We start from the raw sequence: 72,089 nt of genomic DNA on the forward strand, positions 1-72,089 counted from the left end.
TCTACATTTACTTCTACCTTAGGTCCAGACGCAGCCGACGCCACAAGCTGATGGGGCCAATCAGAGGGCGTCAAAAGGGCACCATGATGGTGTTACTCATGCTTCTGCACGTGTTCTGTCATCGCTGATTCAATCATAAAAAAGGCCGAGTTACTTACGCCTTTGACTTTGTTTGGATTGTTCCCATTGGGTCGTAGCGTCAGCTACGTCTGGACTTATGCTGAAGCGAAGTATGGTGCGAGGTCATTAATTACAGCACTCATCTCGCGTATCTTAAAAAATTTTGCCTCGTTTTCCCGCGCAAATTGTTCCACATTAGAAAAACCTCGACGCCCACGCCCTTTGTCCCAGTGTCGAAAAAGGATCTCTAAAAAAACGTCGTTACCTTAAAGTTGTAAAAAAGAAAGTAACGCAAAAGTAATGCGCCTTACGAAAGTGCTTTAGTAGATTGTTCAGTCAGTCCCGCTGCGCTATCCGCAATCCGCTACGCCCTACCCTATATGTAGTGTAGCGCAACCGCCATTTCCAGTTTTAGTAGAACGTTCGCAAACCGCTACACATTAGAGCGTTACGACAGCTACCGCAACGCCACTAGCACCACTTTCAGACACTAAGGCTTGCGTAAAACAAAAGCTTCTAATGCAAACCTCTGTATTATTTGTATTAACGTCGCTATCTTAATAGAATATTCATTCTTTATCGAATAAAGTGCTAATCATTGTTTCCTTTTTAAGGAAATAATTAGTATGTTTTTAATTGAATACAACTTATGGCCAAGCTGTCCATGTCAATTTGATATGACTCAAGCGCGAACGCCATCGAGAGAAATCTTCAAGAATAAGTGACAACGACTGCAGATTTTATGTTGTGTCGTTGCCCATCGTTTTCATTTTTTTTAATCTTTTTTACTTTTCACCAAGAATGAAACGCCCCGATAGCCCCTCAGATTCGTCCGCTCGCTCGCTCCCTTGGTCGGTTCTGTCCTCACGACAAAAGCGGCCGAGCAGGAGACCGCACCCTTCACTCACTACACCACGAATTGCGAAGCTTGATTTTCCCCCGTGGCAGTATTTAACATGTCCGCCATAAATCGCTCTCTGTTGCAGTCCTGGAACGGCTTCGTCGCGGTTACTTCTCGCAGCAGCAAGATATAATCCGCCCTAAGAACCGCGATTTCGAGGCAGACAGACCGGACAGGCGCGGCGTGGCGGCCATCTTGAATTGCGTCCCGTCTCGCCTGTTCTCCCTAGTTTCGCCAAGATTCGTCCTCGCGAGACCCACGCTAGGGCACCCGGCTACGCGCGATACGTTTCTCGCAAGTCTCGTAAAATAGCACGCCTTTGATAGCTGCCGCAGCTCCGCTAATTCTCCGCTAGCATCGCACATGCGCAGTAGCGTCGTCGCTCTAGCGTATACCTTGGCGGGGGCACCAATATGGTCTACTAAAACTCTACTTTTTATCAATAATTCTTACAGTTACGCGTTTCTTTCATTTTTAGGTAACGTAGGTCAGTAACGCGCTCCTTTATTTTGCAGGTAATGAGTAACGCATTTCGTTACATCTTCGCTAACGCTTAGAACACTGCAACAAAGTTTCTGGGCAACCCATGCGACCTGACGAAGAACGAGAAAAAAAAGACCCGTGGACCCCAAGTGGCTTCCATCCTGCGAACGGCACTGTCTTTAACGCATTTAGTTTTACTTCACTTCGAAGTAAAGAATGGTGCACGATTTCTTTTTGTTTGTCAAACGTTTATTGTACCTGCAGTAAAGCTGTTCCCTTTCTGAAATATTCTAACAAGTTGGTTCTCTGTTCAGTAAACAAAATCCACAGATCGAAGCATATTTCTGCCGAATCTGTCTTATTGCTTTTGTGCACCGCAACCGGCTGCGGATTCAAATGGAAGGGGTGGGAGGTGGGGTGGGGGGGGGGGGGGTGGTCCTGGTGTCCTGACCACTGTCATGAATTTCGCACGTGTAAACGTTTAGGGCGGCGAAAAAGGAGGAGGCAGTCCTCAAATATCTAACACGGTGACTACCCCTCTGGAAATACCCGTATTCTCCCATGACTGCCGCTAATGTACAATCACTCATGTCAGCTGGTAAACATTATTAGAGAGTTTTAGTTGACATTTGGGCTTAATGACTCCATAGAACAAAACAGCACCCCACCCAAAATTGATTTTCATACATCACTATGTAAGCGTGGCCCATGGATATATATATACTATTATATTGTAAAAGGTTTGCAAATAACGCGCCGATTTTATGTTTCTTTACAGTAAACAACACTTGTTTGAGTAAACAAAGGTAGCGTTTTGACTACTGTGGAATCGGGTCGTACTTAATATTCAAAAAGCATACCTGTCGCCACAACAGGAATTAAGGTTTTCATGCCTCATTTTCGATTCTGAGCACTTCGCATGCCCATGATGCGCTTGAGTCCAAAGGCTTGCTCTGCAAACCCTTCAACGTTCACCATTCCACAGCCGAGTGCGCCGTCTCAGCAGCCCAGCACGTACGAGTTTCTCTCTTTGCAAAAACAGAAAGCATGCGCCATGCGCAAAAACGCTGAAAATGACAGCGTCCAGAGCCCTTTTTTGGAACGGTTAATATCCTTACATATGTCGGCGAGTTTCTCGGCTACGTCGGCTCGCAAGGTGTGGACGGTGTGAAGGTATCTCGTCTTTTGGCTGGTGATGTGCCGGGGACGGAATTGTGCTTTGACTTGCGTCAGCCATACTCTGGGGTGTTTAGACCAAAATGGCAGAAGCAGAAAGTTCTAGATTGTGACTGTGATGAGAACGTCGCCGTGAGGAATGTTGAGCCGGCGTGAGCCATGGAAGCAGCAGCAGGGTGGATGGCGTGAGTCCGATGCCGGCTCACCACTATCTGTAGGAGCTGGATTGTGACAACCAGTACAGACAGTGGTAGAAATCGAACTGTGTTTTTTTTCCTGCGCCGCGCGAGCCTCGGGTTTGTTCATTTGTTTACAGATCGGCGTGTGCTGACCGTGAGGGTCGCTATAAGGCCCCCCCTGTACAGCGATGGATGTCGGAGGAGCCCAAGCGACGCGCTTGGGTCTAAGGGCAGACGTCGAAGGTGGCGGTGGAGTAGTGACGGCAGAGGCTGGCGTAGACAGGGTAGTGTACAGGTAGGCCGGCTTGACACGGTCTGTATAGCGACAACGTTACAGTGAACATTCATGTCGAGAGTGTAGGTGATCAATCACACTGGAAGATCCATCGTAAAGTGGTGTGAGAGGTCAACAAATCTCATTGTGCAATAACAAATTGTGGTTGCACGACTCAATGACTTGACCTATGACAATCTGCTGAGGACACATCTGAGCGGGAATAGTTGGTCGCAGCTCGCGGATGGTGCGTCGAAGGTATGCGACATTGCTTCATAGTTCGTGTTGAGAGACGGGGGAGGTTAGAGAGAAATAATCTCCATGGAGGTGCAATATGGAACCGTAGACGAGCTTAGCCGTCTTACAGCCAAGCTCTGGCCTGGGCGCCAGCGAAGGCCCACGAGAACGAGGGGGAGATGGTCCGCCCAACGTTTTCTTTATAGATTGACCTGTGCTGATCGCGAGGATCGCAATACATAACGCCAGGAACATCTACTGCTGCTTCAATGTGCCATATGTGTAACTGTCACGCTCGGTTTAGCACAAGCGAAGCTTCGCTTCAGTTACGGACCCGTTCACTCCCTGCATAGAAGAAGTTTTACGTAAGCCTCGACGACTGCGGCATCGTTGCCCACATGGGAAACAGGGACGGAAGTAGGACGTTTCCGGGAATGGCGTTACTCCACCTGAACCTTCTTACAGCCTGTCCGGGGATATTGATGACGATTTGTTTCGGTGGCTTACTGGTGGCTTCTCGTGGCGGCAAAACTTGGGTTATCAAATGGGAGTGACAACCTCTATGGTATGTGTTACAAGCACTGCGGAATTTAGAAGCCATCGTCCTAATGAAAACCAACACGGCCAAAGGCGTTACTCTTATTTCCGGCGCTGAAAGAAGAATCGTCCGACTAAAGGACTGATCTAAAGAACGCATTATGGTAGTCGTTGTGGCAAGCCATGATTGGCCAAACGGGTATTTTGCATCACGATCAACTGGTGGTCTAGCAAAGAAAACAAAAAAGAGGTCATTCGCTTTATCTGGCCGAACAAAAATATCGGGTCTAAAGAACTCTTGGAAAAGATTCAGAGGACGCTCATCGTATTATACATTGGGTTTGAGGAACCCGTAAAACAACAACAAAGATAGTGTCTTCTTTGTCTATCTGATCAACGGGCACTTAGCAAATGGCTGCGTTATTATTAAGTTACACGGACGCGTTTCCGTGAAAGCTCGTCTGCATCAAATATGTTGAATATGTTAAATTCTTGACCAGTTAAGTTTTAGAAGTCAAACTTTACTTGTTGTTCTAAATAAGTGATCCCGAATCGGAATTCTAATTTGGTGAAGGATCTAATGCGCATTCCACGTGCAAAACTCAATTTTATTGCGAACTTTAATCAAAGACCCGCACCGGCTGGAATGGTGAGCCAGCCATGAAATTGCACACATCAAGTTGAATACCCTCTTTCCTAATGAATGAAAGGAAGTCTTTTCTAGATTAAATCAATACAGGGTGTATTGAATTCAGCGTATATTACGCAGCCAAAAATCTCTGCACCCCAGGGTTGTGAACGCATATATAGTGTCTGACATCCATCAAAAGAAAGCTAATTCTCAAGTTCCGATCACGTTCCGCAGACCGGTAAATAAAGAAGGCAGCGCGCAAATGGGGATAATTAAAACGGACTATAGACCGTGATATACACGTATACTCATTGATTTACGTGCATCGTTTTACTACTTCATTATGCGGAACTTGAATTGGGCACGAGTTGGGTTCTCATTAAAAGAAGTGCAGACATTGTTAGCTAACTGTTGAGAATGAACAACAATTGCTGTGCAACTTACGTGTAGTGTATGAAAATACCAAATTCAGTGCCGGTACTCTCTTGGTCTTTCGACATATTCAGGAACTTCTCCAACCTTTGTGTTGAGTTTTTAAGGAACGTGTGGCCATGGGGAGGTTCGTAGATGGAGTTCAGGAACGTGTAGTCACAAACTCCCGGATGTGTAGCCTTAATCACCGTTACGTACTGCACGTCATATACGCATAAGATTGGTCTCTTCTTCATAGGAGACCCTGTGGAGGGGGAAAGCATAATTATGTTCCACTTCGCGAGTAATGTTTAATACTATGCAGGAAAAGATCTTTGGTTCTACTTTGATAAAAAAAAAGAAAAGATAAATAGTTCTCATTATATACGCATGCCCCTTGAAAATACACGCTATAGCTAATATATTACAGGCATGGAAAGGCAAAATTGGGCATTAGGTGGACCGTAGATACACATAAGGGTGAATTCCATGGAGTGAATATTCTTTCATTTATTTTTAGTGTCCACTAACAGTTCAGTTCCGCACTTTCCTATTTTTCCTCAACTAAAGTAAAATATTTTTAAGGGAAAACAAAACATTGACATTAATACTGTCAAAATATAAGTAGGCTATACCAAAACGTAGGCGTAGTACCGCATGGATGTATTCAGTATGGGAACAGTGTATGTAAATGTTATGCGAGCCACGGGTGCTCCGAGATGCGAATCGGGAGGATAAAAAATTAGCGCAGTGTAGTAGACTTTCGAGAAACACGTAAAGCGCCGTTCACACACTTGCTGCCGAGTAGGACGGAGAAAGACAAGACCGTTTTTAAGCCTCTCACGACGTCTTAGGACCGGTTCCGCAGCAGCGCACCCGGCCCCAGGACGTCCTAGAGGCTTAAAAACCGGTCTTATTTCCCTCGATTACAAGTGTGTGGACGAGCCTTGAAAGAGCTATGCGATAATTTCACTGCCTTCCTTAAATAGCTTGCGACTTGGTGTCTCGACCCTTTTGCAGTAAAGAAAAAAAAAAAATTTTTGCCCTCATGTCCAAGTATTTTTTTTTTTTTTTTTTTAATTTTATATGGGCAAAGATTGAGGCTTTCGGGCACCTCTGAATTCCTTCACCATCATCCGAGTCACGTGCGCTGTGATGTAAATGGGGAACGCGCGGAGTTCCGGTGGAGCTCTCTCTCTAGAGCCATCAGTAAAGAGCGAGAACTCACCCGCTCATGACCACGTGCTTGCGCAGCGCGGTCAACATGGCGAAAGGAGGAAAGTCTCATCCGGGTCCGGCCATCCCCGTCCGGCTCTGCCCCCGTCCCCTTTCGGCTTCTGGCGGCTGATCGCGATAGCAGCTAGAGCTGACGGTTTTTTTGACCTCGGATAGACGGCGCCACTAGAACTTCGTAGGATAAAAGTTTTGTCGATGATACCAGCTTTTTGACGCATTTATATTTACGCTGGAATGACAAGATTTATAGAAAAGTTACCTTTTATCGAGCAGGTATGTGCGCAACTTCCTATCTTTTTCAAGTCCCTCATTGACGTCAAGCCGCGTGGTTCTCTTAGCCGCCGCTCGCGGCTGCAGGTCGGGAAGTATTCTAAGTTTTGCCTCATGAATACGTGGCGGAATCGCAACACCTCGAAGAAAGGAGATGTGATTTGTTCTCTCTTGTGACAAGATAAACAATTTCAAAATTAGAAAATGCAAATACTTTCAACGTTAAAATCGTTCAACAGCTCCTTTACGCGGATGTAGTTGAGAAGCAAGGGAGGATCGATAACTCCGTTCAGCACCATGTAGACGAACATCAAATCCCACACCGTTCTCCTGTTGCGCAATGTATCTCACTTCACTAGTCTGCGCGGCCTTTTGTATCTAAAGTAATCATTAGGCTTAAGTTATCGATCATATGACAAACGAATGAATATTCTCTTTTTTACGATAACGAAGGTGGTACATGGAAGACAAACAGACGACAGAGTGAAACTAAGAAGCTTGGTTGCAACGAAACACATTTAAAAGGGCCCGATGTTTTAGAAATAAAGCTGACGAGGGTAGAAAGTTGGGCGAGTTGGTGATTCACAATGATTAAAAAGCGCGACAGGACAACGGACTGTGTCTGTGTCTCCTTCTGTGCCCCTTGTCCTGTCGCGCTTTTTAATAATTATGAATCACCAACTCGCCCAACATTCTACCCTCGTCAGACGACAGAGGCTTTCGACTTGAAACAAAACGTTTCCTGGTCTCACTTAGCCTCCGGAAGCTCGACGGGGGAGCGTCGGGGAGAGGGAGGGAGGGTGGTGGGTGAGACCCAGGGGGAGAAAGCGAAGAAGAGGAGGAGAAGAAGCCGGAATTTTCTTTTTTGTTTACGTTATCAGTTGGCCTATTCCTTGTCGTTCCCTCCCTCCTTTCTCTCTACGCGCAGATCTCTCGTAGGACCACGCGCTGTATCCGCCGATACAGATCTTGTGTATCGGCTGAGCCTGAGCTACAGCATATGCCGACTGGTGATGACGTGTACACACGTGACCGTGGGAATTCCCCGGCTTTTTTTCTGGGTGGCTATGGGTTTGTCCGGCTGCCTAAGCACGATCACAAGCGGCAGCTATCATCCGCGTTGCGGCTCCGCAGCCCGGCGGCTCGGCTCATCGGCCAACTGGCAGGCACCGCCGGCGCCGTTCATTCTACTCTGTGCCCGTCCGCGCCGCAAAAATAAGAGGAGCGAACAAAAAGAAAAAAGCAGGCCCACCGAAAATGCCCTTCCTAAGTCCTACAAAATAGTACCAAAGAAATCCCTTCGTTATGCCAATTGTAAAAAAAAAAAAGAAAGAAAAAAGATGGGAATTGCGTTAATGCCCCGATCATACTATACTCTGTTTCACCTTATGATGTACCGCAGGAAGGGCTACAAGCGCGAGCTCCTTGGTCTAGGGCACGTCTCGGCGGCACTAGCTCTCGTGCGTCAAGAGCAGCTCTCAAGGCTATGAGCTCGCGCTTCTAGCGTTCTCTGCGGTTCAACATAAGATAAAACGGAGTATATAATTAGCTTGAATAGTTGTTCCAATGTTAGTTTGAACGTCTAGAAAGCGGGAATCACGCTTTGTTAAAAGCTGCGTACACAGAGCGGTACTTTCGTTCTTCGACATCGTTGTGGTCGGTCGGAGGTGTCCGCGTGAAGTGTGTCGTTTCTCACCCCAGTCTGTGCTGCCTTTGCGCACGCGACGTTGAGTGTCCCTGACAGTTTCATTTGCGATTGTGTTGTGGGCCAGTGATCTCGGACTACTTGTGTAGAGTTTTCTGTTCTCATTGTCCGTACATTTTAGTCGCAAGAAGTTTATGGCAACGGACGTTACCACTCTCGTTGCCGATTTCTAGCGTACAATGGCATTGACACTTAAACCGCTCAACCTAAAGTTATTTGCCTGGCGTTTCGGCGAGCGGTTTCACGTTCGAAGTTATATGCGACATAGGCCGTTTGTAATTTATGGATAGACGTGACAAACCTAAAACAGATCCCTTGCGTCTGTTTTTTCTTTCTATCTTACGTTTTAAAAGATTAATCTTTGCGAAATATTGAATGAACTCCGTGCGAACGAAACTAATCTTGGCGTTTCGTTGGGATCCAAAGACTTGTCGCGCCTGTGTTTGGCCCGAAATTCGGTGTCGACTGGTTATTCGCTCGCACTTGCGGCTTCCGCTTATAGAGTTGAGTTTCGACAGCGGCGAATGGATCAGCCCTTTTCAATCGCCGAAGCCGAAAGGATCCAATCGGGACCCCTGAAAGCGTGCTGGACCGAGTTGAAACTGATTTAAAGTGAGCAAGAAACTCCTGGTCTGCAAGCAAAATCCAACCAAAACGTCCGCCCGAATTAAACCGGATATTCGTTCAATGCGAATTTGAGGTCCGAAGTGGATTTAATATTTTTTAGTCTGGCCTTTATCTGACATCTTCGTTTCGGGATTTGTAGTTGTGCTGCGCCGTTTGAAAGGGATACCGATAAAAGGATCGTCGGATAAAGGAATATTTAGTCAATTGTTCCGATACGTTCCATAACGATGCTCGCTACGGTATAATGTGTGCACACACGTGATCAATTAAACCTACGTAAGGATTTTAAGTTTTTAAGGCAGCGGAGCGAGAAGTGGCAAATGCGAATACATTTTTTGTAAGTCGACGTACATTCACATAAAACGTGCCTTGCCTTTTTGTTTTAATTAGAGGAACGCTATCTTAACTAATTTGGAGGGTTTCAAATATACCGGTGTTACAATTCAACAAAATTTATTATAGCGGACCTATATCGAAACATTTTCTTTTCTGCTTATCGAAGCCTATCCTTCCTCAGACAGATATAAAAAAAATATTAAAGACGGGGACGATAGGGAGGGGAGGGTATGCCCCTACTCTTCCTCTGCATCTTCTCCTCCTCCCGTCTCTCCCATCCTTTTCTGCTTCTCGTCTCCCCTCCTTTCTTCCTCCTCCTCTCCCCTTCTCTTCCTTCTCCCCTACTCCTGAGCTATCCTCTTCCCTCCTCCTCTTCTCCCCTTCACAACCTCCTCCTTTCTCCCTCATCATCTCCCCTCTTCCTCCTTCCCTCCTCCTCCTGTGCCCTCCTCCACCTCCCCATGTGACGTCGATTCCCCGCTGAACCTAGCGGAGAAACTGAATTTGTTCATAGTTGATATGATACCAACTCATCTGACGTCATTTTCCCCGCTGAACTTAGAGGGAATCGAATTGTTGTTGAGGTCACTTGACGCCAATTTTCCCGCTGACACGATTTTACGTACCGTTTCGCATCGTGCTTCATGTTCGGCCATGAGACCATCTTTGTTCGTTTCTTGTACGTCCTCAAAACTTTATCATGGCCGCCCGACGCTGTGCTGTCGTGGTAAAGCATGATAACTGTGGGGACAAGAGTGCTGGGAACATGGTACCTTCTATAGTTGAAAGTCAAAGTCTCCGTCCCTTCCCAGAGTTTCGCTTGATCAATGGTTTCTGAATTGTCTACGTTTAGTGAAATTACCTATCTCGATAAGGCATCCGCATCCGTCAGGTAGACCATGGGCCGGTGAGATACCTGAAAGTCAAGCTGTTGAAGCTCGTTGATCCACCTTGATAGTTTTCCTTTAGGCGGAGTCATGTTGAGAAGATGTGTGAGGGGTTGATGATCTGTGAACAACTTAAATATTGCTCCCTCCAGGTATGAGCGGAAGTACCTCACAGCTTTCAGAATCACTAGTGCTTCCTTCTCAGAAGTAATCTAATTCAATTCAAGCTTTGAAAATGTGCAGCTGCAATAGCCACCAACTCGCATTCGGCAATGACCTTGCTCTGTGATGTCCCGCTGGTATAGGACAGCTCCTCCTCCATGATGAGAGGCGTCCCGTTTAAGTTCAAAAGGGAGTCTGAAATCGGGCGTACAAACAACCGGGCCCGAAGAAATTATCTGGACTAAGCTACGAAATGCTGTCTCACATTCGTCAGTCCACTCAAATTCGACATATTTCTGCACCACCGTGGTGAAGCACTTTGTTTTCAATGTGTAGTTTCTAATAAATGCTCCAAAGTGTCCAGCGAGTCCCAGAAAAGCTCTAAAAAAATGAACGTTGTATGGTGTGACCATTTTGTGAAACTGATGACGGATTAGTCCTTGGTACTCTTTGTGGAAACATCAAATACCCGGCCCAGAAATATCACCTTGCTCTGGAAAAACTTACTCTATTTACAAATAGCTTTTAGGCGGGCCTCACTTATTGCTGACAACACCTTCGACAAATTTCAAACATGCTCCTCCTTTGATTTGGAATAAATGAGGACATCATCAAAGTACACCTGGCAGAAGGCTCCGATGGATTGGCTCAAAACTGTTGTAATTATTTTCTAGAATTATGCGGGTGATTTTTTTAGCCAAACGGTAGTCGGTTCCATTCATCCAAACCGAAAGGTGTAGTGAAGGCAGTGTAGCATTTTGTATCTTTGGCCAGAAACGTTTACAGATGTTGATACGCCTGAAAACCTGGCATCTACCCATTTCATCAATAATGCTGTCAATCCTTGGCATCGGAAGAGAAATCAGGGCTGTCTGTTGGTTGAGGGTGCGGTAGTCCGTACACAACCTGAAGCACCCCTGTTCTTTAGGGGCGATGGTCACTGGTGAGGCAAACGGTGAAACCAAAGGTCGAATGATGTCCGCAACCAACATCTTCTGTAGTTCCTCTTTTAGCCATAGCTTCTTTTGTCTTGTCATGTTGTACGGCTGTTTACGAATAACGTTCTTGTCGATGAGTACGAAAGGTACTTAAAATTCTGTGGTGGCACGAGGATGTATGTCGTGACTCAAAACAATTGTGGATACTTCTGGCTAACCCCTTGTTTTTTTCGAACAAGTTTCAGTTTTCGTCCTTGAGTTTATGTGATTTTGATGTGTAATAGACCTGTCCCCGAAATTCAGTCCGGCCACTTTGGTCACTATCATCTGTGGAACGGCATTTGTGCCATACCAATGGCGGCCTTGTAGTGACTGATAAAGGAAAACGTTGAAGATGCTCCTAAGCGAATGATGTGAGGCCTGTACATTCGGAGGGCTTGTATGACGCGACGTTGGAATGGAATGCAAGAGCTACGTAAGCGTTCATTTCTAACTCAGATTCAGTCAATCTGTGGGCGGCACACAACAGGCTTTAAAGCCGTTCGGTGTATTAGCGACGAGATGTTTTAATGGCGCCCTCGTATGGTTACCATTCGTGACGTCATTACCTTGCGAACAACAAGTTCGATGGTGCTTGTAATTAGCATGGCGGAAGCTCGAAATCATAGCGTTCTTGAACCAACACTGTCAACACCGTCAAAATTGAAGTTTTCACGTTCCTCTTATTTCCGTCCGTGAAAACTCCTTTGCTGACGTCAAAGTCAGCATTCCGCCAATCGTGGAAGGCCGACCACCGCCACGCTTTCGATCGCGCACGTCGCCAATAGAATGTTCTTGAGGCAGCTGTGTAAGTTGGAGTTTTGTTTTGACTAGGGTGCCTCAATGTCCTTCTGTTTAGGGTAGGGCGCCTTCATGTGCGCTTTGCTTAGGGTGGTGGCATCTCGCATTTTGTGCCACAGGTTTATTTTTATTTTTTGTTCAGAAGCGCGTGAAAGAGCGTGACACTGCACGCGTTTGTGGCGCTGACTGTGCTATGGCGACATTTTGTTTTCATCGATTTCTTTGTATTTTCCCCGTGAGCGCGTGCTGTCGGCATCGGGTACTACAAAGGGTGGCATCACCCTAAACAGAAGGACATTAAGGCACCCTAATTTAGGGTGATGCCACCCTTTGTGGTACCAGATGCCGACAGCACGCGCTCACGGGCAAACTACAAAGAAAGCGACGAAAAGCAAAATGTCGCCATAGCAGAGTCAGCGCCACAAGCGCGTGCAGGGACACGCTCGTTCACGCGCTTCTCAACAAAAAAATAAAAATAAACGTGTGTGACAAAATGGCTAGATGCCACATCCCTAAGCAAAGCGCGCATGAAGCCACCCTAGTTTTGACTGCAGGTTCTTGGTCACCATCGAACTGAAAGTGATTGAGAAAGAACTTACATTGAACAATTTCTCGCGTGCCATTGACTTGCGAAAGTGAAGGTGCAGATACAAGTTCATTTCCGCCATTGATATGGCAAAACCTAAGCTGCTATTCAAACTACCAGATGGCACTGAATTTAGGATAGGGTCTATAAACTCGAAGAAGTAAAACAAAACAGTCTCCAGGTTTGTCCTCGGGTGTGTCTGTTGACCCTCGTTTATTCGTTTTATGTTTCTTATTCCCCCGTGCGAGGACCGTTTTCCATGGGATTTGCCTGTGTTGCAACCTGGTTCGTAGACCGGTTCCAGTCGTAATTACGCCGCTCCAGATGATCGTGTAAACGATCGTGTTTCCTACCCATTAGGTCTTGAGTCATCCGACGGCTTTGATACTGATTCTTGTGAGCCAGTGGGTTGGGCAGGTGCTGAAGACACTGGAGTACTGATTGATCCAACTTTGGCGATTTTACTTAAAGTCGCGTTTGCCGGTCTTGTGGAATCTGCGGGTGATTAGGGCTACTGTTTCAGAAGGTGGTAGCCCTGGTTCAGCAAGTTCAAGAAGACCTCTCTTCCAGTGGAGAGCCTGATCGGAGCTTGACGAAAATTGCGCGGTCCCATCCCTCTACCGCGTTTTCCTTAAAATTTAAAATAAAAAAGATGTGTTTCCAATCGCTCCTGCTTGCCGCGAGGTGGTCGCTCAGGTGCAGATCATACCAGCTCTTGTCGATTCTATCAAGATAAAGACGCATGTTCTTAATCCTATCTTCTTCGGTTACGCAGTAGTTCTTTTCTGCGGCATATTTATAAACATCGATCCAAACCTTTGTACTTGAAAAGAAACCATCGAATATATCTAGTGTGACGAGCTCAAAAAGAGGTCGTTGTGGGGCTTTCAGTGCCAACACGATCGCTCCCGTTAGCACGGTTCGCTGCGCCATTTTCTGCTGATACAACTGTAGCGACTCAAGCATGAGTGTTTCAGTATGGAAGTTGACGCGTCCGGGCGATTTAGGTAACGGAGGCTGGGTTTAGAACCAAGTCTTCAAATGCCGAAAGCTGCATATTCCCCTTAGCCGACCCTTTGCCGATGAATTCCTCGGGTGAGAGCTTGGCCTTTCGAAGAACAAACTCAATTAATTCCGGAGTGATGACGTGTCCAGGCAGCCGTCGTTCATCATCGTCTTCTTGGTAGCTTACCAAGACCACTTCGTTCTGTGCCGTTTTATCCACGGTAAATGTTACCTACATTTCGGCTCCTGCTTGAGAATCCTGTCCACTCCGCCGATATGCAATAATCCTTAGCTTGATATTACGAACTCGTTGGTTAATTTGAAACGTTCGATTTATCCTACACTATTCCGTATATCGTTCTCTTCTTTCTCTCCTTCGCTTGCCCCTTGTCGTCGTTATCGTCGCCGATCTGATACGAACCCACTTCAATTGTGTTTAATCGTGTTACCATCTACCAAACTCTCCTGTAATGTCCATAAAAAAAACGACAACGGCAAAAAAAAAAAAAAATTTGCTCCAGACTTAACGACAAAGTGACTAAACACGCAACAAATTAACAAAAAAAAATTATCAAGGCTAACAAAAAAAAAAAAGAACAGATATTTTAACATGCACAGTGACCGCCGTTATGTTTTTAACTGGAGAGTCGAGAAATATGTTTGGCCGAAAAACCCAAGAACCCTTGAGCACTGCTCCGGGGAGCTCTCGGGCTTCGCCTAGGCCGACTAGCGCGACGTCACACGCGGGCCCCCCCCCCCCCCCCCCCCCCCCCCGGCCTTCCTTCCCTATTTGGATTTGGCCTGGACACAGTTGACGTGGTTGCGGGTGGAATGACGGCAAAGGGGAGGGCTCCGCCTCCCCGCTATTACGTGGATTTTTGGTCTTCGGACAGCGTCATTTTTCGCCGGGGGCACAACAGCTGCCACTGTCAAAACTAACGCGGAACACCGACTGGACACGAGTGCTGGAAGTCGCGTACTTGCTGATTGGATACGAGCAGCAACCGAACGCTAATGCCCACCACGTGTCTAATACATGCGTATGCGTCCCGTGCTGTTCTCCGGTAGACCGATGTGCCGTAATGGCATCACTCCAACGAAAATAGCGCAAATAAATTTGCGGTAATTAATATTGTAAAATAATATATCGGCTAGGCTGGTAATTTTGTAACATAATTACTTTGAGGTAGTAATTTCGAGAAAGTTACGTATTAACTTTCCAATTACGCTTTCCACGAATTAACAATATTCGTTTGTGAGCTTTAGGAAGAAAGAAAAAGTCGAAAATGTGTTTGCCGGATCAAACATATCAAAATATTGAGCGACAAATATTGTAGCAAATTAAATTAGTCTAATTTGAGCCCAACACCCCGTACGTGGAACGCGACAGACGCACACTGTTTGGAAAAAAAAAAGATGTAGAAAGTTTTGTTTTTGTTTTTTTTTACTTGAAAACATTGACCGAAGGCCATTATTCCCGAAACTCAAGACAAGGCAGATTCAAGGCACCACTTCACCAGGACAAAACAAAGCTTTCATGCAAGGGAACACTCAACGCATTTCAAAAACTGAGACGAGGGGACGCGCACATTCCCCGCCTTGTTGCTCTTTCACCAAACAAGGCCTACCGTCGAGCTTTGGCCGTGGTTATCTGAAGCACATAGGACAGCAATCAATAGTTAATTAATCGAAAATGCCCTGTCATTAACCCAGTACGATTTGTGGGTAAGCTTAGCCTTGGCAAATATGTTTTTTGTAGTTTGAATATACGGTGAGCACCACCTTGCTCAAGAGCACTTAGTCGGTGGTTCAGAGAACTTTCCTTTCTACCGGCAAAACAATCCAAGCTGGAAGCCATTCCCAGCGTAGCGGAGATCAAAATTGAGTCGCCGTGACATTTTACTCACGTGTTATTGTTGTTGTTGGTGTTGTTGTTGTTGTTGTTGTTGTTCTCCTCGTCGTCGTCGTTGTTGTTGTAGGTTTTGTTGTTGTTGTCCTCCTCGTCGTCGTCGTTGTTGTTGTTGTTGGTTTTCTTGTTGTTGTTCTCCTCGTCGTCGTCGTTGTTGTTGTTGTAGGTTTTGTTGTTGTTCTCCTCGTCGTCGTCGTCGTTGTTGTTGTTGTAGTTGTTGTTGGCATCGTGGCTGTCATGGTTTTTGATGCTCTGCTTGTTATAATCGTTCTCCTTGGGGTGACTGTCGTGGCGATCGGTGTCGTTACAATTTTTGATCTTGATAGCGTTGTACCCGTTGTCCTGGCGATAGCAACGGGAGCTGGTGGATATGCCAATGAACCAGAAGCATCGGGTCCTGAGTCCTTCGCGTTTTCTGTTGTCTCGTCCATTCCAGAATCTGTTAAAGTAACTGATCGAGCAACGTTTATGGTGCATGGCGCTTTCAGAAAACAAAATTACACCAGTTTGATCACACTGATAATGAGAAGGGGGGAAACAGAATGTGTTGAACTAGCACGCCTCATGAATCGTGCGGGTTGTGCATGATGTCTGTTGTTGGTGGGAATAGAGCTCATTTGTGTGGGGCTTGCGCAACCACACAGATCCTGGGGCCCTAATCTAGACACTTGGCGAAAAAGTGGGCGAGAAATCTGGCGGCTATGATTGGCCGGCGCCAAGGTCAAGTGCTGCGTTGGCCAATCACGGACGCCAGATTTCTCGCCCACTTTTGCTCCAAGTGTACAGATTATGGCCCCTGCACACGATAGATAAAAAGATTATGCGTGCCCCGGTCTTAGCATAACTAATCTGGTGTAAATATTTGACTTTGTAAGTCAACTGTTAGATATACAAACACTCATGCTCCGCTTAGCACGGTCGGGTGGTATTTAGTCTATATTCGAATAACTTTAGGGCGAATTCTTCTATTTGTGTCTTATTCATGAGCCCGAAGTGCAGCCTCCTGCAATATAAAAGAACCCCTGGGATCGTGTGTTAGAGGCGGTGGCGGGCGTGGGCACTGCGCTTGCTGCAGGCGATTCTACACTACCTTAAGGGGAAACCACTCACTCGGTGCTTAACCGGGCTTGAACACGATCAACAGTTTGTTGGTTTCGGTTTATCGGAAGAGCGCGCTTCATTGGCGTCATGCCCACAGATATGATCACAAAGGCTCCAAACAAACTATACTTCGTTTCACAATATGTCCGAGTGCGGACGATGTTATGAGCCTAAGGGCCAATCAAAGATGCGAAAAGCGCAACGTCACGGCATGATTTCAGCGCTTGATAGGTCTAGCCGGCGGAGGAGCACGCACAGAGAGACGGCGAATACCGGCATTTTTTTTATTAATGCAGAAAGCACGCCATGACTTTGTGCCTCCTTCGCTGTTTGGATATCAATTCGGCCAATAACATCGGCCGCGCTTGGACATGAAGTATAGTTATCACTGTTTTTTATCACTTGTTTTTGGTGTAAAATGTTAGAACAGGCACAGCCAAATAATCAATAATAAAGTTATACCTGAGTCCCATATTTAAAATATATATTTCGTTGAAGCGCCCATTAATTGGTTAGAGAGATGGCACAGATTTCGCGTTCTAAAAAAATCCGAATAATCGCCTTGACTCAGGTCGATCTCTCTCAGACAGCATTTGCGCGTTTGGCAAAGACTGCCGTCGCGGCAACATGACAGAACAGCACAAAACAAAACAGCAGGCAAAAAAAAAAAAAAAAAAAACAGCACGGTCAAAGCAGCACGCGTCAAGGCATGACAACGACACAACAGCACGAGTCAAAATAGCCCGTGTCAAATAGCACAGTGTCAAAACAGCAGAGCGACAGAAGAACACGTGCCAAAAGAGCACGCGACACTTAGCACATTGACAAAAGAGCACACACGTTAATACATGTTTTTATTTCGCTTGAAGACACAGTATAAACAGCACGCACCGAAATGTAAAAAAAAACATGCTGTTGACGTGTTCAGCTGAACATGCCTATTATAATGTTCTGGCACTTTGTTCGCGTAACATATCATTATCTACCGTTATATGACATTATATCATTACCTGCGCCGTTAGATTTTATTAGCTACGCATAGCTTTACGTGCATATTCAGTAATATAAAGCCTTTCCCGCTAGTCAATGATGCAATATTTCTGAATACCTTTTTAATGTCTCGTTCCCTGTTAAATCGTTAACGCTTCATATCAATACAAATACCGCACCCTCTTTTCCCAATAAAAGGATGAAGGTCACAATTCTGGACTTCAATAAAACTGCGCAATATTTTTAGTTTGTTCATTTGCCCTTATTTTACATGTTGCATATTAGCTTGCATGTGCAGTCAGAAAAGCGACAGCCCAAAAGAGTGTCAATGAGGCGGTGTTTACAAACTAGGACGGATCGTTCCGTAGTTTTTGCGAAATTCTCGCCCATGACTTTGAAACCAATTGTTTTCATCCCATTTGGCCGTCGATCATATTCTGCTGGGTGAGGCTTTGCTGGGTTTAAAGGGGTACGGAAACAAAAATTGAAATATTCAAATTTCGTTCGGAAATGAGTCAAGCATGACGGATAATAATCGGAAATGATAATCGCACGTTTGTATTTGGAACGAGTGGCTTTAGTTTTCGTTCCAAACGGTGCACTCGAGCAAGCGCTCGAAGAGAAGCGAACGGAGAGCGCGATGCGTCATGGGATATCCGGCGCAAATAAAAACAGAAAGGATTCCCCGCATTCGTGACAGCGTGGTTATAAGCTTTGCCCTTGGTGGCGTTGTCAGCGTTCTGGTGGCGTCAATAGCGTCAGCGCGTTACAACCGAGACGTTCGAAGTACCCGTGGGGTGACGAGCGTGTGGCTGGCCCAAAAAGCACGTGGCTTCCAGAACACTGTCAGATTAGGGCTGAACGGGGTGGGGAAAGCAACTTTTGTTCGGGTTTTGAGCGACGGGCTAATCTGTAGAATAGCTGTTTCCGGTTGCACGAACGAGGGTCCGAGAAAGAGGGGAGTCCTTCCTTTCCGTCTTCTTGGACCGTTTGGTGCAATGCGCGATTTGTGAGCTGAGCTAGGGGGAAAGCTAAGAAAGAAAATGTTGAAATTCCAAAGGGCGGCGCTGCTCCGAAGGACTCTATTGCGTCACGACCACGTAGCAAGTTACCCAACGTTGCTAGATTACCTCCCGAATACTGCTGCATGTATCCACCAGGTGCAGATTGATAGGTCGTTTATTTAGCTTTAAAATTAGATTTCTTTTGCCTTTCAACGTAAGAATGGTGTTTTTGAGGTTCGGGTGCAACAATCAAAAAAAAAAAAAGCGAAAATGAGAAAATAAAAAATTAGAAAATGCGCGCTGAAATTTTTTTTTTCCGTGCATCCTTAAAGGGATACTACAACGAAATGTCGGCGCTCATTCTTTGGTCTATATGCGTTCAAAAGAGCAGTATCACATGGAACATACCAAAATCTTGTTAAAAAAGTCTCGAAAAGGAATTTTAAAACGAATTAAACGATTAGCAAAGAGCACCTGGTGGATGTCGCTAACGCCTCGTTTGTAATGCTCGTCTAGGAACCTTGACAGCTAGTGATGGAGGTTGTCTCGTCTCCGGCCACGACGAGAGAAGGGGGGAAGGAGGAACTTCCCTCTTCCCGAGAATCCCTTTTGTGTGTCGCAGAAGTCGCTATTGTCCCCCTAGAAGATTATAGAAGATTAACCCGTCACTCAAAATTCGTACAAAAGCAGCCGCTTCGGTGGCTGGAACGACTAGGCCATCTTCTCGACGTCAGCCTCGCCGTAGCTTTGCTCGTCTTGAGACGGCCTACGTTGCGATTGCGTCGGATGTCACGTGCTCTAAGCTGGGCCTTCTCCGAGCGCTTGCCGGAGTGGGCCGTTTATAACGAAAAATACAGCCACCACGATCAAAATACAAACGTGCGATTGTCATTTACGGATATTGTAGATCATATTCAACCTATTTTTGAACACTACGGGAATATCTCAAAATTCGTAGAAGTATCCCTTTAAGGCCTCGATGAGCCGGGACGGGTCAGGATGTTGAAACTTGAGCGAAGATTGAATACTCCGGTGCCGAGCTTTTAGGTTGTTGTAACGCCAATGTATATGTTGAAGACAGAGCGGAGCCTCACCCAACAGAAGATCGATCGACGGACAAAGAGGATACACCCATTCGGGTTCAAAGCCATACGCCAGGTTCTTACGTATGGCGTTTGTTTACTGCATGTAAGCTATATGTAAAACAAGCGTGTACATCAAATAAACTATTTCTTTACGAGGTTCATTAAACTTGTCATTTGTGATCTTCATTCTTCCTTTGGAAAAATAGGGTGCCTCATTTGTATCGATAAATAAAGTTTACGTTTTAACAATCAATCAGTCACTAAAATGACGGGCAGACATCTAGCTCAATTGGCTTGGTATGTGAAGGTTTTATATGCCTTACCAAGCACGAAAACCTATAAGTAGGCCAAAGAAATTGTGATGGCTTAGCTCGGCTATACCAGGATATACGTAGCGTGAACTTCTGCGCAAAAAATGAGAGGCGCTATCAAGCGGCTCCGGTGCAGCGTCAAACTTGGCTACTGCTCGACGAAGGCGGACAGCTGGGCGCGCGGCGGCGCCAGTGCGTCTGCCGCGGCTATGACGTCACTTCTCTGGAATGTGCTGTGCAGACCGGCGAGGCGCGCGCGGTGCCGGCGGAGCGCGCGGCGGCGGCGGCTCTGGCGCGCCTGCTGTGCGCCGTGTGGCGTCACTGCTCCTCGCGCTTGCGCAGCACGGAGCACGGCTCATTATGCGAGCAACGCGAAACAAATCAACCTCGGCCAGTGTAGCTCAGGCTACAAAAAATGACGGCGCAGATAAATACATAATGTCAAATAACGGTAGTTAATAAAATGTAACGGCAGTACACATGTTCTGCTGAGCACGTTCTACTTTGTCTCACCTTAGCATGGACTAGCTGCAAAGGCTGTGCAAACGCGAGAGGCTAGCATTCACTTCCTTCAATGTAGCCGCAGTCATAGCCTCATATATAGCGACAAAGCCTGGCAGATCACCACGAGAAGCGGCCGCCGGAAGGGTAAAGGTGGAGCGGCAGGCGACGAATGAAAGGAGAGCCACGTGACTGGCGCCCCGCTGCGGCGAGACGACGAAACACACTTCTCCCGAGCAAGCGAGTGTGTTTCGGGTCCCCACCGCTGCAAAAGCTGTGCGCTGACATCCAGGTTCCCCTAAAGCTCCTCTATCCTGGGAAAAACGGCGCCATTCAGTGTGATGGAAATGCTCGAGACACGTGCCGCGCTCCACTTCTGGGAAAAACGTAGCGTCTAAAATCTATCCCAGTGCTGCGCTGTGCCGCCATGATATTCCCATGGGCTGCACGTTGCACGTGCCTCGTGCCTCGTGCATCGACGCACCTTGCACTACTTTTTTGAAACATGAAGGGGCTTTAGTTTCCCCGAGAAATGGCTTTTTGATGGCTTGTGCTACCGGATCCTAAAGCTCGAAATCTGCGACTGGGCACTCTATGGCTCCGTTGTCGAAGTGCCAGGCTTTGTGAGTGTAGAGGAGGCCATGCCATAGCCTCTGGAGCACTCGCTGCACGAGCGCTCGTGCGGGCGCCGAGGGTTCATCCAAAGCAACTAGTCTCGCTTTGAATGAGCTGTGCAACAATTTCAGGGCTCTGCTTAAATAATTCTGGAAGTTGATGCCTGATACTTCTGAAGTGAACTACGGAAAACAGATTTTGCCTGGATACCCTAGTTTTTATTTTAAAAAATGAAAACGGTCCAGGCTTTTGCCGCCTCTAAACTTGTACGTCGTCTTCCGGGTCACGTGCGCAGTGGCGTTGATGGGGTAGGCGCGGGGTTCCGCTAAAGTTCTCTCTTTACAGCCATCAGTGAGCAGAGAGAACTCATCCGTTCGCGACCGCGTGGCCACGTGCTAGCGAGCGCCGCGCAAACAATGTGGTGAAAGGAGGAAAGTCTCATCCGGGTCCGGCCATACCCGTCCCAAATATTTTACTAGGGGGAATACATTCCACTCCCCTCATTTGCAGAAGACAGAACGCCTACAGAGCCGAATCCAGCCCTGACGAATCGGAGGTCCGCGTCAGTCCACGCGCATGTACACCTAAATGTTCATGGCGGCCGATACGGTGTTGTCTCCGATTCCACCTAAAGGACTTCCATTTTTCAAAAGTAGCGCAAGGTTCGTCGATGCACGATGCACGTGCAACGTGCAACCCTTGGAAAGATCATGGCGGCACAGCACAGCAAAGTATTTGGCGCAGCACTGAGCTAGATTTTAGAAGCCATGTTCTTCCTAGAAATGGCGCGCGGCACATGTCTCGAGCATTTCCACAACAATGATTTTGGTATGTAGAACGACCATCGTCATCATCATCAACAATTACCGCCCGATAGCCGAGGTCTCCGCGACGATAGATGGCTCTCACCAAGCCCAGAAAACCTGTCCACGCCGAGGCTATTGTATTTGAGAGGAGTGGAATGTAGTCCCCTTAGTAAAGTATTTGCCCATCCGGCCCTGGCCCCCTCCCCCTCCGGCTTCTGGCGGCCGTTTGCGGTAGCACATAGAGCTGACGGTTTTGTCGACCTAGGATAGATGGCGCCATTAAAACTCCGTATAATAAAAGTTTTTTCGATGATACCAGGTTTTTGACGCATTTATATATATGTTGCAACGACAAGATTTATAGAAAAGTCACCTTTTATCGAGCAGGCATTCGCACAACTTTCTATCTTTCTACAAGATTCCCCATTGACGTCATGCCGCGTGTTTCTCATGGCCTCCGCTGCAGGTCGGGGAATATTCATAGTTTTGCCTCGTTATTACGCGTCGGAATCGCAAAATTTCGATGCAAGGAGGTGCGTATTGTGTCATTTGTGACATGGTGAACAACAACAAATGCAGAAGATACCAATTCTTTCAACGTTAAAGTCGTTGCACAGCTCCTTTGAGCATGCGCGGCTAACAATAGTCAATATTGAGACGAAGTATGTCACCATGTAAGTTAGGTGGGTGCTGCTAATAATTAATGTGTCCAACAGCTAAAATCATGCATTTACGTGCGTGATGTTTTGCTGTTTTTTTCACGTGCTGTTTCGTCATCCTCTTTTCTGTCACTCTGCTGTTTTGACGCCGTGCTGTTTTGACAGTACTGTTTGCTCGTGTGGTGTTGTCGTGTTGTGGCCTGTACCGTTCCGAGCCGCGGCATGATGATGACGAAGTGCTCTCTGTCACGAAATGAAGCTAATATGCGCCTGCTACGCTTTAAGGCCACTACGCACAATAGTCCGATCTCACCAAGCGTTCGCCGCATGCGTGACGCCGCCATAACTTTAGTTCGCAGGAGGTAGGCAGCAGTGCACAAGACGGCTCGTGCCGCCTCATGCTCCACACGCGCAGATCTCCAGAGAGGTTGTTGCACGTACAGAAAGACTAAAGCTCCCTCGATGCGTTGCGGCAGCAGTGGCGTAGTCAAACTGGCTGGTGAGATTGGTCTATTTCAGAATGCGTGAAGGCATTTCTAAAAGTCCTTCCGCGAGCCCTGAACTTTGTTGCTTCTACGCGGAAGCCTTCTCGAGCGGGACCATGCCTGTGTGACTGCTACGCCCTAGATTAGGAAAGCTATCCTCCGTTCACCCCTAAACTGAGACACAGCCTCCTATATTATGAAAAACCTGGCAGACTACCACGAGATGCGGCCGCCGAAATGGAAAAGGTGGAGCGGCAGACAACGGATGCGAGTAGAGCCACGTTACTGGCGGCACGCTGCGGCGAAACCCCTAAACGCATGCAGCGTCTTGCCGCTGGCGTGTGACGCTCCAGCGAGACGCGAGGACCCGAAAGTGTGTTTCGGATCCTTGAAGCTGCAAAAGCTGTGCGCTAACGTCCAGGTTCCCCGAGTAATGGCTCTCTAATGCTATCTGCTACCAGATCCTCGCGTTTCCCCTCGGGGTAGACTGGAATCGCCCGCAAAGCGCACACCGCCCCGCCAGCCACCGCCTTGGCTACTCGATGACTGTGGGACTTTCATATTGCAAAAAACTATACATAGGCATTTTTAAATAAATTTCGCCTACTGTATTGTTGAAGCGTGACGGCCCATTGTTCCAGTTTTTCATGAAAATAATCATATGGGCATATTTTGTGTAAAAATTACGCTATTTATCACGACCTATTGACCTTTGCAAAACGATAAAACTTGTTAAAACGAGGAAAACAATTGTTGGTCGGACAAGACTAGCAACAATTTCATAAGCGACATGCACAGTAATTTCTAATAACCCGCAAATAATCACGCACGAGAGGAGTGGGCTTAGTTCTTGGTGCCGACATTGCATCGCAATTTTCAGAGTTGTGGGACATGTACAAATCATCGCACTTCCTTGAATGATGATGGGCTCTATCCTGCCCTTTCACAAAGTAGCCTGAGCATCCTAGCACTGCACATTGTGAAAGAATCGAATCGTTGCCTCCTGCCCTCAGCCTCGAGCAAAAAGGCTGGTATATTTTAAACCAAATCAAAAAGGCAAGAAATAGGGGACAAGGGGTGGGCATACGTAGTGCTTTACATAAAAATGGTGTAGTATTGCTGCATATAAAATAGCTATCACGAACATCAAAGAATACGCTGGATAGCGCAGTGATTCAAAATATTGAAGCAGATACTAGCTCATGCTCAAAACAAGATATAAACGACAGATAAGCTAGGCTTCGTGTGTCGGCTTTCAGTTCCCGAATCTCCCTTGAGTGATGCCATTTTGTTGCTGAGTGGGCGACGCTGGCCATTGTTAAGATTCGAAATTAATAACTCTCAAAACTTTAGATAGGCTGCCAGGAAGTTCCGGCAAAATGTTTTTGTTCTTCTGGGGACAGTTTTAACATTCTCGTAGGGCACGCAAAAGCGTTCTACGTGATTTCAGATGAAATTTTAAATATCTTGGAAACATGTTTCTAACCACCAAGGAGTATGAAGAGTTGTTTTTCTCAAGCGTAGTTTTTTTAGGGACCCTGAAAGACAACAAATCTAGATATCAGAACTGCGTCAGAAGGCAATCATTTAATAAAGGAAGGACTCGAAGCACGAGCGGCCGTTTTCTCTATAAACCTGTTCCACGAAGTAAGGCTTTAGTAAAGGCAAATGCTTAACCCACGCCAACTTACCTGAAATTAAATAAATGGCGATGAAAGCGCCAGCAATCAGCACAAAGAAGAGGAGGAGGATGATGATTACACTCTTATTTTTTCTCCTAAAAGAAAGCAAAACGGACATTGTATCTCCAGCACAACATCTACGATATTTAGCGCTGTGGTAAACCTTCGCTGTACAAAACGGGCGATGCTACTTGAACGCTCTTTCGCCTGTTTTAAGCTAAAGTTTTGTTTGTACAAGTACAGTACTTCCCCCACCCCCTCTTGCCCGTAAACTGGTAAATATATAGGAAAAAATATTTAAAATTTACGTTTTCAGTCGCGGGGAAGTTATAAAATGTGAGCCATGCCAAAACAAACTTCAGTCGCGATACTGAGCTTCTATAGAAAATTACATTTCCTAAGCAAGAACTGCTTAGGAAAAACTTTTAGAATACTGACGCTGTAATTATTACACAAAATTATATACAATGCAAGCTGAGAATATTAATTGATGCTGCGAGAGAGTGTGCGATCTTAAGAGAGTTATTGCTCTATTGAATTGCGTCTTGCACTGAAACAATTACAATGTCAAAAATTTGCTTTAAAACGATTCACTTTAACCTTGCATAACATTGTGCTGTAACTCTAAGATTTGGCACACAGATACAATTATCAACCTAAGTCTTACGTAGGAAAATATTTCCTTCCAAATAACGATTCTCTATTGAACCTTATTAGGTGTAATATTGTAAATGTAGCAGGACGTCATGTTCTCCAGATATTTCTGCGTCATAAAGCCCAACAGAAGAATAAATAAATAAAGGCACTCCTTTCACTTATCGCCCCAACGCCCATGATTACAATGCAGCGCTATATTAACCCAGAGCGGGACCGATTGAAACGCCTCTGCTGATCGATGGTGACTCGCCACCCGAGGCCAGGTATTTTCTCCGCTTTGGTTTGCTTCACTTGTGCGCTTTAGCGCATAGCAACGAGTCTATCTACTACGTACACTTTGTTTCTGCTATAACGCAAAACGTGAGTAGGACGAAACCTAAGAACGAATCCCAAACACGCCAAGCGAATCGATAGGGAACTTTGCGTAAGTTATGATGGAATCCTTCGATAATTTCATGGCCGCCAACACGGCTGGCGTACTTCGCCGTGGAGATCAAGGAGCATGCTTGTACGTGTTCCTCGCGCGCCTTCCGACCTCAAGCAGCAAATTAATGGAAATACGTACTCTAAACTACGGTTTTCGGTAAAGGCGGCTTGATTAACGAATTCAGGAAGCAACGACAACAATCACAATGACTTCAGCGATCTCCCAAGTCGGCGGGAAGGCCTAGGAAGATTGGTCGGATGGCCCAGGAAGGCCCTTGTCTCCCCTTGGCTACGACCAGCGGCCTGGTTAAAATATATGTACGCGCGACCTTTTTTTTTATTTGGACCGATTTTATATTTGAACCTTGCAGTTCATCTGGCTAAAAGCTAAATTGTTTCGTCGTTCCCTTGTCAGTTTTGAAGAGTTGCGTAGTGTTGGTGGACGTTCTCGTCGCAGTGACACACTCAAATGTATTTGCTGCTTTCTTCCACGTAAAGCTCGAAGAGACACGCTATGGATTTTTCTCGCATCATGTGGTGAGATCCCCTTTACTCTTAGTGTCTCTCTTAAACCTCACAAGTAAACTTTGAAAAAACAAAAACGGCGATCGAAATGGCAAGTTCGACGCCTGCTCGGCCATCCTATCGAGTGCCGTCACAGGATCTGCCTGTCTGGTCACTTGTCAATCCTCCGAAGCCACGACGATGATCGATTTGGTCGTGGTAAATACGATAACACGGAGCGGGGTCCTTGGGTTACTGAATCTTTTTCCGTAGTTCACGACGACACTGTTGTCGCGCTGCTCGAGTTTAATTTTGGCGAGAAGAACACCGACAAAATTACATCAAAAGCAACTCCCAACTCTCGTTCAAAGTAAGGACCCAAGACAAACACGGCGCTTACTTTTATCTGAGCTTTAATGGATCTGACAACGCATATAAATAAAAATAAGCCAGAACCCAAAGCAAAGGAAGGAAACAACATCGAAGAAGGACGGCACATGTTCCTCGAGTCATTTGCGCGCACGGCTGTTCCCCGATCTACAAAGAAATATTGATTCTTTTACCGATAAGCAAGTGGCGGGACACTAACACATTCTGACCCCGCTTGTCCGGTACGCGCTTCTGAAATCTCACGCGTGGACTTTTCCTTTTTCTGCTAATAACAGTGCCTCCCTCAAGCGCTAGAGTACAACATGCGCTGTTTGTTACACGTTCAAATGAACTAGGAACCAATAACTTGCAAAAGAAACCATTTCGAGAAGTTGAGATATTAGTAGAATTATCAATATGGTAATTTTTTTTCTTTCATGACCAAACATCACGTAACCGGCGAAATGTTTACAAATTAGTTTGTTTCCAAGTTTCGAGGATACATATCTAAAAATTTCTACCCACCTCATTGCTGTTTTTTTATATCGACATTACGAAGCAAACTTAATAAAAGTACCGTTAAGGGTCTAGTGTTATTTTTAAAAAAAAAGGACGTCCTTACAGAAAAAAAAAAAATGAAAGCCGTGTACAGCTCCCTGTAACGCCGAATTAGAACGCAGCCCTTAAGGAGGAGGAGGGAAGGGTACTGAGGGGAGGGTATAGCCCTCCTCCCTCCTCCTCACATCCTCATCCTGTCTGCTACTCCTCCCTCCGAGCGGCGTCGCCGTCGCCTCACGAGGGTCACATGACCTCATTGGGGTCTCGTGGCGTCACCGGAGTCACGTGACCTCATGGGGGTCATGTGACGATAACAATAACGTCATCACGATGACGTCATCGTCAACACCACTGGTGACGTCTTCGTCACTGCTGACGTCATCGTCATCGATGATGCTCTAATAAAAGCGAATTAATTATACGATATCTTCGAGAAAACAAGCTAACAGTCTGCTAATTCTAAGAATAGAGCTGAGTTTATTTTTATAGGCCAAAGTAAACTAACACAATATGCGATGGCATATTCAGACCTACATAAAAGTGAGTATAATTGAAAAGTAATCATTTCGGCAAAAATCTGCCCGGTTAGGTGAATATTAAGAAAAGAAGCTGGAGGTATTCCAACTAACTGCGTATAAATAGCCCGACGTTCCGCGGCTGGCTCGGTCGCTTGTTCACGGGAGACTTATTCGTCTGGGTGTTCGTCTTTTTCTCTCTCTCCTTGTCGCAGCCGTTAAAATCGTCTTCTTCGTTTTGTGACTCATCGAAGTTCGATATTATAACCATTCGGGAGGGTACCGGTCGGCAGGTTCAGGTTGTTCTTAGTATGCTGTATCTGCCAGGGCGGTATAAATCGAATCGTTCTTCTCCAGTTTCTTTCGGTGTCCGGGACGGAGTTGCTGTCGAAGTGAATGACGTGGTTGTTCGTTTTTGAATGTTCCGCTAGAGCATTTCCTCTCATGTCTCTCTTTGTTATATCTTATTTGTGTCTGCATAGACGTTCGGGGAAGTTCTTGGTTTCTCCCACACATGCGTTGTAGTCGGCACAAGGAAAGCGATAAATAAGGCCTGGTGATTTTTGTTTTTTTTTTGGATGACAATCATTTGGAAGAGGAAGATGATGGCAATTGGTCGAGAAGGGCTTGTGTGTCTCTACAATGATTTTATGGTTTGAGAAACGGGTGACAACTTCGCTCGTGCCTCTGAGGTGCGGGACGCACATGCGGCTGGAGGGATGGGTTTTCTCGGCTATAGATGGGTGACGAAGTTTCTTGTAATTATGGGTGACGATTCTTGTTGGATATGCGTTTTACGTAGGTCCCGTTTTATAATGTCAACTTCCTCTTCAAGTACCTTATCTATCGAACACAAAGTGATGGCCCGTCAAAATAAGATAAAATAAACGAAATAAATAAAAAATAATTAGGTATCGTTTGGTGTGAGTTGGTTTTTTATACACTTGGCATGTCCAACGATTGCCTGTTTTTTTTTTTATAAAAAACATACAGAAATGAAATGCAACCATTAGATTCACGTTCTACTGTGAACTTAATATTTGGTATTTTGAAAGAATTGAGGTGCATATTTAGACGGTCAACTTCCCTAGTTTTCATAACGCAGAAGCAATCGTCTCTGTATTCAAGAAACATAGAAGGGTGCCGGAAGGAATGTACTTAATGCCTTTTGCTCGATGTCTTTCAATGTGAAATTGGCTGCCGTGACGAACACAGCAGCTCCCATGGCGGTGCCACTTCTTTGCTTGTAGAAACTATCAGCGAAACACAAGTAGCTGCTTGTCAGGCACAGTTCTAGTAGGTGGCGGATTTAGTTCACGGATAGCTGGGTTCTTTAAAGGAGCGGTGCAACGATATTCAATTGGAATGTTTTTCACTTGACACGAGCTTACTGGCACACCTGGGACTCAAGGACACTCACACGCAACGCCACTGGCCAAGAAACTCCTTTGTTGCGGTGTGATTTCAAGGACAAAAGCGATAATTTTCATTCAATCTCTTCTTTGCGAAATTTGATGACGTAACGTGGGGATCGCAGTACACCCAAGTGACGATATTTGAATGCGGTTCACAGATTGAACCCGAGCATTGCGTGGGCACTCGACTTAGGCTCGTGATAATTGCTAGCTCGAGAAGCATTCGGGTAGTGACCCGTGTCCAATCGCTGCAACGACGACAACAGCCGAGCCATAACAATGTCTGCAACCAAGCGCGTGTCCTGCGCTTTGCCGACCCCAGCGCGTGTCCTGCGCTTCGCCAACCCCAGCGCGTGACTATGATCAACACTGGCGGCATATAATCGGCTCCAGATCACGTGGCCGTTTTTGTTCTGACTGCGAGTTGAGGGGGTGAACGCTGCTCGTTTTTCTTTAATTTTTTTCTGGGACTTCTATTGCATGGGGTAAAAAACGAACACGTGTTTCATAGCTCATTAAGGCTGCGGTCCCACGGCAGCCATCTTGAACAAGGCGTTAGTTCAACCAATAGATGGCGACACGCACCCGTGGGGTGGCCGAAACATTGGTTCACAGTGGGATGGCTCGAGCACCATCACGTTCCCCTCGTGGCCTTGCTCGCGCCGCTGCCAGCTGTGCTCAGCTACCACAAGTAGCGTGGCCCAGCAAACGGATGTATGCGAGAATGTCAGGCTGGGTATAAATTGTTGTCTGATATAGGGAGATGCGGTCGGCGGTTGTAACGTGCTTTCGCAATAAATCTTACCAAGAAGGAATCGAATGTTGATTGACGTGTCAATATTCTATCAATGAAAATTTCCTCTGCAGGAATGCACGCTCAGTAGACTCAACCAGTGGAAGCGGACGTCGAGTAAACTGCTCCGCGGTTTACGGTACTTACCTCACCATTTTAATGACGACTAAAGTAACGTCACGAAATATTGTGTTTCACGGGGTCCGGAAGATGTTGTAAAGGTTGTTACATTATAGTTCCCGGAAAACAAACGCCGTTGCAATATTTTCGGAAGTACCGACACACATTATGTTGTAAGTACAGCTTAGGGAAACCATCAGAAGAAATAGGAAGACGTTTATTTGCAATGAAGACGCTATGAATGAACGGCGTTTAGCGACGGCAAGTTATGAGCGTTCGGGAATTTATAAGTTGACGTGATTGCTAACCATGGACATGCGGACAATGAAGACCAGTTTTGTCGGGAGATGGTGTTGTGGTGATGACCGGATATCGGACGACTCATGGCAGACGAACAAGCAAGTTTCTTCTCAGCGATTGGTAAGTGTCCAGTTTCAAGCACAACACGTGGCTACCGACGTTGTCGACGTTTCGAACACTTACCGCTTTCGACAAAAGTCCTGGCACCTGGGCTAACTTTGTGGAAAGACTCGAACAGTAACTGAAAACGATCCACTATTCAGTCGGTGGGTGGCGAAACGTATCCACATCTGCGGAGTCATGTACGATGCGTACTCTAAGTGGCTGGAAGTTTACACGATGTCTGCCACGACGTCCAAACACGTCATTGACGTTCTACGGTCTCTTTTACCTACTTTTGCCCTACCGAAAATACTTTTCTCTGATAACGCGCCAAATCTTGCTTCAAATAAAATAAACAAGTTTTTGAAGAAAAAAAAAAAAACGGCATCAGGCATCACATTAGCGCACCATACCATCCTGCAACTAACGGGCAAGCAGAACAGATGGTGTGCGAAACGAAAAAAAAAAATCCCTTTTGAAGCTTACGGAAGAAGCAGTTCAGTGAAGAATCGCCAGGTTCTTGTTCCGGCAGCACGCGTCGGTCTCATCTTACACGGAAAAAAACCCGCCGAAGCAATATTCGGCGGAAGAATAGCCACACCCCTCGATCTCATGATACTATCGCTTACGAACAAAGATCGAGAGATATCCACATCGGGAGTAATGGCAGTTTATTCGGTCGGACAACTCGCCTCGTGAGGAATTTCAGCGGAAGTCTGGCCTTCCATGTAAAACTTGAGTAGAAAAGGCTCTATGTTGGTTGACCAGGAGGTGTCATCTCTCTGAATAGGTTGGATATCAATGCCCTTAAGTGTAAGTATAACTAAATCACAAGCCTTTCTTTGTGTATTGTGTAACTGCCCTTGTATTTGATAGTAGAAGCTACGGTGGTGATCTGGACCTTTCACACCAGACTCCTTTTTCTTATTTTTCGCCTCATACTCCTTTGCGGTTTAAGTATGCTTCAAGAATCTTTTGGAACGGGGACACTTTACGTCAACGAGGCCATTTGTTCCAAGTAGTCAATCAGGGAATGCTGCTAGAAATCCGTCCCTCATATTAACGAATAAGCCGCGCTTCTGCACAGTGCAGTTTTCCTGTTCCACGTACAGTTGTAAAGCAACATCCTCATTGATTCTATCATATACTGTTGCGGGTGAAGAAAGTCTTTGGGTACACGATACTTGAAACAAGTCTGGCACTGTACGTTGTGGTTCAACACCCATTAATGTCGTCGTCCTTATAGAGCCTCATCATTTAATCATTACCTCGTCACCTCATATTGCTCTTCATCAACAGTATAAGTACAATAGGCTACCGCCACATTACAATCCAAGAATTGAAAAATTAAGTCGTTCAGTCCTTCAACCAGTTTATAATTTATATAATGTTATTACGTTACATTACCTCGAGAAGATCGACGTCCATTGTCGATCTTCAAATACTTATACCTGTATATACATTAGACGCACAAGGGGGGGTTGGTTGCCGAGTGCATGGTCCTAGCGCACACCAGCTCGGAGCACTGGGAGCGAAAGCTCGCGCTGCAGAACCCACCCCGCCCCTGCCCGTTTCGATCTGGAAGAGCATCGTACCGGCGTGCGGTCGTGCATCACTACTGCGTGGCGCACTTTGAAGACCCCAGGTTTTCGGTTGTACCGCACTGGCTAAATTGCTCATCTACAGCTGAGACACCAGACGCCCACTAAGGCAGACTAACTTGCGGCTGAATAAACATACACACAAGAATTTGCAATTAGACGCATAATAACAAAGAACACAGTGTGCCGCCTCTTTTCTTTGGATGCCTTTTTTTCTAAACCAGCGCAAGCTCGTGCGTTCTCTCTTTTGAGACGGTTAGAACGGTCGCGTATAAAACCCGCGTTTCTCCTACCCGCCCGCTTCCTCCTCTCATTATGTGTATTTGGTTATAACTAAATAAGCTATAATAATGGTGTATTATTCATATTTACTTTCAGTTTCAGTCAGGGAAAAGGAGTTTCGCGGCAACTAGAGCCAATAAATGAGCTGCGCTTAGAGTATCGGCACTCTCTTCCCCGACAGTGTTGTGAACGCCGCCATTTTGGTGCTCGTGCAGAGCAGGCGCAACTGCCGATCGTCATGATTCAAAAGTGCGACATCGTCAGCATTAGATTCGGTGTTAGGAAGCTCATGTAATGTTGCTTTGCTTTGTCGCAAACTGTTTAAAGTGGGGGACGGAAAAGCGTTTCTTGTGATTTCAGATAAAGCTTCAAATAACTGACAACCATAATTATAGGCCATACTAAGGCCAAGCGTGGCTACTCTGAAGCGTAGCTTATTTAATAACACTATTCATGCTCTTGTTCAAGAGGCTTGTAATACCTAGGGTGCCTCAATGTCCTTCTGTTTAGGGTGATGCCACCCTCTGTAGTACCCGATGCCGACAGCACGCGCTCACGGGGAAAATACAAAGAAATCGACGAAAACAAAATGTCGCCATAGCACAATCAGCGCCACGAGCGCGTGCAGGGACACGCTCTTTCACGCGCTTCTGAACAAAAAATAAAAATAAAAGAGGGGGACAAAATGGCCAGATGTCGTGCTCCACCCTAAGCAAAGGGCACATGAAGTGCTCCACCCAGTAATACCTGGAGGGGCCATATCGTAAGCTCTGTGGATTCCACAAGCCACTACCTTTTGACACCTGCCTCTTCTTCATTGTTCCCGCTTGTGCCGGTAAATTAGCTACGGTTCAGAGTAACGACACTTGGCCATATTGTGGCTTAAAATCATGGTTGCCAGTTATATGAAGCTTTATCTAAAATCACAGGAAACGCTTTTCCCTCCCTCACAAATGTCTAAACAACCCGCGACAGAGCATTGCAATATTGCATCAGCTTCCTAGCACCGCATCTAATGCTGAGGAAGTCGTACTTTTAGATCACGATGATCGGCAGTTGCGTTTGCTCTGAGCAAGACCCAAAATGGCGGCGCCCAAAACAATTTTGGGGAACGGAGTGCCGATACTTTAAAGCTCATTTATCTAGGCATAAAGTGAACTCGGGTGTATTCTTTTCCTCTTCGTCTTCATTGTTTATTGATTTCAATCATATCGAATAATGAACACATTATATCACGCTACGCTTGTGTAAATATTTATCTTAGATTTATTAGCCTGACCCAGTACTTAAACCATTCAGTTATCGATAGTAAATCTTCCAATATATTTTTTAAATGTGTGGGTAAAAAGACACGGAGATTGATGATGATACAGACGCCAACGCCGCCCTCGGAAATTTTTTGAACATTAGAAATCAGCAGTTTGTCTGCCATCCGCCAGGTAGCGCAACAAAACACCCAAACAGTTTTTAATTGTTTTTAAAATTAGCTATGCTCTACACCTATTAAGAAACCAAAGCAATATCATTGTGAAAATTTAATACATCGCAATGTATATCTATTCCAAACTATAAATGTTATTAAATGCCAATAAATCTGTTTAATGTCCAAAACAGATATGCGTCAAAAACAGGTAAGTTTGAAGGGCTCCTGGAGCGTTATGACTTTGAAAATGAAAAAAAGCCATCGTCCACCTCTTGGGCAACCATTGTAGCTCTAAATGTTATAAAAGATTTTATCATAGTTTAATTATTTCTTCAGCGGCATTTGAACTACCATGACACGAAGCACAAAAAAGTGCTACGTTTGATATAAAATATCTAAACAAAAAAAATTTACACAACATTAAATTTTTTTCTGCGTATTACCAATTATAAGCACTACATCTGTAGCTAATTTCATTGCCCTAGCTCTTGTCATTAAAAACATATTTGTGCGGAAAAATGTCAATTTTAGGGCAATATTTGGAGGGATGAAAAAAACAAAGTAGTGCAAATATCAAAAAAGTGGATCGTTAGATTCTGCTCCGACATCATCTTAACAAAACTGCTATATTGGAACCGTGCTATCTTTAATGGATCGTTCATAAAACATGAACTAGAGGAGCAATTGAGGGTCCGCGCTATCATATTCGCAACGCTACAAATGCGCATGAACAGTAAAAACCAACACATACATAATATCAAATTAAAGAGGATTGCATTGCCTTTCAAATGACATCAATCCCAAAAAACAGTATTTAAAAGGAGATGAGTAATGGCCTGCCGAAAAGTACCTAAACTGCCACATTCAGTGGGACCGTGGCCTTAACGTTAGGGATCCGTTTTAAGCTGCATTTGCGCAAAGTACAAAAATAGTTGCATCGCTCCTTTAAATGAGAGCCGTATGTGAGGTAAGTGCCGTTCTGATGACGGACACTGCGAGCTTAATGGGGACAATTTAAATAGATACAAGAAGAAACTTGTTTCTCTTCAAGGTCGCTCCTCCTTGCCTGAGACATCTAGGATAGGATTGATGAAAAAACTTTCTTTCAAAGTTTACTCTCCCATCTAGATCCTTATGTTGGCGAAAAAAAGAAAATTCAATTTCACAACTGTGCATCCTCCCCTGGCGTTGATTGTAGCTTCCCTTAAAGAGGGCTTAAAGAACGGATGCTAGACTCTGACGTCCGCATGGAAGCCCCCTTAAAACCCATTGGTGTACTATCAAAGGTAAACCGAAGCAGACATCTGACCGACCACGCTGAAGAAAAATCCGCCTCAAGAAAGTTAACGGAAGTTCAGAACATCGTGATCCTTCCAGCTGACAAAGTAAATACCACGGTCTTGTTAAACCGTGGAGACTACGAAAAAATGTGTTTGAACTCCTGAACACCGATGCCTACAAGACACTATTGAAGAACTCCACATCAAAAGTTCAAGCAGTCCGAAACAAGACACGTTTTTCTATCACCGTAAATACCCAGAATCTCGGGCCCCCTACCTGAACCTCATCTGCCGAAACGGCTCACCACCTGCGGCCTACGCCTTACCAAAAATTCACAAACCAGGAATTCCTCTTCGTCCAATAGTTGACTTCACGACGTCACCGCTACGGGCTTCGTCTAACTATCTCCATCGTCTGCTTCTTCGACTCATGAGGAAGACCAGCACACGCGTTGAAAACACTGCCCACTTCATTGAACTAGCTTCGAACTTACAAGTGAATGACAACGAGAGTCTTGTTTCATTTGATCTAGTTTCTCCTATTTACAAGTATCCCCAACCTCAAAATGGAAGCCGTGGAGAAAAAGGTATTAAGTGCGTTGCTTCCGACAGCCGCTATCTTTCTTCGCTACGTAGACGATTGGTTCTGCGTGGTGAAAACCAGTGAAGCTGATCGCCTACACATACACCTTAATTCAATGAAACCAAATTTTAAATTCATAGTAGAGCGTGAATCTAAAGGTCGCATTCCATTTCTTTGTGTTTCTGAAAAAAAATAAAAACAGGTAACCATTTAACATTCCAGGTGCGTCGAAAACCAAAGCACACCAGATGATACTTAATTTTTTTTTTATCAGACACCCAAACATCTCATTACTCTTTTGTAGTTTCGGCTCTATTTCGAAGTGCCATCCCGGTGTGTTCGAGAGACAAAATATTTAGGGAGGAAGTTGGCATTTTAAAACGGTACATTCTTAAAAACGCCTATCCAACAAGAATCGTCAACAATATCTGAAAGAAACTTCGTCACCCATCTTCAGCCGAGAAAACCCATCTTTCCAGCTGCATGTGCGTCCCGTACCTCAGAGGCACGAGCGAAGTTCTGACCCATGCTCTCAAGCCATACGACATAGCAGCGACACACAAGCCCGTTTCGACAATTAGCCATCATCTTCTTTTTTTCAGAAGATTGTCATCAAAAAAGGAAAGCCCCAAGGCCTTGTTTATTGAATTCCTTGCGCCGACAGCAACACCTTATAGGTGGGGAAAGCCAAGAAATAACCCGAATATTTATGCAGAAATATCTAAGCAGAAAAGAATAATCACGTCATGGACTTTGACAGCAGTTCCGGCCTCGACACCGAAAGAAACTGAAAAAAAAATGAAAGCCGCTTACAACTCCCTGTAACGCCGAATTGGAGCGCAGCTCTTGAGGAGGAGGAGGGAAGGGCACTGGGGGAGGGGGGGTTAAACTAACCAGGGGGGGGGGTCACGTGACCCCCAATGCCGATGATGTCATCACTGACGTCACTGATGACGTCATCAGTGACGATGACGATGCGGGTACCGATGACGTCATTAGTGACGTCACTGATGACTTCACCAGTGATGATGACGATGACGATGCGATTGTCGGTGACGTCATCAGTGACGTCGCTGATGACGTCATCAGTGATGATGACAATGACGATGCCGATGTCGGTGACGACATCAGTGACGTCACTGATGACGCCATCAGTGATGATGACGATGACGATGACGATGCGGATGTCGGTAACGTCATCAGTGATGATGACGATGACGATGCGGATGCCGGTGACGTCATCAGTGATGATGACGATGACGATGTGGATGCCGGTGACGTCATCAGTGATGATGACGATGACGATGTGGATGCTGGTGACGTCATCAGTGATGATGACGATGACGATGTGGATGCCGGTGACGTCATTAGTGGTGATGACGATGACGATGTGGATGCCGATGACGTCATCAGTGATGATGACGATGACAATATGGATGCCGGTGACGTCATCAGTGATGACGATGACGATGTGGATGCCGGTGACGTCATCAGTGATGATGACGATGACGATGTGGATGCCGGTGACGTCATCAGTGATGATGACGATGACGATGCGGATGCCGGTGACGTCATCAGTGATGATGACGATGACGATGTGGATACCGGTGACGTCATCAGTGATGATGACGATGACGATGTGGATGCCGATGACATCAGTGATGATGACGATGACGATGTGGATGCCGATGACGTCATCAGTGATGATGACGATGACGATGTGGATGCCGGTGACGTCATCAGTGACGATGACGTCATCGGGGGGTCACGCGACATCGGCGGGGGTCACGTGACCTCGAGGAGGGGGTCACGTGACCTCAGGGGAGTCACGTGACTTCGGGGGGTCACGTGACCCCCCCACGAGGTCACGTGACCCCGGTGGGGGGCTCGCGCGGTGCATTATGGGACATTTCCCATGATGCACCGCGCGGTTACGCCGACGGCGACGGCGACGGCGACGGCGACGGCGACGCCGCTCAAGCCGGAAACGGGCCCCTAAGAGCTGCGCTCTAAAAAATCTATTTAGAGTCATGGCATATTCAGCATGCGAAAAACAACTTCAACCTGTCGATCGGTACCCTCCCAAGCAGTTTTAATCACGGACTTCAAGGAATCACTAAAAGAAGACAATTTCAACGGCAGCGACAGGGAGAAGAAAAGAAAGATGAACGCCCAGACGAACAAGTGACCCTTCAACAAGCGACCAAGCTAGTCGCGAAATGTTGGGCTATTCAGACACAGTTAAATGGAGTACCTCCAGCTTCTTTTCTGCGTATAATTAAGACCGATAATTGCATTCATCCAATTGCTTTTGAATTGACATGGCTCGTTCTATTTAAAACCTTCGAAAGAATCGTGGGTTATTTTTATTCTTATTTGCTTCTTTTGATAACTATAAAAAGCTAACAATTAACGATTCCTATTATATTTTATCTTTGTAATGTTTCATATGTTATTTCGCCCAATGGTAGGTAAATTATTATTGCGTGAACAAATATTTTGTTTTTGTTTGTTCACAGGACATAAGGTACGCTGTGTGTCAACAGCCTTCGGGATTTCTACAAGCAAATCACGTTGCCTTGTGTTTTTTTTTGTGCAACGTGTAACACCCTTTTGACAAATTAATACTCAAGCTAAAATTTTTTATTGCGCTTGGCCATTGTTTACAACTCGCGTTCTGGGAGCCATCATCGAGCTGAGAATCCTGTTGAAGTATCTTACGTAGGCCACAAATATTTATATTGCAAAAAATGTTTCAAAATATCACCTATTATTTCCAGCTAATTTCGCATTCGAAGGGATATAAGATTTTCATCCTTGTTATTTCGGTTGATTTGTAACTGACAAGAAATGGTCGACATTTGCAACTTCTATAACGGGGGATTGGCTATCATAAAATAAATTAGGATCCCTACACACTTCTTCTATTATTTTTTTTATTTAATGCAATCATAGCTGACTTCAATCTGCTTCTATCTGACATCAACTGGACTAAAAAAACAATATATAAAATAGGATAAATGTTCATCATTTTTCACGATATCTATTATTAAGTAATGTTTTTGCCAAGCAATAGTCAAAACCCTGCTGTAAAAGATGGCCTAAGTTGGCACAATTTAAGTTTATTTTGGTTAAGATAGAAAACCCGCGCAAAGGATCATTAACAAGTTTTAAAAATTGACATATCTTTGTTTGAAAATATTGGGGAAAAACTGGTATTATCTGAATAAGAACCGTAGCAATTTTTTTGTGATTTGATTACAATATTTGAAAAGTAGGAATATGATTTATTAACGATACTAGAGTATTGAATACCAATACCGAAAATCTTGGCATATTATTCAACACCAATATCGGAAATTTTTGAGTACCTTTGCATAGAAAGGTTGCAGATATTTAGGTATTAGTAGGCACCAACATTGGAAACTATGAAGTAATGTTGGGTACAGATATTGGTGAATAATTAGATGAATTGGAATGTCAATATTGGCTTGAGAATGGAAGCAACCCTGAATCATTATTGGCCCACTATCGGAATTTGCACTGGACCAACACTGGAGTGAGATGCGTTCTAATGTTTGATCAAATATTAGAATCCAAGCAATAAAGTATTGTGCCTACGGTGGGCCAAGAATAATCTCTCATGTATAAAAAATGGCTTCGTTCAATGAACGCATTTGAACAATTAAATCGTATAAGAGAAAAAAAAACCATACAAGACTATATAAGCTATTCTTATAACTGCTTGTATAATCTAAATTTATTTTCCTTGTTCTGATAACGTTTTTATACGCCCTATATGATCTTATTTCATATCCGCCTATAAAAGCGAAAAATGTCTTATCAGTATAGGATTTTTCAGTAGGGGAGTGCTAACTTTATGGAATTCATGTACTTCACAGGCGTTCAAGAGTTTTCTCAAATTTACTGATATAGAGGTTTTCGATGACTCTCAGCAAGCTTAAATTTGGAGGCACATGTTTATTCTCAATAATTAATGAGTTGTTCAATAACTTTCATATAATTATTTCATTCATCAGGCCAATAATTTTCGTATGTTAGGCTCCCAAGGCGTATAGCTTGCCGTTAAAAACCGTATTATTGTAGAGTTGGCGGCTCTTATGGAACCCTATCTCTAAAGCTTAAAAAATACCTGGCATAAAAGGTGGCACAACAAATATAACACCGTAAAATTAGTTGAAGAATTCAACTTTGTTAAATAGAAATTTGAAAATTTTGCCGTATCTGCATTGAGCACGAACGTTTTAACCTATGAAATTTAAAAGCGTAGTTGTTTTCCACTAATAAAGGAGATCAAGGTACTTTCCAAAGTTAACGCGGGGCAGGTTCGTAGACGGCCGAGTTAGTGACTTCGTTAAGTTGTGGCCTCATTTTCCGATAAGTAAAACGGTAAAATTGACCAACTCACTCATTCACTGAAAGCGAGTTTTCTATGAGCAGGCTCATATTTTGCAGCTTGTTTTACAGCGTTCGACCTTCATGTGCCACCTCATATACTTGGTTTTCAAGGACAAATTGGCTAAATATTCGATTTTTCTTTGTTATATGATAATAAGAAACTCACATTATGAACGTTTATTGGAATAGGGACGAAGGTTTTTATGTTAGCGAGACATCACGCAAAGTGAACATGTAGAATTATGAGCGAAAGTTACAGAATTAATATACATAAATACATCCAAGCGTTAACGTGGGTCCGAAGGCTGCAAAAAGATTCGTAACTTACCGCTCTTCTGAAATGAGAATAAACGAATACATTTGAACTTAATATGAAGTCTATAACTAGTCTACCATGGTAGTGGAAATAGAATAAATATGCAAGCATACCGGTTCTCGAAATACCGGATTCGGTTGGCGACATTGCACTTTCTTCGACCCCTAAAAAACACAAAAAAAGAGTGAGGTTTATGGTCGTCTACACAATTAGGATTATTACAAGCATTTTTTTTGCTTCGCTCTTTGAACGCTCTCCTGTCTACCTAAGATTACTCTTCTTTCTTTAGCTCATAGGCGTGAGCAGATTTGCCTGAAGTCCTTTACTGACAACACTAGCTGCGCTTGAACGCATAGTAAAGGGAACCGGTGGGCCATTTTCACCTTTGAGCGACAAATGACTTGGAGCGCACTGATCACACAAGATTAGTACAGGCAATTTGTGGTTTACGCATATATATACTATTCAAGCTGCAGTTCTTTTGCCGGCGTGGGGCTGTCACGAGCCTGGCGTAGATAACCCCGTTAGTTACCAATCCTCCTGACGCACCCAGCGATATCACGCGTCAACCGTCGCGGTCACGGCATAAATACGCCCTTTATCAGAATAAACATTGTTGTACGTTTCTCTACTTGATGTGACATGGTGTCAAAAAAGGGCAGGCAACCCTTCTAAAAATATTGTGGAGCCCATCCTCTTCACGTGAAAATGGAGGCCCAGCAAAACTGGTATCCTTACAACATATTTAAGACAACTTTAAAACAGCTCTACGATTTACATATGATTGCAATGAAGACACGTACACGACTTCGTCATTTAAGTGTCTCTATTTGTTTTCCAACTGAACCCAAATCTCTTTATCAGCATCGTGCAAGCGAAAGAAAAGAAGGTTGGATCGGGGCGTTCTGCCCTGAGCCTCGCCACAGCGCACTCTTGGCTGAGATAAGTCGGTGACCGTAGATGATAACAAGGGAGCACATTATCACTATCTAAAGGCCGGTTCTCACATGCAGCGAAGCGCTGATGTAGCGCTGCTCACGTGCCGTCAGCTGCTTATCGTCTTCCATGAGCAATAGTTTTGACGGTGCGATACAAAGCTGGCGAACGCTCCCGTCGGCAGGTGCTTAGCGCGAGGTCAGCGCTATGCTTGTAGCGCTCCGCTGCATGTGTGAACTAGTGTGCCTCAATGCCGTTCTGTTTAGGGTGATGCCATCGTTTGTAATACCCGATGCCGACAGCACGCGCTCACAGGGAAAATACAAAGGAATCGCAGGAAACAAAATGTCGCCATAACACAGTCAGCGGCACGAGCGCGTGCAGGGACAGGCTCTTTCACGCGCTTCAGAACAAAAAATAAAAATAAACGTTCGAAACAAAATGGCCAGATGTCATCACCCCAAGCAAAGCGCACATGAAGGCACCCTAGTGTGAACAGGTCTTAATAATGCGAAGTAAGGTTGAAGCTCGTGGGATGCCCCCTCTTTTGATTCATACTTGCCACGACCAATCGGAACGAAGGAGCGCCGTTAAACGAGTGTTGTTCGTTGACACCCATGGACGCATTTCTTTCCCAGATCCTAGCACATAACAGGTTCGCTGTCAAACACGGCTAGAGGAAAAACCAGACCGAACGCTTCATGGCGTCATCGATTTTCCAGTCATCGAAAGCGCTAGAGACAACGGGGACAAGTGGCACCAAAGAAGTCTAAAGCAGTACAGCCAGTCATATTCCTGACGACCGTAGGCATAAAGGCTTGTTAAGTGTCTACCTTCGATTTTTAAGAGGGTGAGAGGGGGGTGATGTGGAAGTTCTGAAGATAAATATTGAGAATTACCACCAGCCCGCCACCAACTAGGATGTACAAAGAGTTTCCTTTCGGAATACGCAGCCAGTAGAAAGGGGAATCCTTCAACGAGTGGTTAGCAGAGCTTCGGTAGCCGGAGAGTCGCTGCTTGTTCGGTACCTCAAAATAAAGAACGTTTCTAAGGTGTAAAATCCTGGGCTTGAAAGATAAAAAACTGCTGCATAAAAAAATTTCTGAAAACCCGTCGTACGCTAAAGCCGCGAAAATATCCCGGGACCGAGAACAAGGGCAGGAACTGTATCAAAAGATGCAGGGCTTATAAGAACCGAAAAAAGCAGCCGTCATAAATAGCGTGGACAAATCATGTCCAACTCGCTGGATTTGTGTTCACAAGGGCAAAAAGTGGCCCGCACTGGGAAAGCGATGTATGTAATGTGGCGGTTACCATGACTTCGCAAAAGTGTGCCGGAAAACGACAAAAAATCGCCAAAACTTCCAGGCCCAAAAATACGTACAAAAGCTTCGCGCAAACAGCAACGTTTCTATTTGTTTTTTATGAAGTTTTTGTAAATTGCAACCATCAGTAGAAAAGAGGCTTGGTCCGCGCAAGTCTACGCTGAAGGCAAGCAACACGCGTGCAAGCTGTATACCGGGGAGGATTGATGCGCCGCGTCATAGCGGAGGCTCGAACAACTCACTGGTAAGCAAACACAGAAATGCATCACGGAACAGCCTCCTCAATACCGACAATGCCTGGCAGATCGTCACGTGACACGGCCGCCAAAAGTGAAAAGGTAGAACGGCAGACAGGATTCATGTAATGGGCGCCCCGCTGCCGCGAGACGCCGAAACACACTTGTCCCCAGCGCTTGAATGTCCGCTCGTGCTTCTCGCGTTCCTCGGAATACGACTTCTTTTCTGGCCGGGTTTGAAAACCATGTTTCGGGTCCTCGCCACTGCAAAAGGTATGCGCTGAATACCAGACTCCCCGAGAAATGCTCTGTGCTATCAGATCCTCGCGCTCGAAATTTGCGGCCGGGGACTCTATCGCTCCGCCATCGAATAGACCGATCTCACAGCTAGTTTGAGTGCGCCACCGCTGCCGACTTGCATCATGGGAGCTGAAGTCTTTCTGCACGCGCGACAACCCTGCTGGAGGTCTGCGCGAGCAGAGCACGATTGGCACTATACTCGGCGACAACTTTTCTTGGCAATGGAGTGAAAGGAACTTCCCGCGTCCGCTCTCCCATTTTGAGTGTGCGCAGCCTCTCCTTCTCCCCCATTTCCGAGGAGAGGAGGAGAGCCTGCGTACACTCAAAATGGGAGAGGGGACGCGGGACGTACCTTCCACTCCATTGCCAAGAAAAGTTGTCGCCGAGTATAGCTGTCTCGTGAACTGGCATCTGCCTCCTACGAACTACAGTTGTGGCGGCGTCACGCATGCGTGGAACGCCTGGTGAGATCGGTCTATTGCCACGGTTTGTGAGTATTGAGGAGGCTATGATCGTGGCAATGAAGACATATTTTGGTTATGTGTGATACGCTCATGAAGTTCTCACGCTGGAGCTGCAGGTTGAGACCTCAAAGGTACAGTCGGCATCAAGTTGGCGGGACACGGGAGTGCCAGCCGAAACGACTTAATGTGCCTTCTCGCGGGCGCTCTGAAGACTCGCTCTTTGAACATGCACTCCCTTTTGGGATCGCAGTTGTGCCTTTTTTTCTCCCTTCCGTCCAACGAGCACGAGATAACCGGGACCTGCGCAAGAGGCCGCTTCGCAAGCCATCACGACGCGCGCCTGCCTCAGCCATCACGATAGGTGACGGAGCTTGTCTGCTACAGATAACATTTCACGGTACCTTACGCCAGTCCCTATTATTTCATGCGCGTCAGAGAAAAACAAGGCTTGCGCGTAGCGTGAGCCACGAGAAAGGCGACGCGCCGTCAGAAGCTGCAGGCAGTCATTTTCGCTGGCGATTTCGTGTCCAGCAAATGTTTCCTGCCGAGTGTAAATCTTCGTTCTTTCTCATAGTACACGATGTTCCTAACGCACTTCACGAATTAGTGGCAAAGCTCCGGGGAATAGTCAAGCGGATCGTTACCATAGCCTCTGGTGTGATATGTGAAGCAGTAAAACCGTTTGCTCGCGTATTCCGAGGCCACTTGAGGAACGTGAAATAGAAAATGATATTGAAGTAGGAAACCCGAAGAGTTGTGAATTCGCCACAAAACATTCCATATAGCGCTAAAAAACTGCGTTAAGAATGAGCTCGATCGCATGCAACAGGCAGAAGTAATCACAAAAGTGACAGCCGATACTATGGTGCAACAAAATGGTTGCAGCAAAGCTCCACGAAAAACGCAAATACTTAAATCCATTCGATTTAAACAATCTGACAATTTAAATGTCAGACATCCTGAACTCCGCAAATTTGCACAGTGTTGTTTTTTTTTTTTTCGACTGTGAATGTCTCGTTCAGTTTCTTGCAAATACACTCGATCGTGACAGTTCCTACTTTTGTGCCTCGAGCACACCATACGGGCGCTACAGGTCCTTAAGAATGTTGTTCGGCATCTTGACAGCTACGAAGATATCACAGAAAGCCGTGCATAAAATACATGAAGGCCTCGAACGTCTTGCAGTAGTTGTGGACGACAGTCTAGTTTGGGGAGCCACAAGCGAACAGCAAGACAAGAACCTCGAAAGGCTACAAGAAAGATTCTGGGACATGAACCTAAATCTGAAGGGAAATAAATTTTGCGTTTTTTAGGAAGAAATTCGCTACTTTTGGCTCGTCTAGAAAAGGAAGGACTTCAAGTAGTTTCCCAGCGCGTGCAGGGCATTTTTGCTGTTTCAGCTCCAGCAACGAAAGTCAATGCTAATTTATCATTGGAATTATAAGTTCCTTTTAGGGCTTATATCAAAATTATATGTTCTATGACACCTCCACTGAGAGTGCTCTTAGGAAAAGATATCACCTGGGCGTGGAAAGACCGCCAAGAGAAAAGTTTGAAAATCCTGAGGCAGGACCCTATGAAAGCCCAAATTCTTGCCCACTTCAAACAAGGCAAGCGAGTAAGCTTGTCGGCAGATGGTTGTCATCTTGGAGTCGCAGCCGTCGTTTTGCACGAAAGATACCCTGAAGCGAACTGGTCTAGATCGCTCACGGACGCACAAAGGAAGTACGCGAAATTCAGAAAAGAGTCTTTAGCCACTGTAAAGGGCTCCAGAATATTCTACGAACGCTTTACTGCGTAGCAAGACGTCACAGTTGAGTGAAACCACAAGCCATTGGAGTATATTTTCAAAAACTCGCATTCACACTACCCGCTAAGAATTACAACGATTGCGTCTAACTTTGCTGAGATATTCCATAAGACTCAAGTACACAACAGATGCGTCACTCGTAAAGGCGAGAGCGCATTAGCCATTAAGAAGGCAGAGAGACCTTTCTAATGGCCAATGTGCTCTCGCCTTTACGAGTGACGAGGCCATGAAGTACAAAGTATTTACATTATAATGGAACGCACTCGCCAAACTTCCTTCTTGAGACGCCTAGCTGAATGGAATGCTCAAGGCCACTGAGAAGAATTAGGTAATCTCCCAAAACGGAGAATACGCCTTCACAACATTTCCGGACTTGAAAAATGGCATACCACTCGCATTAAAGGTATGTTTTAACCGCCATTCTAAGGCCAAGGCAGGAGACAGTTTGGCATAGAAGATTAACAAAATAATTGCTCCGACGAAAAAAGAGAAGGGAAATCCTACGTATCTTACTCTTTGCGCACTGCGGCGAAGAAAAAAAAAAAACACCAGGGCAAGGAATGCTGCTTAGTGTCCCACCATTACTGGACGTATTACATCACTGGCAAGGTTGTGCGCATTGTGTGAGCAGCCGGAAGCAAGAAACTTCAAAAGGTCAACGCTCTGTCACGACTTACCAACCCTCCCCTGGCAGATGATAGACACGAATCTATTTTTTACGGCAGCCAAGAATCTCTGATTCTGGTCGAATACTACTTATTTGGTTAGGTCGGGTTTTTTTTGCCAGAGAGCAAAACCGCCGTCATCGTCGCCTGCGGGAACATCTGCGCCACTCACAATTACCGGTTTAGGTATACACCAATAATGGGCCACCATTCAGTAGCAAATTGTTCTAAGACTTTTTTTGCAAGGCTGCTGGCCCGCCAGGCCACGTCAAGCTCAAGTCATCCACGCTTTAAAGGAATGCTTGAGCGTTAAGTCTAGGAACCAAAGATTCTTTTATGAAAGTGGTCTCGAAGCAAGACCAGCTTTTTCATAGTGCTACTGAAATGCCGCAACACACATAGGAATTCTTATCTAAACTTCCCTGTTAACGCCTAGTGGTTAGACAAACTACAACACGTTACCGTTGCTACAAGAAACATGAAGCCTGAGACTGTACCAGTATATGTTGTAACCGGTCCAATTAAGGAGTTTCGCGACAGACAAAAGGCAGCATTTGATCGGACATACGGTCGAATTTCAGACCTCCATGCAGGGTAAACTATAAAAGTATATGACAGTTTGCGAACAACTTGGAATTCCGCAGTGATAACCGACCCAGCGGATGCCACAACGTCACCCAAAAGACTGCCACACCACAAGGCGAACGAGTGAGGACTAACTGCTTTCGACCGCAAACAGCAGCACGGCTACCGGTAAGTACAGTCATTGCGTCGAGTTTGGTGGCTGGATCAACGAGACAACACCCGCGATTGTGTCCCATAAAGTGCGTCGCCAACTGTGGAGTAGAACGCGGAACTACATGATCGAATCACCAGCCCAAAAACTGCGCAGAAGCACTCGGCCCTGGAGGAAACTTTAGCGTTGCCCATCACCGGAGCACACAATCCCTGGAGGAAGAGAAGATATCTCACAAGCCCGGCGCAGATAAGCCCGTTACCTGCCACCAATAATGACGCATTGAACGGCGTCACGTAAATCATCGCGCTCATGTCATAAATACGCCTCATCTGAATAAACGTTGTTGTACGTTCTACGACTCGCAGCAGTTGAAAGGGGGCAGTTCTTGTTTGACTTTCAAATCATTGGCAATAAACGAATTGCACCACCTAAAATTTTGGATGCCCGCTTCTGTCCACGTGAATCCAAGCAACATACCGCTATGATTTGTTTCGGTTTTCTTTTATGTGTACCTGGGGTTAGCATTTCAAAAAGGAAAAAAAAAATATTGTCACGAATGAGGATGTGATAAAACAAAGGATAACTGAATAAAATGAAATGTTTCATGGGGCGAACTTGTGCCGAAAGCAAGAAGAAAACAGAAGAGAACAACAGTGCGTCGCGGCTGTCGAAATCAGCGAAAGAGCAGGATCGAACTCTGGGGCGAGACCGACTGTGGCTTGTCACGCGGAACCCCTTTTGTACACGTTTGGGCTTCTAAAACAATCAACATAGAAGGTTCGTGCATAGAGCTTTCTAACCTCGAACTCAAAACACGGATCTCAAATTTACCAGAATAACACATTAGAGAGTCAATGTGTATTCGCGGCCAGGAATCTAACCTTGGCGCTTTGCGTAGAAGGCAAGCGCGATAAGCGTTAGCGAGTGCGGTGCCTGCCTAGCCAGCTGCGGGCGCTGCATTATTCCCCCCTTTAAAAAAGTGCTTCGTCCCGATGCAACAAAAAATACAAACCCACAGCAAAATGAATAGCGAAGTCGCCAGCCACAGTTCGGAGTTCACTTTATGTCGAAAGTCCGACGTTCAGTCGTTCGTAATACGGCTTGAGCCCGACGACGTGCACCACCTCGGGTCGTGGCTAGCGTCTTGCAGATGGGCGCGTTCCGTCGGGAAGAACTTCGTAGTTCAGATCGCGGAGGTGTCTGATGATCGTGTAGAGTGCGAATAGCATTTCAGAAGCTTCTCGCTGAGACCGCTGCGCCGTATCGGTGTCCAAAACCATACCCGGTCTCCGGGTTGAAAGTGGACGTCCCGGCGACGAAGGTTGTACCGGCGTGCGGCGACTCGCTCTTTATTTTGAAATTGATTCTTGCCAGTTGACGAACTTCCTCCGCGCGTTGAGAGATCAGTTGAGCGTCGTCGTTGCCATCATCGGTTGGCACGTGAGGCAGCATGGCGTCGAGCATCGTGGCAACCGCCCAGCCGTCTACCAGTTGAAGCGGCTCGCTCCTGTGGTTTCTTGAACCGCTGTGTTGTACGTAAACGTAACGTACGGCAACACCTCGTCCCACGTCTTGTGCTCGACGTCGAAGTGCATTGAGATCATGTCGGCGATTGTCTCTTTTTGCCGCTCTGTTAGTACGTTGGTCTGCGGATGATAAGCGGTATCCCGTCGATGGTTGGTGTGCCTGAGCCGAAAAACTCCTTGAGTCAGGTGTGCCATGAAAGATGACCGTCGATCTGTGATCACCGCTTCAGGTGCGCCGTGTCGAAGGAGGATGGACTCGACGAAAAACTTAGCGACTTCCACAGCTGTTCCTAATGGCACGGCTTTTGTCTCGGCGTATGGTGTAAGATAATCGGTCGCGACGATAGTCCACTGATTTACATGCGTCGATGTTGGGAACGGCCCATGTAAATCTATTCCGACCTGCGGGAAGAGCGTAGTCGGGGCAGAGATCGGCTGCAGGAATAATGCCGGCTTCGTCGGAGGCCTCTTACGTCGTTGGCACTCATGCCACGACCGTGTGTACAGATGGACTGTTTTTGGGAGTCTCGGCCAGTAGTACTTGTCACGAATCCGGGCGAGCGTCCTGTTGTTGCCAAGGTGTTCAGCTGTCGGGTCGTCATGGCATCCTTGAAAGATTTCTTCGTGGAGGCTGGCAGAATGTACCAGCAGTCAGGCAGGTTTGCTCGTTCCGACGTTCTTCTTGAAGAACACGCCTCGCCGCAGAACAAAGCTTGGCAAGTCTCAGGCCAAGACTCGCGGAACTGACCTTCCTTGACCTTCAAAGTGGTCCGCGAAGTTCAGGGTCGGCTCGTTGAAGTGCTCGGATGTCTATATCTGTAACTGCGCCGAGAAAACAGGTGTCATCGTCGTCAGTGCTTTCGCGAGGAGATTCCATGGGGGCCCGAGACAAACAGTCGGCGTCGTTATGCTCGCGGCCATACTTATGCACAATGGTTACGTCGAATACTTGCAGTCTAAGACTTCAGCGAGCGAAGCGTCTTGACGGGCCGTTTAGGTTGGCGATCCAATAGAGAGAGGTGGTACTCCGTGACAACGCTGAACGGGATCCCGTACAGGTACTGGCGGAACTTGGGCAAGGCCCAGATGACAGCGAGATATATTCCTTGTTGGTCGTTAATTTTTCCTTGATTTGGACAGTGCCCAGGCGGCGTAAGCGATCACCCACTCTGCTCCGTCTTGTCTTTGAATGAGTACCGCGCTGATTCCGGCATTGGTGGCGTCCGTGTTTACTTTCGTTTCTGCTGATGGACCGAAGTGTCCGAGGAGGGGGGGCGACTGGAGTCTTTTTCCCAGTTCGTTCAACACTTGTTCTTGCTCCTCCCTTCACTTGAAGTTCACGTCGTCCTTCGTATGATGCGTGAGCAATGCAGAAATCTCGGAAAAATCGCGAAAGAAACGTCTGTAGTAAGCGCACAACCCAAGAAATTTTCTTATGGCTTTCTAGTCGGATGGCTTCGGAAAATCGCCAACAGCCGATACCTTTGCAGGATGAGGGCTTACATCCTGAGCACTAACGACATGGCGAAGGAATTTCAGCTTGCCGTAAGCAAACCGACATTTTGACGGCTTTAGTGTCAGTCCAGCATTCTGGATGGCCTGTAGCACAACTCGCGAACTTCTCAAGTGCTCGTCGAAGTCACTTGCGAATACCACGACGTCGTCGTGGTATTCGAGGCAGCTTTGTCATTTTAAGTAAAAGACGAGGCAGCTTTGTCATTTTAAGTAAAAGAGAACGGTGTCCATTACGCGCTGGAACGTCGCCGGTGCTGTGCACAGTCTGAATGGCATCACTTTACATTCGTGCAGTCATTCCGGCGTGACGAATGCAGTCTTTTCACGATCCCGATCGTCGACCTTGATCTGTCAGTACCCACTCTTCAGGTCCATGGACGAAAAATATCGGGCGTGGCGCAGCCTGTTCAGAGTGTCATCGATGCGTGTCAGCGGGTAGACGTCCTTTTTGTTGCGGCGTTCAGTCAATGATAGTCCACGGAGAACCAAATAGTTCCGTCTTTCTTTTTCTCCAGGACTACCGGTTAAGCCAACGGACTGTTTGGGGCTGGACAATGTCGTCGTCGATCATAATGTAGAAAACCCGAGACTGTGGTAAAAGCAAGGAAACGGAGTCGAAGAAGAAAGACAGGGGAAAAGAACGTCTCAGACGTTCTTTTCTCCTGTCTTTCTTCTTCGGTAGGGTAGGCAGGGTTGGATCGATGTCAATCTGTAGATGCGACGTCGCCTTGTGTGACCACGAAGAAAGGTTAGCTATTCCGGCGATTGCGGTTGAGTCCGGGAGTTCCTCGGCGTGACCCACAGCGGTGTCTTTCGTAAGGTGCTGAGCTTCCTATCGGAAGTTTGTTACGAGTGCAACAGTGTGTCCGTTTTGGAGCTCGGCGATGCTTCTACGACGCCCATCCCTCTTCTTGGAAGCGACTGGAGGCTTCCTTTGAGCCGAACGTTGCCGCAGAAAGCCTCATGGATACCGAAGGGTACGAAAACACTCGACCGCAGTGGTATATTCACGTGGTTGGCGAGGACTCCGACCGCGGATACCGTCGCCTTGGGATTCTCCTGTGGCGGAGCAGGCTTTCGTAGTGTCAGCCGGTATTGATTGTTGATAATGTATTTAAAACATACTGCAGGCCAAAGACTGGCCCAAACAGGAGTGGAAAGAACAACAAGTAAAATACAAATAAGCACTTTTGAAACCAATAATAAAACACATCGATATACATATTCGAGGCATATATCAATAAATACAATACAAGAAAGTGACGTGCAAAATACTAACATGCAAGGTTTTTATACAGAAAAAGTAATCATATCTAAGAAAAATAACTATCAATGGCATTACAAAAATCGGCAGCCTCAAAAACGCTAGAAGGAAGAGAGTTTCATTCCGAGATGGTGCGGGAAAGAACGAAAATTTGAAACGCGTGCAAAGACTGATGTTAATGAATATTGATTATGGTGCCTCGTAGGTCGTGTCATTAACGGGATGAGGTGGTTATGTGTGCAAAGCCGTACATTGTTTTTTACCATATGAACTAAAAATTTTAGTCTGGAGAGCTTCCTACGTAGTTCAAGTGTAGCTATGCCATTCGTTTTCATAAGTTGTGATGGAGAGTCTAATCTCTAAAATTTTTCATAGATGAATCTAACCGCGCGCCTCTGAACCATTTCCAGCTTCGAAATGTTCTTTTTTGTAAAGGGATCCCAGACAAGGCTGGCGTATTCAAGTTTCGATCGCACAAAAGTGTTATATTCTAAAAGTCTGACACTAGATGGCGTTTTCGTTAGTTTGCGCCTAAGGAAACCAAGTTTACGGAATGCGGATGAGCAGGTGTTATCGATGTCTGTATCTAATGATAGAGTCTTAGAAATCGTCAGTCCAAGGTACTTATACTCTGAAACCTCGCGCACAGGGGAGCTACAGACATCGTAAATAAAATCAAGTTAACTTTTTCTGTTGGTAACCCGTAATAAAACAGTTTTTTTCAGAATTTAATTTCATTTGCCACTCGGCACACCAATCTGCAATTTTTGAAAGTGAAGAGTTTAATGCATACTGGTCGGATGAGCTTGTTATATACTTGAACAGAACACAAGCATGACTGAAACAATATTAATGTATATTAGAAATAACAAGGGCCCCAGAACGCTGCCCTGGGTACACCTGAAGATACACGCAACTCATTTGAAAATTCTCCACCAATATCAACGAACTGTTTACGCCCTTGTAGGTATGATTTAATCCATTTAAAAAAAGGAATCGGAAGAGAAATATTTTTTAATTTAAATACTAATTCTTCATGAGGGACCCTGTCAAAGGCTTTACTGAAATCCAAGAAAATTAGGTCTACCTGACCAGATTTATCGAGACTAGTGGCAAAGTCGTGGACCGTGGTTAAAAGCTGAGTTGTGGTGGAAAACCCCTTTCTGAAACCATGTTGGAAGGGAGATAAAATGTTGTGATCCTCCAGGAAGGAAGAAATGAAGTTTGAAATAATATGCTCCATGAGTTTGCAACATGTACATGTGAAAGAAATGGGACGATAGTTTGTTAGCGATAATGGGTCTCCTTTCTTGAATACAGGGACGACACGTGCTAAGAGCCAGTCATTCGGAAGCACACTGGTGATAAACAAAGTTTGAAATATTATTGTCAAAAAATGTGCCAGTGACTCTGCGTACCCTCGAAGAAAAATATTTGGAATCTTATCGGGGCCTACGCCAGACTTCGCTTTTAGGTTTAACAGCATTGACAAAACACCTTTATAGGAAATAAAATCAGCATTCATGCGTGGCAAAGAACCGCGACATTCATACTCGTCTTTTTCTCCGAAAACTGACTGAAAATAAGAGTCGAAATGCTGAGCAATATCTTTTTTATCTGAAACAAGACTGTAATATGTCATAATTTTTTCAACAAGATTATTCTTGTTGGCCAGGCATCTCCAAAATATTTCAGGGTCATCCCTCATAAAACCTGACAAATCATTGACAAAGTAGCATTCTCTAGCCTGTGCAACCCTGCTGGTTAACTCAGTCTGTAACTGACGTACCCTTTTGGGATTACATTTACTTTTTCTCATTCTTTTTAGTCTACGTTTGAGATGAATGATGTTTCTATCAATCCACGGATTGGTTCGTTTTGGTGACCTTTGTTTATTAGGAATGAAGTTGTCTAAACAAAAGGAGCACATAAACTTAAATCTTTGCCAAAGAACCGATACATCGGAATCATTTATTTGGAAGTCAGCAATCGCCGAATCTAAATATTGAAGAACACTGTCATCATCAGCACGACTGAAATCTTTTACAGTCGTCACTGGGTTTTTTTTATTGGCTGTAAGCGCTACCAAAGAGCAGAAATAGTAACTTGTAATCCGACACACCATCTTCAACAGCAACATGGCAGTCAGAAAAGGCATTCGTTACAAAAATTAGGTCTAAAAGCGAACTGCTTAAGCCCTGGACACGTGTAACCTCTGTTACAATCTGTGATAAATCACATGCAAACATTATGTCACAAATTATCGTAGCATTTTCAGTGGATGCATTTGAGAAACTCGTCCAATTAATAACTGGAAGATTAAAGTCGCTAGACAAGGATAACATTGTTATTTTGAAATCGTAGTAAATGATCATATAACCTTAGTAAAAAGTCAGCAGGTGAACTTGGGGGCCTATACACAGCACACAAAATGACACTTGAACCGCACACATTCACTCTAAGAAACAAACTTTCGTGATCATCTATCTGATCTAGTAAAACGGCGTCAATTAATGATTTGAGCACGATTGCAGCGCCTCCCCCCCCCCCTCCCTCCCCCTCGATGAACGATCTCTTCTAGATATTTTGTGCGATGACGGGATTACTTCGTTATCATTTATTTCACCGGTAAGCCAGGTTTCTGTGATTATCGTAACATGAGGATCGTAGTTCAATAAAATGAGCTCAAGCTTATCTATTTTGTTACTAATGCTACGAGCATTGAAATTTACAAACAGCAGTTGTTTGTTTACAGATGGTGGAACTGCCCATCAATCCTTAGAATGAGCTGGCGACCCAGAGGAAAGCAGTACGCTCCTAGGTCGATGACTGCGCCGTACTCGCTGTGGAAGTTCTTTCCGAGAATAACGTCAATCGAACAGTCTTCCAGAATGACGAACTTGACAGGGCACGTTTCACCGTGGATCTCGGCGTGAGCAGTGCAAATCCAGACTGGTGTGATGGGGTGCCCACCGGAGCTCCGTATCTGCTGGCCACCCTATGGTGTCGTTACTTTGCGAAGGCATTGGGAGAGCCTCCTACTCAGGACCGGGCAGTCCGCTCCGGTATCGACGAGAGGCGACACGTCGTGGCCATAGATAACGACGTTTAGCTTACACTTTTCCGTTAAAGGAGTCATTTTGGTCGCTGGCGGCATTAAAGTGGGGCCCTCCGACGTTCGTGGAGGATCTTGGCATCAGTCGTCTTCGGCGTCTGCACCTCCAGAAATCGCCGAGCCTAGTTTCCTCATGGAGGAACAAAGGGCGACAGGCTTTCACGTCGGGCTTGGTACATCAGCGAAGCTGGACGTCGCGGCGACAGCGACCGGAATTCTCGGCGGGACGCCGGCAAGGGGCTTTGAGACCGTCACGGGTACTCGTCGATCTGCTGAGGGCGTTCACCATAACGGGGGCGCGGGTCATTCGGGTGGACCCCGCGCAGCCCGAGTCGTCAGTATGGGCATCAGCGGTAGGTGTGGTCTGCTTCCCCGTAGTGGAAGCACAGTGGGCGTCGGTCGGGCGTTCGCCACACGTCGGTCTTCCGTGGAGCGCGGGGCTCCTGGCAGGCGTACTGGACCTGGGATTCGTGGCGTCGTTCGTGCTGCGCCGCAGGAGACTGACGTCGGGGTGACGCGACATAGGTGCGAAGAGGACGCGGTGGCCGTCGGGCCACTGCGGCGTAAATCAACGAGGGTTCCTAGGGGACTGCCACGACGACGCGAGCCTCTGATTGGATGGCTCTGTGGAATTCCCGCACAACCTCGGCGATGGAGAGCGAGGCCGGGCGTGTGGCAGCGGGCAGCAGCTTCTTTAGCTCCTCCTGGACGACTTCAAGGATAACGTCACGGATGCTGGGGAGGGTGGTACTTAGATGGAATTCGGATATCGCCAGAGTAGTTACGCCAGTGTGTCGCTGGCAGCGTCTGGCGCGTGCTAGTGGGGCTGGTTCCATATTTGTCGCCTCCGTGACGGACCCGTCGACTGTTGTCGGTGGATTCCAGATAAGACCGCCGAATATTTCGCTCTTCACACCCCTCATCATGTGTCGCAGCTTCTTCTCGTCTGCAGCCTGGTGATCGGCGCGGACGCTCAAGCGAAGATACTCGACGAAGCAGGTGATGCTCTGATTTGGGCCTTTGGATCTTGTTCGAAAGATGACTTCGGCCCTCTCGCGTCGGTGTTGGCTGGTAAACGTCTTCTTCAGTTCTTGCTTACACACCTAACACGAAGTTAAATAAAATTGTGGTTCTCCAGCCAGTACCTTGCATTTCCTTCCGGCGAGAAGTGGACGTTTTGCAAGAACTGCTCCGCTGTCCACCTGTTATGGCAGGCCGCACGTTCATAGTACTGCAGCCAGTCCTCGATGTCATCGGGGGTGTCTCCGTGGAAAGGCGTCAGATTTCCGCGTGCGACGGGCAGGTGTACGACGACAGAAGTGGCCAGGGGTCGGCCGGGGTTTGTGACTTGTTGGCCATCGTCGTCTCCTTCGGTTTCGGCTTGCCCAGCAGGAAACCGTATTCAGGATACTCTTCCTTGGTGCGGCGGCTGGTCCGAGTTGAAGGTTCCGCGTAGAGTGGTCTTCTCACCCGGCTTGGAATCGGACTTGCACTGCGGGCTCTTGCAGGGGTATGCTGCACGGACATGCGGAACCTCGCACCTACACCGAAGTGCCACGGATGACGAGGTGACGAAACAAAGGTTAACTGAGAAAATTGATATGTTTAAGGGGGCGAACTTGTACCCAAAATAAGAAAGAAACTGAAGATAACAACAGAGCGTTGCTGCCGTCAAATTCCCCGCAATAGCGGGATAACACTCTGGGGCGAGAGTGACTGCGGCTTGCCACGGGGAGCCCCTTTCGTACACGCGTGGGCTTCTGGAACAATGGACGTAGAAGGTTCGCGCATAGAACCTTCTAACCTCGAATCAACAACAGGGTTCTCGAACTCGCCAGAAAATACCATTACACTAGAGTCAACAAAAATGTGTATCCGCGGCCAGGATGCGAACCTTGGCTTTTTGCGGGGAAGGCAAGCGCAATAACCGTTAGGACACGAGCGCGGTGCCTTCTTGGACAGCTGCGGCCGCGGCAACATGCAACAGGTTTAAAACGACAATAACAACTACAAGTAATGAGGCAGAATATTGGTAATTGCACATTACTTTCTAATATCAATCAGAAGTAATTTCCATTGTGTTTTGCTTGAAGCTTTGTTACTCCCTTGATGAGCCCGTTTTTTCTCGCAACCTCAGAAACGAAAACCGGGCAAATTTATACGGCTGACAAATTAAAAGAAAGCTGCCTCATTAATCGGCCAATGCCCTCAGATGCTCAATATGCAATAGGCGAAATTGTTCGGACGTCCCTGTGTACTGCCATCATTGTATCGTCATGAATGCCTCTGTTGTTTCTCAATTTCGTAGCGTCGTCGGTAAGAGTCGAGGCCTACTGCTCACCGTCATCGATCCTCACCCACACCTATGAGTTAAGGGTTAGTGTTGTTTCACGCTCTTCTTGCGCCTGTGCATGCTCGTTGCCCTGCAGGTCGCTAGTTTCTGGTTACAACCAACATGGCGGACGTACACTTCAGCTATACATTTGACTTCGCGTTCAAGCCAAGACACGGGCGCAAGCGCCGGGATTCTGGAAGCTCTTTCTCTGCGCGAGTGCTTGTGCGAACGAAGGATTCTTCGGAAATACGCTTCTACGCCTTGGCCTTTACCAGCGCGGAAGCCAACTGCTGAGACGGAACTTGCTCTTCGGCGCCCCCCAAAATGGCGCTGTGCGTTTCGCATATTGTGGTTAATTACGCTTGCGTGTACGATCATTCAGTGCGCAGATGGCAATTTCCTTCCTCTGAAAATGAGAGGAACACAGAGCCTTGTCATTGCGAACTCATCTCTTTTGCTGAAATGGTCATTGGCTGTGCAACAACTAGATACAAAACACAACCACCGATTACGGATGAGAGTACTTAAAGTTATGACGCGTCTTACTTGTATCAAATGAGTTATCTAATAGTGAACGAGCAGAGGTAAAAGAAAACACACTTTTTGCGGACCGGAAACATCGGCGATTACGTCTAAGGTCTTTTTCACTCAGGACTTTTTGTTTATGTTTCGTAGCGTTCGTACGCTTCCGTCGGGATACGACCGCAAGTGAGCCGCACACCTATGGTTCGTATTGCGTGTGCCGACATCTTTTTCTGATATTAATGTTAATAAATATGCGAGCTGGTTTAAGTTACACATAATTAAAACCTAAGACGAAGGAAATAATATGACAGACAACGACTCGTCACAAGACGTGGTGTTGTGATGTCATTTGTTTCGCGGCTCTCCGGTTTTAACAATGTCCTACTCGTTTAACTAGTTGCAACGGTTCGTACGAAGCGAAGATACACCGGTGACTCTCGGTCATAGCTCGTAAATTACTTACGTAAGCGTAAGTAATTTTGCTGTGAGGAGCAGTCTTAAAGAACACTAATGAGCTCTTTGGGATCCTCGTTTTATTGTCGTAACTCACTCTAAGAGTTTTAACAAACAAAACAAAAACAAAAAAAGATACAATATTTATGCCCGGTCGGTTCGCGTATTTAAGAAGTTATAACTTCCCGACACTTGACGTTGGAGCAAAATAACAGATGGCGCTATCGAACCTGGGTGAATACCGTCGAAAAAGGGCGGCGTCTGTTAGACTCTGTAGAGGGGTGGGCTCCCGCGTAGACAAGCGGGACTGGTCGGCCGCTCGTACACGCGTGAACTCATCGCTCGCGAGTGGCTGAAAGACGCCGTCCGTCGTTCGACCGTATTCAGCAAGGTTCGGTAACGCCATCAGTCGTTCTGCGCCGATCGTAAGTGCCGGGAACTTATCACTTTTTAATATGCAAATGGGGTGTGAAATATCATTTTTTATGATACTTAGAGATCGTAGATTGAGTCATGATCATAAAACGAGAATCTCAAAACTCAGTATAATCCGCCTTTAAGGCGCATATACGAAAAAAATATATTTTGTAATAGTTCTTTGAACACTAACTGCGCGAACTTGTTCATCCCCCCAAAAAAAGAAGCTTTGATTTCTGCTTCGACTTCGCAAGCACTCGTCTTGCCTGTGCACGTTTGAAAACCATATTTACAAAATTTATAATATAAATGCATGCACTTAATCTAAAAAAAAATAATTGGGATTTTATCTATTTACGCGGTTTAATTTTTATTATCAAGGTGCATAGATTTTGTTTAGGGAAGGAAGAATACTTTTAAATCAAAGAACCACTGTTGTATCGAGTAACCTCACGGATTTCTGCAAGGCGAACCCAAAGAGTTCGATGGCTATCTAAAAAAAGCGAAGAAAAAAGCAGGTGCGGTTGGAAGAACGGCATCACCGGACATCGTGACAAGTGCTCACCTACTCGGGCTCCCTGTAAATACGCTCTACTGGCTGCGATCATGGGTCAGAGTCGGTATAGTGTACTTTTGGAGTACCTGAGTTCCTCCGAAGTTCCTCCAAACGCATAAACATCTCTCGCATACTAACAATTGTGTTAATTTGCTTTCCTCAAAACATGACTTATTTGCCTATTTCTTCTATATAGATGATGACAAAAAAAATAATTACGCGCATGCTTAAGGCTTCCCATTATATTAATGTGGAAAATGTTTCAAGAATTCAAGCCAGTGGAAGCACATTTTTTTTATAACCTTATAAATCAACGAATCTCTTCACAAAGTTTGTCAGTAGAACCTATACAACCTGGCGAACGACTGACAGTATATGGAATGTCCCGTTAGTGTAAGTTCATTTTTAAGAACCTATAAATATTTTCATACGTTGTTTGACCATAATCTCTTTGACTAACACCACGCGTTGCGAGACAGTGTACTTGACACTGCTTTAACCTCCAATAGCTGAGTTAAATGAATTTACTTCGTTTGTCCAACACCAGGGGACACAATGTCTTCAGGGTTGAGCACAATAAATTGACAATACAATTCACAGAAGTTCATGTTTTTGGAGCACAAAGTTACCTAAACGAGCGCGAAAAATATTATATTTCCCTACGCAACGAGTTAATTTAAAAAAAAGAAACACTTGAAATATTTCCCTAATGTATCTTGATTTTGTCCAGATATTTATGTGACATGTCATGCGGGATTGTCAAAGAAGCTGTCAACAGCTTACTTACCTGACGCGAACGCCGATTCTTCAATGCTTGCTGATGCAGAAAAAAGTAAAGCAAGATTTTTTTAGAAAACAATAATCGTAAATGAAAGTATAACACCATGTAAGTATAACTCTTCAATGCGTCATGCAACACGACTGGGTTGGGTCGTTTTTATTTTACAGACACCTACTGATGCAGCAGTACTAGGAACGCGTCTTCGACTTATGTGTTAAGCGTCCTATTCCGCTGATACATCAAAAGTTGTCTCAAAGTCTCAACGAATGGCGTCACAGAAGCCGTCGTGTTACGTGGTCCGATGTCGCGATGCTGGCAAAGCGTAGAAGAGCATTTGAGGTCACATCATTGAAAGAAAACCCGGGACTGATACAAATAAGAAAACGGACAGCACGGCAACGTCTCAGGTTTTCTTTCAGTGATATTTCTCAACAATCAACGTTATTAAACCACTCAGTTGGGAAACTGCCAAAGAGACCGCTTTGAAAAAGGGGCTTCGATTTGTCCTCGTACAACAAGCTAATCCGAACGCAACGCCACCACTTCTCCCGCAGCGGCCATTCAAGGAACCGCACGTTACTGCTATTTTGGCTTTAATCGGCCATTTTGGCGCCGATAAAGATACGGTGGAAAAGGTTACAGGGTGCAACCCCCGCCTTGCCGGCGGACGCGCCGCGTCTTTTTACCGAAGCTAAAATGTACATAGGTCGGGACGCGCTACCTGAAAACACCGCTGAGGCATGGTTGTATAAAAACAATATTAATTGTGCCGCAAAACCTTGCAAACTAAAGATTTTAAAAAATCCACGCGCCCCTCATTTTCTACTAAACTCTAATACATTTTGTACAAAAAGAGCCTTTCCGTTTGTTTTTGCTCAAAAACAGGCTTTCTAAAAGCTCAAGGTGACCACAGTACAGACAAATGATAAAGAGTGGCGCTGTGGTCGTGTTTAGCTCGATCTCGGTGGACGCCAGTAACCTAGGTTTCGACGGCCAGTTTCCCAACTGAGTGTTTTAGTAGCGTTGCCAACAATCTAGCCTGCGTACTTTCCTTCCTTGCATTTGAGGCGAATCTTCAACATATATTCTAATTATCTGTTTAAGCTTTCTTTTCGTGTACCATGAATTTTATAGTATAGTCACTTTTGATAAAAAAATAGCCTAACGATTTTAGGTGTCTTTTGCATTGCGCCTGAATTTTTTGTACATATAAAAAAAGAAGTCCAGAATAAAAACCAAATTGTTCGCCACTTAAAAAAAAATATTCTCAACATTTTTTGGATCAATTTTTGAAAATCAATAATTAATATTCAGAAAAAACCTCTTCCAATTGTTTTAAATAAAAAGAAAAAAAAACGTTTAGCTAGGTCTCTGTTGTACTCAGTTACCGTTGTAGGGTTTCTGCCTCAACAACTTGTGCTACTCTAGCACATCTACAGTGGCCTTACTTTGTCGCATTATCTCCCAGACATCATACATAAAAAAAGCTGAGTTTATGTTTTTTTTTTTTTTTTAGTTTTTGATGCGGCTGTTATTGTTTATGTCAAATTTGTGAGGCATTCGGTGTTCAGGGTGTGGTATTTGGCGATTGCGCCGTGCTGCACTACCTTTCCAGGGTAATACTTTAATGTTCAACCCCAAACTTGGTTGGTATGATTCTGAACCAACAGATGGCGGTGGGATCGGCTTGCAGACCTATACATCAATGCGAGAAATCGTGTGTGGCGGCGCTTCGATACAGTGGGGTGTTTTTCTATATACTGAATTTGACATCCCCGGCCCTTCGCTTGGTTTTCTCTGCGGGAGCTTTCTTCGGAACGCGCACCGGTGTGCCAGTTCTCGTGCAGGGAGGCCAGTTGCCTACGCTCCGAGCTCACGTCTCTAGCAAAAGTTGTAAGAACCAAGCGCGAAAGTCTTCCTGGGCCATATAGCGAGACAGATGACAACAAAAGAATCGTCGAGTTGAAAAAAATATAAAATTGCATGTGCGCCATTAGCACAGCGCGGGGATTTCGAAGGAAAATTACCCATATTTCAATGTAATCAGATTTATATGACGGGCCGGCACTTTTGTCGTGCTTGTGTCTGGCTCTTTGTGGATTTCCAGGAAAACGTGATGACGGGATAGACTTCGGTTTCCGAAATTCTAGCTTCAGGAACTATATACTTAAATTCAAAAGAAATTAACTATTTCTGGGGGGGGGGGGGGGGGGGGGGGGGCGAGGGGAGTCAGTTGTCTCATTTAGGTAGCTGTGTGTTTATTTTGACCAAAGCCACAAAACTGGAAAATACAAAAAAATTATACTCAAGTTCAGATATTGAGTTTGGTAAACCCAAAGTAGGACTAGTGCGAGTCAGAATAAAAGAATGCCAATGTAAAAAATTAACTTGCCGCAAGAAATGATAACAGTTAGACATACTGTAATAAAACAGCGCAAAAGATACAAAAAGAAGAGACAAACCGGACAGGACAGCGCTCTGTCCCGTCCGGTTTCTCGCTTCCTTTTGTACCGGTTGTAAACAAGTTTCAGTTTGTATATATTAATCTCAGTGGTTCCCACGCTGACTACCAGGTGTGACTGTCTGTATATAGTTTTATGTCACGTGCATCGCGTGACGCGTATGCTTGGGTATGGAACATAAAGATGTCTCCGATGTCTCCTTGAGTACCCGGCCTCCCAATTCATGAGAAGATACAACATTTGGCGAGGAGAAGATGGGATCATATGAATGGCGACGATGACATCGACTGCTTCAACTAGTGTGGGAAGATTCCGGAGTTCTGCATAGACTCAGGTGACATCGATGTGTACCTTGAGAGGTCCAACCTGTATGCAGCCGCGACCGATCTTGCAAAAGGCAAGAAGTTGCTCGTTCTTCTTACCGTGCTAGGCAAGAAAGCCTACGTTACGCTGCGCACCTTACTTCTACCGAAAACGCCGACGGAAGCCCGATATCACAAGGCGGTTGCGGTGCTACGAAAGCACTATGCTCCAAAACGATCGGTCGTCACGGAACGCTACCGATTTCATCGACGTGACCAGGGTGCCGCAGAAAGAATCTCGGACTTCGTCGTTGCATTGCAAACATTAGCAGCCACTTGCGGCTTCGGCGTTTTCCTGGAGGAGGCGCTACGAGACCGCTTGATTGCCGGGCTCCGAAACGAAGCCATTTGCTGCCGTCTGCTAGCCATGGAGGACAAGGGCGCCACGTGGGAGCTCGTTTTCAACGTGGCAAAAGCCGAGCAAGCCGCAAACAAGGACACCAAGGAGATACTAGCAGCGTCCACACTCAGTACCGCCGACGTGAACTGGCAACGCCGTTTCGACAAGCCAAGCAAGCAAGGCTGTACCAAGCAGCAGAACAGCGGACGCAGAATCAACCACAAGGGAGCTTGGGAAAATAATCGACAAAAGATTGCCTGTACCAATTGCTATCGATGGAGAGATTAGCACCTTCCCGAAACGTGGCCATTGTTGAACAGTACGTGTTTTAAACGTTCTAAAACAGACCACGTAGCTAAAATGTGCAAAACGAAAGCAGTACATGACTTTTGTTGCAAAAAAAGTCAAAACCTGAAAAATCAGGAAAGCCGGAGACAGACCTTTCATTTGTCATAGCCTTCAACCGAGTAACAAAAAGTCCCGCGTTTGTTGTAAATGTAAACGTGAATGGTAAAGAGGTTCCACTGGAACTGGAAACGGGTTCGGTTGTTTTCGCTAATGGCACAGATGGAGTTTATCAAACACTTCCCGGGTGTAGAGTGCTCTGATGTGGTTTGGATGTGCGACTTATTACGTACAACGGAACGCCAGTGCTTGTGAAAGGTAGCGTAAATGTCAGAATACAGTGCAACGGTCCGACGTACCACTTGCCGATGGTGATAGCTAAGAACCAGTACGAGGGACGAATGCAAACTCTTTTTGACCGAGATTGGCTGGCCAAATTCAGACTAAACTGGCCCGAGCCCGTGCAGGTGAATTCACTAAACGAGGAAAAATATCTCAAAAAGAAAAGTCCTTGAAGTGAAAGTTCCCTGATGTGTTTGAACCAGGCTATGGAGAGATTAAGGGTTTTCAGGGTAGCATTGTCGTGCACGAGGATGCTAACCCCATGTTCTGTAAGGCGAGACCAGTCCCCTACGCTCTGTCGGAGGTGGTCGAGAAAGAAATTAAAGGCTTAGAAAAAGCTGGTGTCATCGTTAGATAGAGGCTCATTGCCTGGTCTACGCCATTGGTCATAGTGCCAAAGCAAAAGAGCACTGCTGTTGGGCTTTGTGGTGAATATCGGCTGACCGTGAACCCCAACATAAAAATAAACCCCTACCCGTTGCCTGCTGCTGAGGACATACTTGTGTTTTTGAAGAGTGGCACTGTTTTCACAGTACTGGACCTTTTCAAGGCATACTTGCAACTCAAACTCGGCGAGAAAGCACAAGAGCTGCTAACTGTTAACACGTGAACACTTATATGGGCCTGTTCAGGTTCCGGATATTGCAGTGCGGGGTAGCAATTGCAACCGCCATGCTTCAGGCGGTCATGGATCAGATCCTACAAGCTGTACCAAGTACCGCCTGCGACTTGGAAAATGTGCTCGTTGCTGGCAGAGACCACAAAGAAAGCTGCACCTGCGTAAAGCAGGTGCTGCAGAATCTGAGTCCTCACGGCATCCGAGTGAATGTTGAAAAATGCATGTTCTTTCAGAGCCTAATTCAGTACTTGGGAAACATGCTGGACAGTAGGGGATTACATCCAACAAAAGAAAAAGTGGAGGCGACTCGAAAAACCCCCGAACCAACGAACCTGACCCAGCTTAAGGCATTTTAGGCCTTGTAATCTCTTACACAAGTTTTTTGCCAAATTTGGCTACTAGGCTTGAGCCTATGCACGCCCTTCTGCGACGAAGCAATGAGTGGGAATGGTCAAGCCAATGTGCTAACAACTTTATCACGTGTAAAACGCTTTTTTGTGAGAGTGAGATCTTAGAGCTGTATAATGTGCACAATAATAATCAGCTGACATGTCACGTATCGGCGTATGGTCTTGGCGCGTTGCTGTCCCACGTTGTGGATGGTGTCAAAAAAACAATTGCATTTGCATCTAGATCGATGTCGCTTGCAGAGCGTAACTATGCCCAAATCGAGAAAAAGTCGCTTGCAATTGTATTTGGAGTTTAAATGTTTCAGAACTACTTGTATGGACGCACCTTCAAGGCTGTAACAGACCACCAGCCATTGACGGTACTTTTTGACACTAAGCGACCCGCTAGTGCGGTGGCGGTGGCCCACATACATCGCTGGCTGGCATTATTAGCGGACTGCAGTCACTGCATTGTTTACAAGTCGGGGAAAACAATGAATAACGTTAATGGCCTATCAAGGTTACCCCTGTGCAGTACGACTGACAACTCAGATGAGATATTTATTTCTCACCTGCGAGTTAACTCCCAGTAACCTCGAAATATGTCGAACGGGAAACGGCAACACACAAAGTCTTAAGTACTATAAAGAGATGAACTGTCGAGATTGGCCTCAAAAGTATCTGATGAGTATCAGCAATTTTTGTTCAAAGGTATGAGCTCTCTGTCGACATGGGTTGTCTTCTGTGAAACAACAGAGTAATTGTCCCACAGTCCCTCCAAGAGGACATGCTTAGCTTGTTGCATGAGCAACACATGGGCATCACAAAGATGAAAGCAGTTGCACGAGCCATGGTCTGGTGGTCAGGCACGGACAAATCATTCAAAGATGTAGCGAAGCGGTGCGGTGGGTGCCAGTGTGTTGTGTCGATTGGACAGCCTGCCCCCCTGGAGCCATGGAGATTGTGTACTAACGAGTGGGAAAGGGTACATTTAGACTTTGCAGAGAAGGAAGGTAAGGTTTCGGTTGCTTGCGGGGGACTCATACTCGAAGTTGTTAGAAGTTAATATAATGACATCAACCATAGCACAGTAAACCATCGAGACCGTCAGTGGTTGGTGTGCAGCCCACGGACACCAGTAGAGATTGTCACTGACAATGGGCCGCAATTTCGCTCGAAAGAGTTCACCGATTTTCTTCGTAGCAATGGTGTGAAGCAGACCCTCACCACACCCTATTATCTACAATCAGACGGCGCAGCAAAGCGGTCTGTGCAAACAGTAAAGAAATCACTGTTGAAAAAACTTCTAGAGGCCCAGCAGCATAATCAGAAAAGGTCTATGCAATATCGCCATGACAACTTCCTCTTTGCTTATAGAACTTCTCCGCGTAACTTCACAGAGAAAACTCCCGCTGAGTTGTTCTTGGGGAGGGAACTAAGGACGAGGTTGTCTCTTATAAAACCAGACATGAAAATGGCGATGCATGAAAAGATTGAGAAAACCAGGTGCGCAGCTGATAAGAGAAGGTGTGCACCGAAAGTGTTCTCGATGGATGATCGCGTGTTCGTGAGAACGATGCGTGGTGAAACTGTGAAGTTGTGTCAAGGAACAATCAAGAGTGTAAAGTCTCCAACAACTTATCTGGTGTTGGTGAACGGACAAATGTGTTTTGTGCATGTTTACCATATAAGGCGGTCGTTCCAAGAATACCGCTCTGAATTGCAATTTGAGGCTTGTGTCTCATTGTCTTATGACGCTGATGTGTGTGATGCTTCTGTTCCTTGTGAGAGCCCATGGTTCAATCCGGTGATGCAGACACTCAGAGTTCAGATGTGGCCAGTAATACATCACCACATTCAGCTTACCTACTCATGTAGGTAAGCTGAATGTGGCCTACTCATGTCGATGCAGCAGTCAGGCGTAGAACCGGAACTAGGCGTCCGCCTGATCATTTTGGACATAAGTGATTCTAATCCTAACTGGGAGAGAGCTGTTGCAAACTATTTTTGGTTTGATAGGTTAATCTGAGTGGTTCCCACGCTGACGACCAGGTGTGAATCTCTGCATATCGTTTTATGTCACGTGCATCGCGTGACGTGTATGCTTGGTTTCTGGAACATCAAGATGCCTCCAATGTCTCCATGAGTACCCGGCCTCCCATTTCATAAGAAGAGACAACAGTATCTTTTGCGTTTTTTTATTCCATTTTGTGCAACGATTACCAACTAGCCCAGCTATAACCTTATGACAGGATAAGAGATCATTTTAATATGAGTTCAGGGATAATTGCAATGACTCGCCAGGCAAAGATTGTGGCTTTGTTGATAGATTTTGCACATCATTTAAGCAATGTACAGCTCTTAATTTGCAGATTTTGATGTTTTATAAATATAATGTAAGCACGCACATGGTACGATTATTAAGACTGAAACAACGCTACATTTTACTCTAGTGCTGAGCGTATCGTACGTTAAGGGTGCATCGAAAGATAAAGCTTGAACACATATACTGCACAGGCCGTAATGTTTCGATGTTCATAGTACTTTATTGCCCTCAGATTCTGGTAAGCTGTCTGCTGATTTCTTACAACAGAAAATAGAAAACACTACTCTGGGTGGACAGGAAAACTCCACCTACTTAGAGTTACCAATCATCTCGGCGCCGATGATGAGTATTCACTGCATGCCAAAGGTCGCATGCTTAGAACGACTTCGTCCCACGTGATTTCATGCAAGCGCCATTGTTCTTTTCAAACAACATTGTTTACTCACGAAAGCGGCCACATGGGAATTTTAGAATATATTGTATTGATTGTGGCACACGTGGCAAGTAGGATAGGTTTTTCTTTTTTTTTGCAACCCGCGAAATAAAATGCTCCTGGGTCACCTTGGTCTCTAATGCATGTAGCACACAAAAGAACAGGAGTTATAATCGCAGTGGGAAACCAAAAAAAAAAAGAATGATAAACAAGTGTCTAATCAAGTGAAAACTGAGGGTACTGCACGTATTCAGAAAGTAAGCTTTGTTTCACTATGTACATTACCAGTAAATTATTTGGTGTTATCGTGCGAGCGAAGCGGAGAATAGAAGCGCGAGCACGCTGTCCTGAACTATTCCTCCAGTTAACAAGCGCACCGCTCAAAGCCTGAAGCTTGCTTTTGTAGATTTTTGTGCGCTCAAACGTTTTAAAACACAAATCTAATAAAATTTATTATTTCATTTTTATTAGGTGCAATGATTTTTTTTTGTCTTTTGCGTTAATATGCCATTTTCTTAGTTATATAATTTTTCTAGAAGTCCGACAACTGTAGTCTGTTTCATCATTAGTAAACGCCGCGTAATTAAAAATGTAGACAAAAAAATAAAGAATGCGAACATGCGAACACAGATTAAAAATACAATCTAAGGACGCATTCAAAATTAGTCGTAAGTTTTTTAGAGAGCAGGAGTTTCGCAGGGCGACAGTGTTACCCGTTGTAATTTATAAATTTAGCCAGTGCTGTACAACTATTAGCCCGGGGTCTTCAAGGTGCATCACGTAGTATATGGGATATACGATCGCACAACGGTCAGATGCAGATGGGCGACAGAACCCAGGGTCCCTGCTGAAGCTCCTTGCTAAAAGCGTTTTTTACAGATACCGCCACCCATTGTTGTGGAAACGCGCAAGAGACTTGCCACGGGCGGGTGCTCCTCCGCCATTCGCATCCAAGGGCCAATCATTTTAGTGCTGCGCCGCCATTTGCCTCCAAGGGCCGCTCGAGACACGGGCCTCGTGCACCGGAACATTTGGCTTTACCAGAAAGACCAAAGCAAACAGATCAAGGAGCTTTAGTTCAAGAGGTTCTGCAGCGTGAGCTCCGTGCTTTGAACGGAGCTTGCGGTCTCGCATTTCTCCACGTGCTCTGATATACGGTGCCACAACACACTCAGCCCACGATCCAACACCGCACTTGGTTTAGCCGGGTGAGCTAAACATAATGAGCTATGCTTAAGGTGCAACCCCACCTTTGGTTAGTGTGATTCGGAACCAACAGATGGCGGTGGCAGCGCCTTCCAGGCCTGTACATCAATGCGAGAAATCGTGTGTGCAAGGTGGTGGTTCCAATCAGCGGGGGATTTTTCTATATCCTGACTTTGACATCCCTAATCCTTTCTTTTTTTTTTTTTTTTTTTTTGCACTAGATTTTTTAAACGCGCACGCCTGCGCCAGTTCTCGTGCAAGGAGGCCAGGTTTCAACGCTCCGAGCTCACGCCTCTAGCATATGTGGTCAGAAAAACACGTGAAATCGTCCTTAGCCAAATGGCGACCAAGGTACATGCACAACAAAACAACCGACGCGTTGAAAAATATAAAATTGCCTGTGCGCCGTTAGCACGCCGCGGGGATTTCCAAGGCCAATTACCCATATTCCAATGATTGGATTTATATGACAGGCCAACCCTTTTATCGTCCATATGCTTGGCTCTTTCTGGATTTCCAGGAAAGCGTGATGACGTAATAGATTTGGGTTTCCAAAATTCTAACTTGAGGAACTAAACACCTCCAAATCAAAATGGATGACATGCATACGGGTAGAGTTTGACACTGTATAGAATATAATGTCAGCACGCACATGGCACGCTGATTAAGACTGAAACAGCTCTACATTTTACACTAGCCTTGAGCGTATCGAAAGTTAAGAGTGCATCAAAAGCTGAAATTTGTACACATATACTGCTCAAGCCGTTATTTTTTAATGTTCATAGTACTTTACTATTCTCAGATTAGGTGCAAGTTTTCTCCTGATTGCGTACAACAGAAAGAGGGAAACATTCTGACTCTGGGTTGATAGAAAAACTCCATTTGATAACTGCTACCAATCATCTCGGCGTCGGTTATGAGTATTCACGGCATGCTAATGGTCGCGTGCTTATAAACGAGTTTTTCGCACGTGATTTTATACAATCGCAATTATTCTTGACAACGAACATTGTTTACTCACGCAAGCGGCCGCATGTGAAGTTTAGGATATTTTGTATTGATTGTGGCACAGATGGCAAATAGCATTTTTTTTTTACAATTTGCGAAATAGAATGTTCCTGGGTTCCCGTGTAAAAATGATTTCAGACTTATTGAAAACGTGTTGACTTCTTGTTTGCTCTGATTACTTTCTTTCGACCTTGACTTTCTATTGACATGATGAACAGAAAGTTCTTGGCTTTGTGTTGAAACTTTTTTTTATGATTTTCTTCAGCTTGAGTCAAAAGAAAAGCTGTTGACTTTCAATTAACTTTATGTTTATTTTTTTACCTTCTGAGTTCCTGTTGACAGTGTCATCGGAATGACCGCAGAAGTTCTGTTTACTTCGTGTTGAAAATGTTCAGTTGACTCTCTGTAGCCAGTGGCAAAAAAAAAGCTACAGACTTTCTGTTGACTTTTTATTAAACATTGTACACCTCGACTAGATACCAAAAGTCACGATGTTTCTATATAGTCCATGACAAGGTGAGAACGGTGGGGAGCAGCTTCAGTTATCCCGCCTTCAGCACGAGCCTCCAACCCTCGACAAAGCTTCGCCGTTCGTGCACTTCGGGCGCGCACCTCCAGTCAAAGCACGACCGAAGGCGTGGGGCACGTGCCTTCCGTCGTGTTCGGAAGACATGTCCTGCCGTTCTCACTTTGTAAGTAACTATAGTGACTTTAATAACATGCGTCGGGGCCATATTAAATTGTGAACTAGTAAAGAAGAGCAAAATTGCTATTTTAAAATTGAGAGACTGTCTTAACTCGCTGCGTTCTAAGAGGTGGTATGCAGAGAAGCGATAACATTTCTTCTAGAAGGGTGTGTTCAGATAAGGACGGTCATGGTGGTGTCATGCCTATTTTTTTTTGTTTTCAGTAAAATTTGTATATAAAGTATCGAAACCTGTCCACACAACGGGACAGAAGTTACTTTTGCAAGATATTTCACAGTATTCGTGAGAAAAATCGCATCCGAGAGAAGGTTGATAAAACGATTTTCCCGACTGCGCGACGACGCAACTTTGAAGGGCGGAGGAACAAAAAATATAGCTCCCTACGGCGTCAAACTTTTTCCATTTAAATCAAGCATACTTTCTGTCAGAATTTGTTAAAGTTAACTTATTTGAGCATATATTTTAAGCGAAATAAAATGTCAAACTTGGCTTCTGGAACAAATCTTACATAATGAGGCATTTTTCGGCGAAATGTTAAGTCCCTTTAATATTATGTTCTAAAGTTGAAACTTTTTGTGCCGAGTTTTTCATGCATTTTGAACTTTTAACAAATTAATTAGCGTTATGCTGTTGAAAATTGTTTTCTGCATTGCGCCCGGAAATTTCGTCAAAATCGAAAAGTCAAAATTTTGCGATTTTTGTGCGGCAATTAAAAAAATAATCATTCTCGATTTTCTTTAAATATTACCCGATGGGCCCTTGATGACCGGTAATTACAAATCTGCAAAGACATGTTGCATTATTTTGTTTTAGAAGAAAAAATAAATGTGTGACCAGGTCGTGGTCGCTTTATTTACCGCAAGGGCGTTTCTGTCTTAATGACTAGTGGTACAGGAGCGACGCATGCCACAGTATCCGTACTTGGTCATATAAATGCCCAGGTACCATGAACCACACTAAAAATAACACGTGACCTTGTTTTCATCGCTGATGTGGCTGGTATAGCCAATGAATACTGAGCTTTACGACGAATTCGATCCTTATTCGTGTGTTCGACTGGCTGGTAAGGTGCTCAACGTGCTAGCTTTTCAAATTAGTCAGTTAATATCAGTACTTGGCTGACAAAATAATTTGATTCGTCGTTCTACGCACCGCTAGTACCGAGGGATCTTACAGGAGCTTTTGGCTCTACCGATGGAGGGTTGTTGCATAAACGGGAGGTTAAGCCGTTGGTATATTATGGCATTGTTATGTATGGCGTAACTGGACTCCAAGCCGGAGCATAACTGAAGACGGCGCCGAGGAAAACAAGTTTTTCCTGAAGCAGACCTGCTAAAAAATAGGTAGTAGCCCCCCCCCCCCCCCCCCCTTTATGGCAGAAAAGGAGGCCGAAGGTTACACCCGCACGCGACGCGCAAAGGCGATCGCATCTCACCTACTCGTGGCGGTGATACGCGACACCGGCGGCGTCCCTGCACAGTTTAACATAACCGGCCTGGCATGTGGCGATGGTAAAAGAACACCAAAGTCATTACTCGTGCGGTGGCACAACAGCCCCTCTCCGCGGAGGAACAAACAAACAGAATGAAGAGGAGAGGGGGGGGGGGGGGAGGAAGGACTTCTGGATAGTTTTGCCGGTGCTAGCAGACTGTACGAATGTACGAAACATGTTTGATGCATGGTTCTGTAGTTGTGTCCGCTCCATTGCACATTGAGGATTTTCCACCTATGGTCCAAAACTGCATCATTACGCTCGGAGCTATGCCGCTATCTGCGACAATTTAACTCATGACAAGGCGCAGGCATTCTTAGGCTTGTCAAAAATTAAGGCACACCTCGAGGACAACGCAACAATCTCTCTCGCCTGACTTACGTTAGCGACGGAGCGGCGCTCATTTTAAGAATCGGTACCAATTTCACGAGTTGCAGTACAGTGAGCTCCAGACGACCAAGTGGATCTCTTCGGCAGCAGGACAAGGCAAGAATGCATGCGACGGGGAAGGGGGACTTGTAAAACGCCAAGCCACCCTGTAAAATTTGCAGGCGCCTGCCACTGACGCCATTCATGGTGCGAGTGGGTTTGTACGGGCACTGGAAGGGAAAATTAAAAAATTTTTTTTTTTTTTGCTCTGCATTGTGGACGGCGAGGTTGAGGCATTTCGAGAGCGAAAAGAACTGGAGTTGAAGGACGCCAAGAGGGTGCCTAGAATCCAGTCGCTTCACAAGTGGAAATATG

General features: G+C 45.6%; 1 pseudogene; it reads right to left on the bottom strand.

Annotated features, from left to right (window-relative positions):
• Nucleotides 1–4,978: 4,978 nt before the first annotated feature.
• On the bottom strand, nucleotides 4,979–58,526 carry LOC115328804 (annotated as a pseudogene).
• Nucleotides 58,527–72,089: the final 13,563 nt, after the last annotated feature.

This window comes from Ixodes scapularis, unplaced genomic scaffold (genome assembly GCF_016920785.2).
Source record: "Ixodes scapularis isolate PalLabHiFi unplaced genomic scaffold, ASM1692078v2 PGA_scaffold12__126_contigs__length_90152505, whole genome shotgun sequence".
Lineage (NCBI taxonomy): Eukaryota > Metazoa > Arthropoda > Arachnida > Ixodida > Ixodidae > Ixodes > Ixodes scapularis.